Source organism: Leucopleurus acutus, assembly GCF_964270905.1.
Source record: "Leucopleurus acutus genome assembly, chromosome: X".
NCBI classification, from domain to species: domain Eukaryota; kingdom Metazoa; phylum Chordata; class Mammalia; order Artiodactyla; family Delphinidae; genus Leucopleurus; species Leucopleurus acutus.
In genome coordinates, this window is record NC_139148.1 from 32837595 (window position 1) to 32909683 (window position 72089).

General features: G+C 41.4%; 1 protein-coding gene across 1 annotated transcript; it reads left to right on the forward strand.

Moving 5' to 3' along the window:
• Nucleotides 1-3622: 3622 nt before the first annotated feature.
• Nucleotides 3623-52627, forward strand: XK (X-linked Kx blood group antigen, Kell and VPS13A binding protein; the record flags this gene model as incomplete). Its single annotated transcript, XM_082864762.1, has 3 exons — nucleotides 3623-3867; nucleotides 10865-11127; nucleotides 51801-52627. 3 exons carry the CDS (start codon nucleotides 3623-3625, stop codon nucleotides 52625-52627), a joined length of 1335 nt encoding a protein of 444 aa, XP_082720888.1.
• Nucleotides 52628-72089: the final 19462 nt, after the last annotated feature.

Sequence of the window (72089 nt, forward strand, 5' to 3'; positions counted from 1 at the left end):
ATATTAGAGATGTCTTCTGAAGACTCTAGTAGCAGTAGAATCCCTTCGCTCTTGAAAACGCAAATTATACCATGAGTTTCATATAGGCTTTCCAGAAGTAGGAGTGGAACATTCTAAGTGCAAAAGTTTGGCTTTAGAATCTGTCTGATTAGGAGGGGCAGCCCATTCCCTAGAAAGGTAACAGCCTTCCCAACTTTGAACGTCTCGGGGAGCTCTACTTGGAAAAGAAGTCTGAATTTTAATCTCATGGATTTAATGGCGCTAAATTAACACAAATTTTTAAAATGGATTTTGTAGAATCCAACTATTAGGGGAAATCATTTAGCTAAGCCATATACTGGGGAATAGCCAAACACCACGTGCTAGTTTTGGAATGTGCATTTCCCAAGTGAATAGAATTTACTTCACCAAAAAGATTTTTTTGCATAATTCACAATACTTACAGAAATATGATTGTATCACTGGAGAAAAAAAAAAGCTCACCTCTCTAATGATACATTTCACATTCACTAGCAAACTAGTGTAATTCCTTAATTATTTGGGGGGGATGCAAAAAAATAATCTGTCCATAGAATATAACTGCTTATTCCTAACTGTATTTAGAAATGAATATATACTATTATTTAAAGTACTATTGAATTTTGAAGAACTGCTCAATAAATTCGTATTATTAATAAAATTGTACTCTTTACATTTGCCTCAGCACAAATGCAGTTAAAAACATAAATTTATTTTAAAATACACCAAATAATACAGATTAGTTATCATGACTTTAAAATTCTAATTTCCAATAGCATTAAATCCCACACCAGTTATGTGTTGTATATAACTAAAATGTTGAAAGTCTTGCACACAAAATGAGAGGCTTCTTCAAAAATGCCTTTTTTGCCAAAAACAGGTTCTACGACCTATCGCTAATTATTATATTTCTTTAGGGGTACTTTGAAGCGCTTTCAAAGACGTATCTGTAGCAGTTAGATCTAAATTTAGAGCAGAACATTCTGTCAGATACTTTGCCATATCACAAAATGTTGTAGTACTGTATTTTATAATAACACCAAATTCTCAAGTATTCTGATATATTACATATTATTATACCAAAAAACCACTTTCTAGCTGTCTGTTATTGTGTATATAATATTTTAAGAAAATAATGGGTATTTCAGTCCAAGCAAGAAAGTATAATGCAATACGTGACATTCAGTTGATCTTTAGTCAAAATCCATTTAGGTATTTGACAGGGAAACTAGCAATCCTAAGCTTGAATGTATACATTATTCTCAAGAACAAAATGGCAAACGATAATACATAAAGACATAGTCACTGGGGCAAGTTAGCTGGTGTGCAGATTGAAAAGGATCAACTTGCCAATGCTCGTCAGAGTTTTTGTTATTGATTGTTCCTGGAAGGGGAAGTGCTACAGTCAGTTGATGTTGCCTCCCCTTAGGTAGGGGACTTGCTCACAGTGCATGGTATAGTGAAATCTCTTTGGAAGCAGGGTTGAGTCAGAAGCTTAGAGATGCACCTCACTGTCTTTAAAACTGCTGTTACAATGTTCTGAACACTGTGATCTTTCCAAATGTGTTTTCTATATTTGTTTTGTACTGTAGAAAATAATACGCCAGAAACTGGACTCTGTAGTGTTTCAAGCAACGTTATTTATTGGCTTATTGCCCCCCACATATTTATGTAGTTTACTTAATAATATAAAACCTGTGATAATCCTTTGCCTTAAAAATAAAATCTAATGCTAAATATTGAGTGTGTTCTAATAATTTTAAGCTACAAATTAATTTTTCCTTTAACACTTAAGACAGTGTCAAATAAAATATTACACGAATACTCTGTGGAGTGTCGCTGCCTATTCTGTTCTTGTGACAGTGTGTGTATCTTGATCCAGGACATGATGACCTGCTGGGTTCTATAAATAGATATTAGTAATCCTTTTAGAGAATGGGCCTGGCACTTAGCTGTGAGCTAAATACCTCCCCTTAACTCTTATAAATAGATTTTCCCATGCCACAGAAGAATGAAGAAAAACAGCCCTTCATGTGCTCTCTCTCTGCAATTTTTGTCTTGATTCCTACTGAACCTTCACATTTTATTTGTGTTGCCATCATATTCCTAAATAGAAAAATGCCAGAGATGCCTGAAGATGGATGAAATCACCTAATTTCAGCCGGGAAAGGTATCTTGCAATTATTCAAGTCTAGTTTCTTATGGAACAGTTAGAACCCGAGTTGTAGAGAGGTTTAGTGACTGCTCAAGCTCTGAGCGACAACGGTGGGCTGACCCCATCCTGATGTCCAGAAGATTGTCACAGTTCCAAAAAGTGAAAAGGAACTGTGTTAGTCTTGGGGCTCGCACACAGCAGCAAGTAGAGGGAGATATGGCATGGGCTAGAAAACCGTTTCCTTATTAGGTCCTGGTCTTCGCCTGGCTGATTTAATCAGTTACAGGGGAATATATATATATATATTTTAACTTATTTATTTATTTTTATTTTTGGCTGTGTTGGGTCTTCGTTTCTGTGCGAGGGCTTTCTCTAGTTGCGGCGAGCGGGGGCCACTCTTCATCGCGGTGCGCGGGCCGCTCTCTATCGCGGCCTCTCGTTGCAGAGCACAGGCTCCAGACGCGCAGGCTCAGTAGTTGTGGCTCACGGGCTTAGTTGCTCTGCAGCATGTGGGATCTTCCCAGACCAGGGCTCGAACCCGTGTCTCCTGCATTGGCAGGCAGATTCTCAACCACTGCGCCACCAGGGAAGCCCACAGAGGAATATATATATATATATATATATATATATATATATATATTTTTTTTTTTTTTTTTTTTTTTTTTGCGGTATGTGGGCCTCTCACTGCTGTGGCCTCTCCCGTTGCGGAGCACAGGCTCCGGACGCGCAGGCTCAGCGGCCATGGCCCACGGCACTCTCAAACACTGCGCCACCAGGGAAGCCCCGAGGAATATATTTTGAAGGCAGTTTTTCTGGGAAAGAGAGCGTTGGCAATGCTTCAGACTTGGCCCAGTGAAAAGGTACATCCTGGGTGCTTGTACTTTGAAAAGCATCTGTGTGGTCTGCTTATTTTTAAGTGACCGGAAACGCTGGTTCTTTGAGGAATTAGGCGTTATTTAGGTCCAGAAAATAGAGACTGGGCTGGAAAGGCATCCTGACCCCGATTCCGGGCCCCATGGGCTGCGGGTTTTCGAAGGGATGTGACGGTTTCCCACGCGAGCGCCGACCAAAGGGCTCTAGGACCCAGCGGCTGCGCGCGGGGCCGGCGGGACCCGCCGCCTCCTGTGGGGCTCGGCGCGGGCTATAGCTGGGCGCAGGTTCGCGGCCTGCCTACGGTTCGTCACCGCAGAGACGCGGCAGGCACTGAGGCGCGCGGGCGGCGCACAGTGCGCGTGGGCGTGTCCCGACCCGGCCGCGCGCCCCGCCCCAGCCCCGCGGGTTTGCTTGACCCCAGGCCCAGCTCCAGGGCCCGGGTCTCGCGCCCTTGGCGGGCAACGCGTAGCGCGGGAGCAGTTGGGGCCGGGCATGCCGGGAGCCCCCGGGACAGCCGCCGCCGCCACCGCTACCGCCACCGCGTCTGTCGCCGGTGCGCGCCGCTGACGCGCGGAGATGAAATTCCCGGGCTCGGTGCTGGCGTCCGTGTTCCTGTTCGTGGCCGAGACGACGGCGGCGCTGTACCTGAGCAGCACCTACCGCTCGGGCGGGGACGGCATGTGGCAGGCGCTGACGCTGCTCTTCTCACTGCTGCCCTGCGCCCTTGTGCAGCTCACGCTCCTCTTCGTGCACCGCGACTTCAGCCGTGACCGGCCGCTCGTGCTGCTGCTGCACCTGCTACAGCTCGGGCCACTCTTCAGGTGCGTGCGGGACCCCCGGCGGCGGGGTCGGGCCTCCCGGGGGAGGGGACAGGTGGCCGGCGTCGCGGACCGGGCCCACGCCGGCCCCTTGGCTCCTGAGCTCCACCGTTGCTGTCACAGGAATGCGACAGGAACCTGGGAGAGTGGGAATCGAGCCGGGGCGTACCGCCTTCCTGTTAGGGGCGAGCGTAGGAAATTGCTGATAGTCACCTGAATTTGACGAACAGAAAGGTCAGTTTTATACACTTCGACCTCATAAAAGACATGCTTTCCCTGAGATCAGGTGAGATCTGGCAGGATGAGTTTGTGTCATGACGGGCCCTTAGGAAGTGGGTTCTAAATGGCCGTTAGAGTAGAAGTGTATACAGCTGATTGAATTTAAATTGATCAAACACGTGGAGTGTGCCAGGCACTGTTCTGCACTTTTTACAAATATTAACTTACGTAATTCTCATACATGACATACATGACTCTAGAAATCCACGCATCTTTCTTTTCTCTCGGATGTGTAACACACGGCGTTGTAGAAATGTCTTCGGGGCCCTGCCTAACTTCTAAACGCAGTCAGTGAAGTTGGAACACAAGTGTCATGAAGACCCCAACACTTGCTGGGCGTTGAGAAAAACTGTTAGTGACATTTCTGGAAATTAAACTGTATTAACACAAAGCAAGTAGAAAAAGAAATCCCTGGTAATGAAGTAGAGTTTGGCTTATCTAAGGACCATGAAGAGAGTTTTAAATGTGTTGTTTTGATATCTTTCATCTCTGTAGGAAAAGCAAAACAAAGGGTTTCTATCTGGATTAGAAACAAATTTATAATACTGAACTTTAGATGTAGATGGTAGAAGAATTGGAAGAGGTGGAAAGGCCAGAGACGCAAGAGTAGTAATTTCTGGATGATGGAGTTATGGGTGATTTTCATTTTCTCCTGAAAAATATAGAAAAGTTCATCATTTACTCTTTTATTATACTTTTCTACATGTTTCAGTTTTTACAGAAAAAATATTTTAACTTTATTAAAGAAAGAAAGTTTGGTGCTTTGGAGAGATAACTTCTCAACTATAAATAAAGTTTCAACACCATAAAGAGACCTATTTCCAGAAAATTCTGAACGGGTCAATGTCTTTTTGGGGGAAAAGCAAAATAAAACATAAAAAACAAAGGAATAAACAACCCGCTTCCGTTAACAAGGGCGCTTTCATTCTAATGCAGCTGATTTCTTTCAAGAAGATATTGGACCCACGCTGAGATACGCAAACTGTGGTTCCAAGCCTCTTAGCTTTCAGATGAAAAGAAAAGCAACTTGATGTTGTGTATTAGTGTGACTTAATATCTTATTGCAAGTTCTTCCTGCTGACTGTTTGCTTCTATTCTAACTCTAAGACATCAGCTTCACATAAAGATCAAAATTATTTCCCCCAAACAAAGGAGAGTCTCTCTTCCCTTCTTATCGATTGAACTTAGTAATATTTTAAAACTGTTTTGGGATAATTTAGCTCTGTTTAATTTGGGGTGGGTACTAACTAACCAAACTCATGTTCTTTTTAGGTGAGATGATGTTTTTGAGTTCACTCAGTTCAGCTGCATTACATTACACTGTAATAATTATGGGCTAAAGACCGCAAACTAGGCCCCGCTCCTTCTTTAGGGAGGCATTGGGAGAGCACCATATTTCATTTATATTAGTCTTATATTTAAAACTGTAGTTGCAATTTGAAGGGTTGTTTCCTCATTAAGCCTAGGTTGGAACAATAGAAACATTGAATAATGTCTTGAATTTATTTTTTTCTATTTTAAGGACAATCTTACTGTGAATGATAATAGATATTCTGGAAAACCAGAGTGGGGAAAAGCACCTCTTAACAACAGCAAAATTTGTTTATCATTCTTTTACAGTTATGTTAACTTTTTAAATTAACTGGGAGAAGGAGTAAATATAAATGAGTTACAGGTTCTAGGAATTTTCCCCCATTCTTCTTCACTGGTATAATGAGGAAAAATGGTACATAAAAATCTGGCTTTATAAAGTAAAAGCTAAGAAGTTCTAGTAATTTTTTTATTCAAGTATAGTTGATATACAATATTATATAAGTTACAGGTGGACAATATATAGTGATTCACAATTTTAAAGATTATACTCCAATTATAGTTATTATAAAATATAGGCTATATTGCCCATGTTGTACAATATATCCTTATAGCTTATTTTATACCTAATAGTTTGTACCCCTTAATCTCCTACCCCTATATTGGCCCTCCCCCGTCCCTCTCCCCACTGGCAACCACTAGTTTGTTCTCTATATCTGTGAGTCTAGTATTTTTTATAGAACATTGCAAGATGATTCACCATTGTACTTCTCTCTTTAGTAAACTTTCAAAAGACTTTAAAATAATAATGGCCTAAAGTTATTTGAAGAGTTTTCTTGTTGCTTGCAAAGTGCTTTTACATACAGTATTTAATTCCATCCACTGTAAAACCTTGTGAGCTAACTGTCATTATCTTTTTTTTACAGTTGAGAATTGAGGCTCAGTGAGATTATGCGAGTGGCTTTTCTTTCTTTTTAACCAGTTTGGTTCTTGTGTAGCTTCTCAGAGCATGTGTCATAGGAAGATAACGTGGCGTATAGGAAATCATAATCAGTATTTCTTTTGAAAACGTGTTTTTATTAACTACCTTAGAGGGTCTCTGGTACCACAGATTATTTGTGCTGACACCAACATGCATGGTTTCAGCTAAGGAATAAACTCTTTCCACTATGGCGCTTGAAAATGGGATAAAGTGGAAAAAAAAATAGATCAACCTGCTGATTACCTACATTAGGAATCAGCAAACTATGCCCCACAGGTGAAATCCCCCTATGGCCTGTTTTTGTAAATAAAGTTTTATTGGCACACAGCCATGCTCATTCATTTCTGTGTAGTCTGTGGCTGCCTTTGCACTACAGTGGCAGAGTTGAGTAGTTGTAATAGAGACCAGGGCCTGCAAAGCCTAAAATATTTACTCTTTGTAAATACAGAAAATGTTTGCCAAACCTTGGTCTACACAATACTGAAAAACTACCTTGAATGATTTTGATGAAAATACTTAATTTATGGCTACATTTAGACAACTTCTCAAGTAAAACAAAACAAAACAAAACTCGTTTGGAGTAATTGTATGAGTCTTGCAGAATTCCAAGAAGAATAGTAGAGTGTGTTTCTTATCAGCTTTCTTAACCAGTAGTGGCAAATAGCAGAAGTCTTAGGGCCTTTCACAAGTTTATTAAACACCTACTACATGTGAAACTCTCTGCTAAGATTTTTATTAGTTGGGAAGAACAGTGGATTGCAAGGGGGTACGCCTGGGTTTCAGGGCCACCTCTGTGATTAGCTCCTTCTGGGACCTTCTTTCATTTCCATTGGTAGACTGCAAATGCTTTCCATTAAACACAGCCCCTCCTCAGCATCCAGAGAATTGCTTTTTCCTCTGAACCTTCATTTTATTCATTCAGCTCTTAACATGTGCTGGTGTTTCACTTGTTTGTTTGTTTTAGTCTTTAAAAATTCTGAGCTTGGGCTTCCCTGGTGGTGCAGTGGTTGAGAGTACGCCTACCAATGCAGGGGACACGGGTTCGTGCCCCGGTCCGGGAAGATCCCACATGCCGCGGAGCGGCTGGGCCCGTGAGCCATGGCTGCTGAGCCTGCGCATCCGGAGCCTGTTGCTCCGCAACGGGAGAGGCCACAACAGTGAGAGGCCCGCGTACCGCAAAAAAAAAAAAAAAAAATTCTGAGCTTGATTTTATTATTCAAGTAAAATATATTTGTTGTTGAAACAACAGAAGGGCAGAAAACAGATAAGCACAACTAAAAAAATTTTAAAGTTCTAATCCAGCTAACTAAAGAAAACAATTCTTAATGTTTTGTTGTGTATCCTTACTAATATTTTTACAGTGGTAAGCTGGTAAACCGTAAACTGTCTGGGGGTGGCAGGGCGGGGGTGGAAGCCCTGATTTGTAGTATTTGCTGATTTCTGTGATTTAAGTATTTCCATTATGGCCTATTTCAAGTTATGAAGTTGTTTAAGAACTGGCTCACAAAATTCCTAACTATTGGGCTTCCCTGGTGGGATAGTGGTTAAGAATCTGCCTGCCAGTGCAGGGGACGTGGGTTCAATCCCTGGTCTGGGAAGATCCCACATGCTGCAGAGCAAGTAAGCCCATGTGCCACAACTACTGAGCCTGTGCTCTAGAGCCTGCGAGCCACAACTACTGAGCTTGTGTGCTCTAGGGCCTGCGTACCACAACTACTGAGCCCACATGCTGCAACTACTAAAGCCCATGTGCCTAGAGCCCATGCTCTGCAACAAGAGAAGCCACCACAATGATAAGCCCGTGCACTGCAACGAAGAGTAGCCCCTGCTCGCTGCAACTAGAGAAAGCCCGTGTGCAGCAACACAGACCCAATGCAGCCAAAAAAAAAAAAAAAAATTCTGAACTACTTGTCTCATGAGTCAGTATGAGCCAGCTCAGGCACTTTACTATTTATGTGTATAGGTGTGTATGTGTGTGTGATTTGTGTGTATGTATATATATGTAATTTTCTTTTTATTAAAAATGGAATTTTCTATATATATTCCATTATAATTTACTCCTTTTGCTTACCAAATATAGGAAACATTTTTATATATCAGTATATGTATGTGTATACTATCAATTTTAAGGACTGGATAATATTTCATTGAATACGTATATTAGGATTTATTTAATCATTGTTTTATTTGAGGACCTTTAGAGTATTTCCAGAATTTTGCTATTACAAATAATGGTATGATTCAAATTTTTGCAGTAGGCTTTCTTTCTAAGTGAGGAAATATATGAGAAATATTTTATAAACTGAAAGTGCTATATAAATATTAGTTGTATTAATTATTTACTATCCTTATTATGTATAGGTCCCATATTCTTGCTTAGATTGTGAGCACCTCTGAATGAGGCGGGGTATCCAGCTATCTTTGCATTCCCCACAGCACTTAGCAGAGTGCATCTGCATTCATCACATATTTGAGAATAAAGAAGATGGTCAGTTTATTCTGTCTTCTAGTCCTTGTTGTGGTCAGTGGTCCAACAGTGTAAAGTTGCTAGGCCTCAAGCAGTCCTCAGTAATAGATTTGAGTTTTTCCTCAGAACAAATTCAGTTGGATAAGCTGGACTTGAACTCAAAACCTTGAACTTCATTGTTTTCAGCTGAACAAGCTGGTCCACACTGTTTTACATGTTTTCATGTAATAAAGTGTCCATGACCCCAGTGGACAAAATGTAGCAGACAATTGCCTGTCGCTCTCCCTCCCCTTCCCCCCATACTACTACGTACCTTTTTTTCTCTCAGGAACAAACGAACAAGGATAGTAATCACAAAATATATCCAGTTTGTATTCACTAAAGAAGTTCCTGCATTTCGTTTCTTACATCAGGTTTTATTCTTTCGAATTATGCATGTATTCTTGTTGCCCTGGTTGCCTCGAGGTGAGAGAACAAAGTTAACAATACTCAATAAAATAAACGAAGCCATAAAATCTTCTGACAGCATTATAAGGTTGTTATAAAAATGCATGTTTGGGGAAAAAAATGTCCTTTAACAATTTTTAAACCTAAGGCCATGAACGTTTTTCTTATTCCTAGGAAAAAAATACTTTTCCCCAACATTTTGTTATGAAAATTTACAAACATACAGAAGACAACTTGAAAGAATTGTATGGTGAACACCCAAGTACTTGTCACCTAGATTCTACAGTTAATGTTTTATTTCACACATCTGTCCATTCCTATTATCAATCCCTCAATCCATTTGTGAGTGTGTGTGTATAAATCGTATACGCAGTACTCTTCCTCTCTTTGATACCCATATCATTACCTAAAGAGGGAAATCCAATTTTAAAAGCCAGGTACTCTATCAGTCTAGAACGGTGACTGCTTAAGGCTCCATCCCTAGGGCAGGCTTGAAACTCCATAGATAAGACAGAGCTGGCAGGCTTCCAGGCATGGTTGACTTTAGTCATGTCCCGTAAAAGCTTAAGAGAGCAGAGATGGTAATGTGGTCTTCCAGGGGAATTCTAGATGGGAAACTACTGGGGGCTCTTCCAACCATAGCTGCTGGGTTTTTTTAATATATATAAATTTATTTATTTTTGGCCGCGTTGGGTCTTCGTTGCTGCCCGCGGGCTTTTCTCCAGTTGCAGCGAGCGGTGGCATCTCTTGTTGTGGAGCACGGGCTCTAGGTGCGCGGGCTCAGCAGTTGTGGCTCAAGGGCTCTAGAGCGCAGGCTCAGGAGTTGTGGCGCACAGGTTTAGTTGCTCCGTGGCATGTGGGATCTTCCCGGACCAGGGCTTGAACCCGTGTCCCCTGCATTGGCAGGCGGATTCTTAAGCACTGCGCCACCAGGGAAGTCCCGTAGCTGCTATTTTAACTGAGGTGATTTGGGACATCTGTTGGATGTGAAAAATATATATGTGCATATATATATATCTATATATATACACACAAATATATGTGTGTGTGTATATACATGCATACACACATACCCATATACTGTATTATCTCCATAACAGTGCAGCAAAGTAGGTTTTATCTCTGCTTTGTAATTGAGGGAAAGGGCTTGGGTTAAATGACCTGTCCAGGGCTGCAGAGCTAATATGTGTCAGGAAGGGAAATGGAATGTTTTTCTGTGGCTCTGGAGCCTGAACCACTTCCTATTCCATTCTCTACTTGGTTTCCTTGCCTCAGTGGCCTTCGGTATCACCTCTGAATTTGGTTCACACTCAGGCCAGTTGGCCTGGTGGAGGGCCTCAAGAGGACTGCATGCTCAGAACTGGTCCTTAGAGAGGATGATTTTAGAGGAGAGGCTACGGTTCAGAGTAACCAAGTCAAGGCTTTGAGAATCAGGCTAAGTGAAAGCAGGGTAACTGAGAAAAGACAGAATCCTGTCTGCCTCTGATTATCATGACTTGCTGGTTTGTTTCCAGGTGTTTTGAAGTCTTCTGCATCTATTGTCAGTCAAACCACATTGAAGAGCCTTATGTCAGCATCACCAAGAAGCGACAGATGCCAAAAAATGGCCTCTCAGAGGAAATTGAGAAGGAAGTGGGCCAGGCAGAGGGCAAGCTATTCACCCACCGATCTGCATTCAGCCGGGCATCAGTGATCCAGGCTTTCCTGGGCTCAGCCCCTCAACTGACCCTGCAGCTGTATATAACCGCCCTGCAGCAGGATGTCACTATCGGAAGATGTATGTATATTTTTTAATTTCTATTTGCATTTGGGAATCAAAGTGGAGAGCAAAACATAAGGTTTATCTTGTTTTTGGCGAAGTTCGTTTATATGTTCATCCAATCCTAAGTCTGTGTTCCAGTTACTAAGCTCAAAACATAGTGAATTAAAATAATAGCGACGTTTATTTTGCTTATGAATCTGCCCTTTAGGCAGGGCTCACCTATGCTCCACTGTGTATTAGCCGGGGTAGATCAAAGATGTAGAGTTAGAATCCATTGAGGACTCATTCACTCGCATTTCTTATGGTCGATCCTGGCTGTTGCTCGGGGCTTCAGATCTTCCCCACTTCATTTCTCCATGTAGGTTAGTTTGGGCTTCCTCACAGCATGGTGGCTGCTTTCAAGGGCAAGTATCCAAAGAGTGAGAGAGGGCCAGGTGGTAGAGTATCCCTTTTGTGATCCAGCATTGGAAGTCATGAAGCATCCCTTCTGTATTTTCTTTGTTGAAGCAGTCAGGAATCCTGTAGAGGTTCAAGGGAAAGGGAGGAAAGGAATCTCTGACTTTTGCTGGGGAATGGCAGAGTTCTAGAAGTTCACTGCTGTGACCATTTTGGAAAATACAACTTGCCGTAGGCTGAAAATACAGCCGCCAGAGGCTGGGCCTCTTTGGTTTTTGCCTCTGTCATTCAGTGATAGTTGTAAACCAGCTGATACACAGTTGGTTGTAACAGCTTTTTTGTGGTGAATGAGGGAATCAAGAGCACTGTCCTGTTTTCTTGAAGTTCTAATAGGTATCTCAGCTTTAAAATGAACACAGTTCTCTAACCTTTGGGCTATTCTCGCATCATCAAATTGAGGGCAGGTTTTGATTAAGCCAAATTTTAAAGAAAAAACCTGTACATGCATTGGACACAAGTGAAAAACCTTCATATGAAAAGAGGAAAGAATCCTTCACAAATATTAATATTATTAGTAAATGAAAACCAGATATTCTGGTAAGTTTTGCTATATAGATAAACAAAAGTGAGTTAAAAGCCCTAGGCTGAAAAAATACATATTTAAGACAGCACTGAAACTGGAATCTTTTAAAATAAATCACTCATTAATCTCACTTCCCTCAGTATTATCCTCTTTCTGCCTATAATCTAGGCTGGATGGTAAAATGACTTTAATTTATGGCTGGGTCACAGGATATTTGCATGTTACAACTGTATCCCTTATCCAGGTTACCTCAGAGTGACTGTAATTCTTAAGATACATCAGGACTTTAGGTTGAGATCTTGGACCTTGGTGGATTAACATTTATGTGAAAATGCCTCCCACAGCCCCAGGTAGACAGTAGGTGCTCAATAAATGTAGCAGCATCCTTGTTCTCTAAGGACTTATAACTAGAATGGGCATTGACCAAGGTGAGTCCTCTGCATGCCACTATACCCTTTTCCCAGTTCATTATTTTTCTATGTGGCAGGAACACAGCAAGAGACTAGATGTGGTGATAACCTATTTGATTTTTACAAGTAGATTCAATTTTTTTCTCAAGTTATTGAAAATGAAGATTGCCTTTTAGTTCAGAAGTTGGCAAACAGCAACCCATGGGTGTAATCAGGCACTGCTTGTTTTTGTAAATAAAATTTTATTGGAATGCAGTCACACCCTTTCATTTACCTGTTCTCTATGTCTGCTTTGTTTGTTTGTTTGTTTTTTTAGCAGAGTTGAGTCGTTGAATAGTTGCAACACAGAAAGCATGGTCCACAAAGCATAAAGTATTTACTGTCTGGCTCTCTACAGAAAGTTTGCCAACCCTAGTTACAGTTTTTCAGACAGAATTCTATTCAGGAAAATGAAATGTCTATCTCATAAAATATGAGATATCTCATAAAATGTCAGTGTCACAAAGAATATCTGTGACATGCCCCCCAAGAACTTGGAATAAGTCCTCTGAGAATTAAATGATCAATCGAATATATAGAGAGAAAGGAAGTGGGCATGGTCCTCTTAAAAATATAGATGACTGCCAGTTGTATAGGTTTTGACTAACCCTAATCACTGCCTTAACATATCTGAGGAAGGGATCCCTCACCCGGAAGGGGAAAGGCAGTTGTAATTGGAGGACAGGCTGGGGTGTGTCACAGAGGCAAACATTGGCGATATCTGTCATATGATTAGGAATGCATTTGGTGCAAGGAATAAACACTTGACTACAAGGTTAAACAGCCCATTATTTTGCTTATCTAAGATGAAGTTGGAGTTCGGCCATTGCTGGCATTATATCAGCTGCTCACAATGGTAGAGTTGATGTTCCTGAAGTTCCACTGGTCTTTCTTTTGGGTTGCTACTGCATAGAATCCATCATAGCTGCATTCACGGTAGAAAGAGGGGATGAAGGCAGAAGGGCGAGTGTCCTTCTTCCTTTATTAGTAAGTAAAAGCTTTCCTAGAAACCTCCCTAATAGACTTTATTTAGGTCTCATTGACCAGGACTGGTCACATGGTCACCTCGGTGCAAGAAATGCTAGGAAGCTGGGCATAGAAATGATTGCCACCAGTGGCTTACAGCAGCATTCCTTCAACTTTGCTGACGTTGATTAGAGTCACAGGAGGTGGGGGGGGCTGTTAAAAATCTACAGATAACCTGGAAATTGTGATTTGCTGGGTATGGAATGGGAGCCTACGATATGTCTCTTGATTTTTTCTCTTTTGTTTTTTAAATAAATGCTCCAGGTAATTTTTATCTTCAGCAAAGTTTGGGAACACTGGACTAGACTAGTCATAACCTGCCCAGGGTTGGGCCCCTTGCCACCCACAAGGAAATTATGTTTTCTTAAACTATAAGAGGAGGAATGGATATTGAGTGGGCAGCTAACAGTATCTGCCACACCTTGTGTCCAGACCGATAGAAATGTCCATTCTTGACAGGAGAGGGACATGAAGTCCATCAGAACCTGACCCCATTCAACTTTCAAAGTCTATATAACCCCTTCTCTCTGATTCTATGCTCACTGAGCAAACATTGATGAATTTGGCCTTGGCAGAGCTTAAAGGGGAGGTGGAGCTGGCCACGTGGTCCACTGGAGAGGTTTTTGTTAATTGCAGTATAATGCATATAACATAAAATTCACCATTTTAAGAGTACAATTCAGTAGATTTTAGGATATTCACAGTGTTGTGTAACCATCACCACTATCTAATTTTAGAATATTTTCCTTACGTAGAAAAGAAATCCCATACTCGTTAGCAGTCACTCCTCATTTCCCCTCCCCAGACCCTGGCTATCACTAACCTACTTTCTGTCTCTATGGATTTTCCTATTGTACATATTTCATATAAATGAAATCATACATTATTGGAGAGTTTTTTTCCCATAGTCAGTGAATAATGGACACTGTCTATGAGCCTCAGTCTTTGCGTGAGACTAGTCAGCTCTCAGGGGCTTGATCAAGTCTCTGGACCTTGGTAGATAGGTTGGTCTGAGGCCCAGGTGAGTGCACCAAGGTTACTGTGCTCTGTGAAGGCCCCCGCGTCCTGCCATTTGGCCTGCCTGGATCTCAAAGTGCCCTTGTCTCTTCCAGTCAAGGTGGTCCTGTTGGTAGTAATGATGACTGTTTCTCAGATCCTTGCCTTGTGCTAGGCACTGTGATTGGCATGATTGTGTTTCATGTTCACAGCATCCCTGTGAGATAGATCTGATTACCTCCATCTTATTAAAGTTGGAAATTGTACTCATTGTCTACCAGAGGAGGCAGGATTTGGGGTTAGATTTATGTGAATTCATTCATGAAGTCAATGAATATGTATTGAAAACGTCCTGTGTTCCTGACCTTGTGCTGGGCTATGAGGGTAAAGTGGTGAATAAGGTGGACCGGCACATATCCTTTTGGAACATGATAGAGAAACATGAAACAGATAGTCATATACTTATTTCAGGTAAATCCTGCAAAGTGAAAGTCCTGTGTAAGGGTCTATTGGGGGAATCTAACCAAGTCTGGGAGATGAGGGAACATTTTCCAGAGGAACTGAAGTTGAAACCAAAATCTGGTAGATGAGGAGAAGTCAAATGAAGGAAAAGCAAGAAAGGGCATCCCAGCATTTCACACTTTATCCCAGAGGCAAGAGGAAGCCATTGATGATTTTTAAACAACACAGTATCGTGATCAGATTTAGTTTTAGAAGCTGATTACTCTGGAAAATGGATTGGAAGGGGTGAGGGGAGAAACAAGGAGGCCAGGAAGTGGGCTGCTACAGTGGTCAAGTTGAGAATGATAATGGCTTGGGCTGGAACAGGAGAAATGGGTTATTGGAGCCATATTAATGATGTAGAAGTGGAACAAGGTGATGATTGATTGAATGGGAAGGTGAGGCAGAGAGAGATGTCAAAAATGGTTCCCAGGTTCCTGACATATATTATTTCGTTATATCCTGCCTCATTACAAAACAAGGACTTGAGACAGGGCTTTTTAGCTAGTGCTGTGATACTCTCTGTGGAAGATACCCTTCTGTCCTCTCTTGTGGACACTGGTAAATTAAATAGTAATATTATATAAACCTACCATCTGCAATTCAAGCAGTTCTTGTGATTACTAAATATTACTGGACTTATTTTTGAATGTATCCCATTGTAAACACAATTATAAATCTCATTCTCAGATGAAACACCTAACCTATGATCATTTATTTGAGAGAGGAACAGAGTTAGCAGTGGCTGAATACATGTTTTAAGATGTATAAGTATATAAATTCTGTCCCAAGTGATAGACTCAAAAGTACACACAATTCTTATAAACACTCTACGTGCTGTGTTAGGTTAAAAAAGTTGTCACATCAAGTGAAGAATAAATCTAGTTGCTCTCCTAGCAATGTCAACATCTGGCATTTTCTCCTGTTCATCATATGCTGAAGGGCCACCCTCTGCTGCCTCTTGGCCTGTCATAAAGGACTGATCAGAGGCTGCGCAGCCGGCTTGAACAGTGGCATCAGTGGACCTGGGTTCACCATCCCAGTTCCCCACTTTCTGGCTACATGATCTTGGACATTCATCTATTTCCTGTAGGCAGCAGCTTCCTCACCTGTAAAACGGGGATAATCAGCATTCCTCCATCTTGGGATTTTCCCAAAGACGAAGTCACCATGTGCCTGTAAACCGCGACTTAACACAGAGCCTGGCACAGGACACGCCCTTAACAGATGGCTGCCTGTGTCTCCCTCCCCGTGTACCAGATGCTCAGACAGGTTTCCCCAAGGTGCCGCCAGGCCTGGTTCTCCCGTGACTGCTGGATGCTTGGGCCTCTGGCTGTGAAAACCCCGGCCTGCCAAAGCTCGAAGCTCGTGGGGGGACGAGAGTGAGAGTGCCTCCCGTGCAGGGGGGAAGCCAGGGCTGCATCCGGGAACCAGACAGCCCTCGCCCTGTCTGCTCCCCTCTGCCTGGTGACTCACCATCTCTGCTTCCTTGTACCATCTAATAAAGCTTGGAGCTGACTGAGCCTTTGCCAACTTCACAGCATTATCTAGAGTAACAATGTCGGGTGTGCTTAGAGCTCAGTGGAGTAGGTGCTTGTTTAATCCAAGAAACTTTTCTTGACACCTGGTGCTCATTCAGCCAAATATTTACAGAAGCCTCATTGCCAAGATGTCCACTGCACAAATTTGTGATTCGTTAGAAGAGCCGTGAAGGCCTCCTGGCCTCCGCCAAGCCCCCCTCTTGCTCTTCTGCTCACGTGAGTGGCCAGCAGGCCTCTCCCCAGCGACTGCAGGTGGAGAGTCACCTTCAGCTGGTCACATCATGGCACCAACAGTGCCACCCCGTCCCTGAAGTGGAGCCTCTTGGTGTCCAGGGCATGGTTCCTCATCTTCCAGTGACCTTCAGCCAACAGGGAGATGCCTCTAGGGTGGGTGGTGCCAGGGAATCAATCATGATACTCAAATCCTGCCATGTTGGTTAAATAGCGTCTGATTAGGAAAAGCTGTTTACTTTGGCTTCTGGCCGTGGCTTGTTTTAGCACAAAGCATAGTCTCCTGGATGCCTGACCAGAAGTCACAGAACTAGAAAAAAAATTTCACAATTTGTATGGAAACACGAAAGACCCCGAATAGCCAAAGCAATCTTGAGAACGAAAAACGGAGCTGGAGGAATCAGGCTCCGTGACTTCAGACTATACTACAAAGCTACAGTAATCAAGACAGTATGGTACTGGCACAAAAACAGAAAGATAGCTCAATGGAACAGGATAGAAAGCCCAGAGATAAACCCACGCACATATGGTCACCTTATCTTTGATAAAGGAGGCAGGAATGTACAGTGGAGGAAGGACAGCCTCTTCAATAAGTGGTGCTGGGAAAACTGGACAGGTACATGTAAAAGTATGAGATTAGATCACTCCCTAACACCATACACAAAAATAAGCTCAAAATGGATTAAAGACCTAAATGTAAGGCCAGAAACTATCAAACTCTTAGAGGAAAACATAGGCACAACACTCTATGACATAAATCACAGCAAGATCCTTTTTGACCCACCTCCTAGAGAAATGGAAATAAAAACAAAAATAAACAAATGGGACCTAATGAAACTTCAAAGCTTTTGCACAGCAAAGGAAACCATAAACGAGAGCAAAAGACAACCCTCAGAATGGGAGAAAATATTTGCAAATGAAGCAACTCACAAAGGATTAATCTCCAAAATTTATAAGCAGCTCATGCAGCTCAATAACAAAAAACAAACAACCCAATCCAAAAATGGGCAGAAGACCTAAATAGACATTTCTCCAAAGAAGATATCCAGATTGCCAACAAACACATGAAAGAATACTCAACATCATTAATCATTAGAGAAATGCAAATCAAAACTACAATGAGATATCATCTCATACCAGTCAGAATGGCCATCATCAAAAAATCTATAAACAGTAAATGCTGGAGAGGGTGTGGAGAAAAGGGAACCCTCTTGCACTGCTGGTGGGAATGTGAATTGGTACAGCCACTATGGAGAACAGTATGGAGGTTCCTTAAAAAAACTACAAATAGAACTACCATATGACCCAGCAATCCCACTACTGGACATATACCCTGAGAAAACCATAATTCAAAAAGAGTCATGTACCAAAATGTTCATTGCAGCTCTATTTACAATCGCCCAGAGATGGAAATAACCTAAGTGTCCATCATCGGATGAATGGATAAAGAAGATGTGGCACATATATACAATGGAATATTACTCAGCCATAAAAAGAAATGAAATTGAGCTATTTGTAATGAGGTGGATAGACCTAGAGTCTGTCATACAGAGTGAAGTCAGAAAGAGAAAGACAAATACCATATGTTAACACATATATATGGAATTTAAGGAAAAAAAATGTCATGAGGAACCTAGGGGTAAGACAGGAATAAAGACACAGACCTACTAGAGAATGGACTTGAGGATATGGGGAGAGGGAAGGGTAAGCTGTGACAAAGCGAGAGAGAGGCATGGACATATATACACTACCAAACGTAAGGCAGACAGCTAGCGGGAAGCAGCCACATAGCACAGGGAGATCAGCTCGGTGCTTTGTGACCGCCTGGAGGGGTGGAATAGGGAGGGTGGGAGGGAGGGAGATGCAAGAGGGAAGAGATATGGGAACATATGTATATGTATAACTGATTCACTTTGCTATAAAGCAGAAACTAACACACCATTGCAAAGCAATTATACTCCAATAAAGATGTAAAAAAAAAAAAAAAGTCACACCAGAGGAATTCATTAAGGGCTAGAGAAGTCATAGTAGGTGGGTAAGCCACATCAGATTAGCAGGTTTGTGTGCTCGGGGGTCCCCTTACAGTCCATGCCGTAGTCAGCAGTAGTGGTCCCCGGGACACCTGCAGGGAGCCAGGCTTCCTGAGCTCTTTTACACTCTCTGTTTGATGTCCGAGTTTGGAGGTTGAGCTTTACTGACCTCGTGTTGGCAAACCTTCTGCAGAGTCACCTGGACATGGGAGAATCAGGCAGAGTTATACCACCATCCCTTTAAGAATCGTGCTTCAGCTGTGCCTGTGGCTGTAACAGGAGACATGGGGCCCTCCGGCCAGCACAACAGTCTAACTGCGCCCCCTGCCAAATCCCCTCCTACACGGGACCGGGAATCATCCACGCAGGGGAGGAAGGCAGGCAGAGGGTGAGAACCACTGCCCCGGGAAAGCATGAGGCACCCAAGTTTAGGCTTTTTGTACATTTTGAAGAGGTGGGAAGGGGGATGGTGAAGAAAGATTTATTCTAACGTGAGCCCTACAGAGAGAACACCAGTGACGACCAGTGCCCTGTTGGGAGTGGGAAAACTAAAACCGGCGTGAGTAGGGACAGATGCTGGGGAGGGTGTGGCTGCCGAACGAGGTCTGTGATCAAAAGCAGTGTCAGGGTCGGCCAGGGTCAGACACCAGACACAGGTCAACACACGGGAAAACATCACGTGTGGGACGACATGAGCCCCCGAGTCGAGCCTGGAAAGATCTTGGAGAGTAACGTCGGTTTGCTGTTGGCATGAACACGAGGCCTGGGACCTAGGCTGGCCTCCCACTGAAGACAGCCTCTGAGAAGAGAGGTGTTTTGAAGGCCCAGGCTCCCCTGGTCCCCGAGTCTGACAGGTCCTGCAGTCATGTGGCTCTGACTCTTTAGAACAGGACTTTGGGGCCCCAAATTAGAATTTTAAAATGAGGGACCTTCTAGTAACCTCTAATACATCCTTTCCTAAAGCATAAACTGCACAGGGGCAGCTTACAGACCTAATCTGGATGGCGTTTGTTAGTCCTACACAGACGTCTTGAAAGAAAATTCATAAGCTGCTGACATTTAAAATCACAGACTTTTTCCCTGAATATCTGGATTTCTGGCTTCTCTCGTGAAATCAAAATGTCTGGTGTCCCTGTGGTTGCAGTGAACTGGAGATACGAGATGCTCTCCCATTAAGGTCAGGCCTCTGGTCTGCCACTTGTCTCTTTTGGGTTTCATGTCTCACCCACTTCACTCACTTCTAGTAACTGTCTGGCCACTACAGAGACTTGAACTTGTTACTCACACCACAGATTAATTCTCAGTTCACAGTTTTCAGAAGGATCAATTTTCTCATTTGATGATGTGTTATAGTACAGGGCTTCTCAAACTGCCTTTAGTGTAGGGCCAGTATTATCTGTTCTTCTTGTTCTAATTCCTTATGAACTGATAGGAGGTCCTATTATGCATGACTGATATACAGCTCACATTTGACTCATCACTGGAGTACCACATCTCCAGGACTGGTGTAGACCCTATTCACTGGATGAGCCCACTCCCTTAAATATTGGGGTGAAGCCAGATTGCTGTGTTCCTAAATGCTGACTCTCAATTTCCATTTTTGGAGCTGGCCAGTAACAAACAGTTCCTTGACCAGTACCAGTCCGCAATCCACAGTTCACACAGATTGAGATAATGAATTTATTTTATTTTATTCTTTTAGGGGTATGGTTTTAAATCTAAGGAACTTCATTTTGTATCGTTTAGTATTTCTCTACAGTTCTTCGTGAACACGGAAGATTGGTTTCTCTGATATTTAGGGTTGTAGAATCGCGGTGGGGAAAATCTGTCTAAACTTCTGTTAAAGCAAAATCTACTAAAGGAAACCAATTTGCAGCAGGGAGACAGGTTAGATAATGCGGCTGTGAGATACTTGGGTTCTGAGATGTAGGATGAGAAGAATTCACCAACTGGACTGTGGAAGAGAGTCTTCATGGCACAAAAGTGCAAAATAGTGAAAGAAGATGGGGGGAAACTGTGTTCTGGTCTCCCGTAAGTGTAGTTTACTTGGGGCACGTCAGCTTCCATGGCTATAAGATGAGGAGGTTGGACTGAATTATCTCAAAGATCTGCTCGAGGTGTACAGTTACCAGTCTGTGATCTTTTCCTAAGGAAAGTTCTCTACTGAAAGTGGGGCACTGAGGACAGGGATTGGTTTTAGGGTCTCCATTTTACAGCTGAGGCCACTTTGGCCCAGAGATGCTGATCAGCTCTCCCAAGGTCACGTGGCAAGTGGGTCCGCAGTAGGGACGAGAGCCCAGCCCTGCTGCCTGTTGTTGAGCCTCCTCTGCTGTATCCTGAGAAATGGGTGGTCTTGACATAGAAAGGGTTTAATGGTCTCCCCTGGGGAAAAGAAGCCAAACTCTTCAGTGTAGAGGTGTCAAGGTGTCCTGGGTTTCTAGGAAAACATTCTCAACAATTCACTCTCAAGAACTTCCACTTGTGTTTTATTTGGAGGCCAGACAGATTAGGATCAAAGGGCTGATTTTATAGTACAGGTCTTCAGACTTTGTATACCTAGGCCTTGTTCCATTGGACAGTGTGAGAGCCATGTGATGAGTCCATTTCCTTCTCAATTAAGGTGTTCTTGAAATTCTGACTCTGTCCACTGACGTGGTCTCAAAGGGGATTATGTGATGACGTCAGAAGCCTGTGCTCAACAGCCTTTTCTTGAAGTACCAGAGTTACTGTCGTTTTCCACAGAGTTCTGAGACCATCCTGCTTTGTTGAAGACAAGATTTCTGTCCTGTAGCTGATTGTAGGGCCTTCAGGGTAGCCTCAGAGTTAGTAAAAATGTATCTGGAGATAGCAGAGACTTTAAATGTCTGGGGGTCACTTATGACTTGTGATAATTTTCACAGGTGAAAAGTCTGGTACGAATGCATAATGAAAATGGTACAGTTGAAGAGGAAAAATTTTGTAACATGCAAAATAGGATAATAAAGCCAATCCAAAAAAAAAGAGGTATGGGGAAAATATCTATAAATGTAATGATTAAGCCTGTCTCCAATGAAGTCTAGAGTAGATTTTAAACATCTTTATGTTAATAAAACTCCATAGAAGGGTTTGATGTGCCTCCTCATTTTAAAAGCACTGGTCTGGGGCTTCCCTGGTGGCACAGTGGTTGAGAGTCCATCTGCGAATGCAGGGGACACGGGTTCGTGCCCCGGTCCGGGAAGATCCCACATGCCGCGGAGCGGCTGGGCCCGTGAGCCATGGCCACTGAGCCTGCGCGTCCGGAGCCTGTGCTCCACAACGGGAGAAGCCGCAACAGTGAGAGGCCCGTGTACCGAAAAAAAAAATATATATATATATATGTGTATATATATATATATATATATATATATATATATATATAAAAGCACTGGTCTAGAAATTGTTAGTAAAATTTAAGAAGAAAGGTGCGCCCGACTATTTTTTTAATTTACTTAAATATGACCAAAAACACTATAATTTTGTTACCTAACACCGTCAGGGAAGTCACCAGCAGGGCTCTGATAATTAGAAACATATAATGGACAGTAAGGGTGCTGACAAATATCCAAGAACTTCACTTACAACATAAAACTTCTGAAATATTGATATTAATAATATTTCCCTATTCACATTTAATCTAGGGAAGGCTAATACCTCTTTTGATTTGACTTTTTTTCATGCAACTAATCAATACTAACATAGGAAATGAAGCCAATTATTTCTAACACCTCTCTTTTTATAAGGTGAAGGAACAAATCTTTTTTACTTTCTGGGGGCCTCTGGGAAATCTCAGACAGTTTTAAATCCAAAAGATGTTGTGAAGTTTCATTTCACTTTTCATTTTGGATTCAGTGTTGGAAGGCAAAATTGAAAAATTTCCAGGAGGTTTGAGAATTAAGATAAGATCGTGGGTATCTGAGTACATGAATGATTATAGCTTGGTTATTTATTAAATAAAGTGACAATATAGCATTTAATTAAATACAAAAAAATCATTAGCACAATGGTAAATGCAGAACTTCTATTGTTTCTTTTACTTTAAAGAGAATAATCAAGGGCATGATAAAGTCATAGCAAAGCGTTATTGTGGTGAGATATCGAATCTCTGCTATTTGGACAGATTACGTAGAAGGTGAGGTCGACGGCTGGTTAATGACCCCAAAGATATTTAGTTTCTAACCCCCAGAACCTGTGAACTTTATATGGCCAAAAGGACTATCCAGGTAAAGAGATTGACGTGAAGAGTATTGTAAATTAGCCAGGTGGGCCCTTAATGTAATGACAAGTGTCCTTAGAGAGGCAGGAGGTGATTTGATTACAGAATGAGATGATAATGTGAGGACTGGAGCGAGTTGCTACACTGCTGGCTTTGAAGATGAAGGAAGGAGCCACTAGCCAAGGAATGCAAGGTATACAGCTCTAGAAGCTGGAAAGTCAAGGAAATGGATTCTTCTCTAGGGCCTCTGGAGGGAGCATGGCCTTATTGACACCTTGATTTTAACCCAGAGAAACTGAGTTGAGACTTCTGGCCTCCAGAACTGTAAAAGAATAGATGTGTGTTGTTTTAAGCCATCAAGTTTGTGGTAATTTGTTACAGCAGCCACAGGAAACTAATACAGGTGCAGAGTAACCTCTTATTAGGAGCAGACCAATACTCCAAAAAACTTTCTCATTTTCACAGAGAGCAAATAAATTCTAGGTTTGCTTCAATGTAATATTTCATTTTAAAGGACCCACAATCTCTTTTTGACAATCTTACAAGTAAACCCATCAAAACTGAGGCAGATTTGGCAAACTTTTAACACAGATAGGTGTTACTTTTCAGATTCTCTTTCCACAGACTTACAGCTTTCTGTATTCATTCAGGTTTTTTTCTTCACCATTCTTCCTCTTTTCCATTCTGGAACAAGTCATTTTACTTCAGGACAGAAACATTCCCTTTTTTGCCCCTAATTTTAAAAGTGTCTCATTATCTTCAGACTCCTAGTAGAGACTCATTCTTGTAGAGTCTCATTTACATAAATTAAGTATAACTTTTAAGCACTCACTTGTATTTCATGGAGCAAACTAGGGGGTTGATCGCTGTAAATTTCTGTCATTTTAGTAGAACTCATGAATACATTCAACCCAGCTTTATTCAGCCACGCAATTCCTTTTTATAGTTTCACATCATGGCAGAAATGAACATATTCATTTACAAACCCAAACATATAGCCTCTTTGTAGAATATATAAATAAGAAGCAAAAGTATATAAACTCAAATTATACTTAGTAATCAGTGTTTTAGTATCCTTTCTTAGACATTTTCTAGGCATCCATTGAATTTCTATAAATTATCTCATAATATCAGTCCAGAGACTTCAGCTATCTAAAGATTTTGGAAATGCTCTTCAAGGGGACGTACTACAAAATCTCATTACTGTGGAAAATACTGGTTTGTCAGAACAATGACTCGATTTGCTTAAACATAAATTGACTTTTTTTCATAATCTTAGACCTTCAGTAGGAGTAATTCTAGCTCATTTGATCATAAACCTATACAAATTTAAGAAAAATGTACCCAAGAGGCTTAAAAATGTATGCTTGTATTATACTTAACACTGATGAATCAGAGAGGACCTAGTTGTCATTAAACCCAAAATATTATACTAGTCGTCATTGTCAAAGATTTACATAAATTATGTAAATTTGAACTATTAAAGTATTCTAAAATCTAGCACATTTAAAATACTAGTAGTTCAATTTTTTTAAAATTTATTTTCTTATTAGTCATCCATTTTATACACATCAGTGTATACATGTCAATCCCAATCTCCCAATGCATCCCACCACCACCCCACTGCCACTTTCCACCCTTGGTGTCCATACGTTTGTTCTCTGTATCTGTGTCTATTTCTGCCCTGCAAACCGGTTCATCTGTACCATTTTTCTAGGTTCCACATATGAGTTAATATACGATACTTGTTTTTCTCTTTCTGACTTACTTCACTCTATATGACAGTCTCTAGATGCATCCACGTTCAGTGTTTGTATTTTAGGAAATTTTAGTTATATTCAATTTATATAAGCAATTGTTTATTTAGATATGCCAATCAGAACAAAGGTCCTTTAAATTAAGAGACTTTATAATCTAATGTATTAATACTATCCAAAGGTAGGAAAATGTTACATACTCCCACAAAGATGAAGAAATTTCTGAATTACAGACACATAGACATACAGCCACAGAGAAATAGCTTCAGTTCTACAATTTCAGTCACAGATCAAGAGTAAACACAAACAGAAAATCTCCCCAGTCCAGATTTCAAAGAGCTGTTTTCTTCCCAAAGGGCATGAAATTTTAAATTGATATGAACTAACAAATGGACTGAGAAATAAATCTGACAAACCAGATTCTCTGTTGCCTCACACCTAGCAGGGACCTGAATCGTATGGACCTGAATCTCTCTAAACCATGAACCCATTTAGAGAGGGCTCCAGATGGTCAGACCCTCAAACCAAATCCCCATCCATTTCTGCCAACGATGTGGAATAACTTAATGGCCATAAATGAAAGAAAACAAAACCGAAACACGACATTAGTAGAGAGGCAATTTAAAGTTAGAGGAACACAGAGTCAACACAGTTCTGTCGGTGCTCTCGCTTCACCCAGGAGAGCCAAGAAAAGACACGACTGGGCTTTAACTGCATACAAGGCACACTTCTCCGTGAACAGTGTTTACCTGGCTCTGACAGGTGAATCTATTGGGTATCTCATTGTGAGCTCCAGAGCGGTTAAAAGATATTTTTCAAAAAGGATGAAATCTTGTCGCTCATATAGATATGGACACATTAAAGATTTTATTACTCATGAGGGAATGGACAGATGCTAAAACCAGTTCAAAAGGGAACAAAGGAATGTTGAGTAGGAATATTGAAAAAAGTGTGTAATTGGAAATAAGACTGGTTTTATTACATTGTGAGAGGGAAGACAATTGAACCTCTACTGGATAATGCATTTTGCATGTGTATCTGTGACCTGACAGCCTGGATCTTGGAGCTGGCAAGCAACAAGGCCCATGACCACCACAGGAGGTGGTCTCCCTCCTGTGGTGGTCCAGTATATATGGTATATATGGTCCTTTGTGGATCCCCAGTGGGAATGAGGCCCATTTGCCACAGTGGTAACCAGCTTTAATAGTGTATGTAGTATTTATGAGCCTGGCTTCCTTCCCTCCTTCACTCTGTTTCCTAGGCTCCCCTCCCAGATGAACTGCCTGCATCCAAATGTTTGTCTCAGGCTCTGCCATTAGTGTAGTCATCTGAGTGGAGGTGGTCATTTGAGTCACAGCAGGCCCAGCACGTGCAGCTGTGGAAAAGGCAGCTAAGTCCCTCCAGGGTACATGTTGTGATGGAGGCTGCAAAAGAATAGAGGAGCAAGAATAGAGAGGTTTGCGTAACAGATTGAATGAAGTTGGGCACCAAGGATTCTTAGCTGGATGAGGGAAAATAGAGGGTTCCTTTGATTTGAGGGCTTGATAAGGATATTAAAAAGTTATGGTGGTTCTTAGACAAGTGAGTTGAATGTGTAGAAGTTGGTAGTTGGCATAGGGTGTTTCAATTAGTGCTTTCAGACGTGCTTCTTGCATCTTGGATTTCTAGGAAAGCACTCTTAAAAACTCATCCCTACTATTTCATTCCTCCTGTATTTGAGGGAAGGCTGAATAGGCTAGGAGTCAGAAGTCTAAATTTATAATACAGTTCTTTTAACTTTGGTAACATGACACAATTGCCTTCTTTTACTCAGTTTACTGCCCCGAGATATACCTTGGCCAGACACATTGTTTAGCTTCAGAAAAAAACATTTAATGTGTTGCCTGTTTCCAGAACCAATTGCAGTTTATGAACTAATCTAAAGATAATAGCTTTAGGGCTTCCCTGGTGGCACAGTGGTTAAGAATCTGCCTGCCAATTCAGGGGACACGGGTTCTAGCCCTGGTCTGGGAAGATCCCACATGCCGCAGAGTAGTTAAGCCCGTGCACCACAACTACTAAGCCTGTGCTCTAGAGCCCACGAGCCACACTGCTGAGCCCTCAAGCCACAACTACTGAGCCCACAAGCCACAACTACTGAAGTCCACACGCCTAGAGCCCGTGCTCTGCAACAAGAGAAGCCACCACAATGAGAAGCCCGTGCACCGCAACGAAGACTAGCCCCCGCTCGCTGCAACTAGAGAAAGCCCACGTGCAGCAATGAAGACCCAATGCAGCCAAAAATAAATAAATTTTTTTAATTAAAAAATAATAGCTTTAATTCATACATTCTCAGAGGCCCATTGAGAGAGAAGTTGAAGGATAGCTGTGTGTGTGTGTGTGTGTGTGTGTGTGTGTGTGTGTACACGTGCACAGGCATGTGTGTTGCTCTACATGTTATAAGCTTATAAACTTCTGCCACAACATCTTCTCAGTTTTTTGCATGTGTGTACACATATGCAGAAACATACACAAAATATAAAACTTCAAAAATAGTCGGAAACGAAATGTCAATTAGTTGTTGTCTTAAGATACAGAGGTTATGGGTTATTTTTTTCTGCTTTCCATTTATCTGTGTTTTTCATGTTTCCACAATGAATGTTTGTTAGTTTTTGTTGGGGGCAGGGAGGATGGTCAGGCATGAGCTACTGGGGCTAGCCGAGGGTCTCTGTCTTACTGATTTCTGCATGCTTAGTTTGACACATACAGGTTCTCAATGTATGGTCAGTGAATGGTGAAAAATAACAAGCAGGGCACTTATATTAATCTCATTTTTATAGATGAAAAAACAGGGTATCATTTAAGATATCACAGATGCAAGTGATAGAAGACCCAACTAAAAGGGACTTAAAAAAATGATTGCCTTGTATAATAAATTCAGAGGCAGAGTGAACCCATGATTGGCTCATTTATCAGCACAGCAGTATCATCAAGGACCTAGGCATTTTCTATCTTTGTGTCTTTCTCCCCTCATGATTGCAAGAAGACTGTGTATCTTTTATATATTGCTGCGTAACAAACCACCAGAAACCTTGGTGCCTTAAATTAAAAATAGTCATTTCTTTTGCCCACAGATTTGTAATTTGGACAAGTCTTGTCAGGGTCAGCTTACCTCTGCTCCATGTGGCATCAGCTGGAGCATCCTGACTGGGGGCTGGAGAATCTATTGATACTTCCAAGATGGCTTACTCACATGGCTGACAGTTTGGTGCTGTGTTTCCTCCTGGTTGCTTACCTAGTTCTTTTCTATGTGGGCCTCTCCTTAGTTTCCTCATAGCATGGCAGCTAGGTCTTAAGAGTAAGTGTCCCAAGAGAGATGAAGTGGAAGTTTTGTTTCTTAATAACGTTGGCCCAGAAACTGGCAGTCGTTTTTGCCATATTCTATTATTCAAGCAGTCAAAAGAGCTCAGATTCAAGAAGAGGAGACATAACTCTACTTCTTGATGGGAGGAATAGTAAAGAATTTGGGAGCCATGTTTTAAAATACCTACAGGTCTTTATAGGCCTAGACATCATATGCAGGTATGACCAAGTCAGGAAGAAGAGGGAGGTTTCTTCCTGTATACTTCTTCTTAGTGGGGATGAATACCTTTTCCTTCAGCATAATTCTACTCAGGTTCCATTGGCCAGACATGGGTCACATGTGCATGCTAAACTGATCCCCAGACACAGGGATAGAAAGTAGAATGCAGAGGCCTCTAAGGTATAGATAGGGCCCAGAATGGATAGATCGACTTCATCCAGTTAACCCAGTGAATACACCATGCAAATATCATTTTTTCTATTTGTGACACACAAAAAAATAGGAGACTGGTCTTACACAAATCTTGATTTACTCCAGGGGCTGAACCTTGTATCATCTTTTTTTTGAACACATGGGAGGGTTAGCATGTAATCACAATTAGAGTTCTGCCTTCAAGGAAGAGTGGAAAAAGGATACCAATTAAGTGGAAGGCCCATAGTATCTGTAATACCAAGGTTCAAGAAGTTTAAGGGCCCAACTTAAAGCTGAGACCCAAACCCAGGTTTTTGGATGCTTGACCCACAGCTAGTTCTTTTAGCCAACACTGCTTTGCACAGGGTTGTAGAATGTTAAGAGGTAGAAGGGATCTAAGAGGTCATCATGTCTGACTTTGCACTCTCTGTAGAAATCCCTTCCTTAGTGTCCCTCAAAGTTGGTCCACCAGCCTCTCTCTTCTTGATTATGTTCAATAGTAGAGCTCTCAGTACTCAAAATGCACTGTTCCATTGACAAAACACTCTTGTTAGAATGTTCTTCCTTGTATAGTAAGTTAAATGAGACTTTTCCACCAAAAAATGATATCAGTCCTAGGTGCTGGATACACCACATTCAGAAAAAAATGCCACTAAGAATTGGCCAGATTCCTTTTTTCAGGATTTTCCAAGAGTGACAAACCAGCCCTACCAGGGTCAACCCCCTGCATCCCCACTCTCAGATTCTATAAGGAAATACCTGGGGGAAGGGGTGAGAGAATAGGGGTTTCTGTAATATGCTATTTATGGTAGAGGCCACTCCCTGCCCTCCTAGAAGCCACCTAAAGTGAGATTCCAAGATGGAGGATGCTCACCACATGGGTAGCCAAGCACTTGACTCCCCGCCTTCTAAGCTGGGAGCCCTCAGGTCCAGCCCACTGCTGGTTCCCTCAGAAATAGCTTGTTGTGGGTACCCTGGAGTTTAGGAGCATTCATGATCATAGAGATTGAGGCCTGCTTCTCATTTGTAGGTTTCTGAAGGAGGGAGACTTGAGTGACTAGCCTGGGTGAGGAGAGACTATGGTGCCATGTGCCTGGAAAGGGGACGAGAAGTCTCCACTGTATCAGCTAGCTATTGTGAGTAACAAACTACCCAAGACTTAGTGGTTTAAACAATAAGCATTTATTGTTGCTCAATAGTCTACAGGTCAACTGGGCAGTTCTGGTCTGGGTCCGGCTAGGCTGATCTTGACTGAGCTTACCTATGAGTTCACACTCAGCCTGTGGGTCAGTTGGGAATAACTGGTCTAGGATGGCTGCACTTGGAATGGCTCTCTTCCAAGTGATTACTTCCTGTGCAGGCTGGCCTGGTGGTGGCAGGGCTCTGAGAGAGTCAAAGCGTGCAATGCAAAGCCTCTTGTGGTCTAGGCTCAGAACTGGGACACTGTCACTTCTTCCACATTCTATTTCCACAAAGCACAGTTGAGAGGAGATTGGGGGAGAAAATTAAATCCCTTTCGTGATAGTACCCCACCAAGGTGACACTACTAAGTAGAGCATTTTCACTTATATTATGTGGAAATTAGCCTCCTTTAGTCTTCAGCCTGTTGGTTAGACCTGATTTTTCCCTGCTAAAGCACCACTAACACAACTACTTCCCCTTACCACATGGCAGATCTCCAAATATGCACATATTCACAACTGTCCTGTCTTCTTTTTCTTTTCCGATCTCCAGACCCTCCAGTCATTTCTCTAATGGCATGCTTGGTAGCCACCAAGGTCGCTGTACTTGAGATACAATCTGACTTGTCACTTTTTTCTTAACACGTGGCATTCATAATTGCATGTGACATTGCAGACTTATTTTGATGAGCTTATAGCAGTGGGACTATGTTTTATTTTATTTTATTTTTGCTTTAATCTGAACTCTGTGATTTTATTTATGTGCCCAAATGTAGCTTTTGGAAGAACTGAATCACACAGTTGGTTTATATTGATCGATGGTCCTATAAATTCTCCCAGTTCTTTTTTCATACTGAGAGCAGCTAAATCAAGATTTACCCATCCTGTACCTGCTCAGTATAGTTTTACGTATATAAAGGTAGGGCTTGATATTTTTTCTTGTTATATTTCCTTTTCTTGGATTCAAGCCCAGGATATCAGCCTGTTCAGATAATTTTGAATCATGATTCTCTTGTCTTCCTAGTTTTATGCCAACTATAAGTTTATGTCTTCATGCAGTAGTTAACAAGAAAGTGAGACTAGGACAGCCCCAAAACCACAGCCCTGCGGACGCCTTGACAATTGCCCTTTAGCCTGAAAGGACGTAGTGAAGCGTATGAGAGCAGATTGCACATCCAGTTGCAAATCCGTCTCCACTGCACTCATATTAGCGTATGCATTTTCTCTGACTCATTCACAAGGACATCATGAGAGGGCTTTTTTTGGTTTATTGGGCTTTTTCTGGAGGCCTTGCTGAAAACCACACACGATATCTATAATATCTCCTCAGTTATTAACTGCAGATGTTTTCTTTGTACATTAATGAAATGTTAAGGCATGTAGACAGGAATAAAGAATAATATAACAAACACCCATATACCTACTTGCTTGCTTTATCGAATATTCACATGACATGTTTGCTTCAGAATTATCCTTTTTTTTCTTTAAGAAACAAAACATTACTAGTACAGCTGGGCCAACCCGTGACCCTTCCTTGTCATGATTTCAGAGTTTATCATTCTCATGCATGATTTATGACTTAACTACATATGCACTGTCTCTATGAGTAATATGTATTGGTTTCGTAGGTCTTAAACTTGCTCATACTGCAGCTATCATTATGTAATTTGCATTTTTTGCTCAACATAATATTTTAAGAACTATACATGCTGATGAATGTAGTCCTAGTTCATTCTTTTTGTGGCTAAGTATTCTATTGCAGGCAACAATTTTCTAAACGGGATTGATAAAAAACATTTTCGATTTTGCAGGCCGTCTATGGTCTGTGTCACAGTCTTCTTTGTTTTTGTTTTTACAACCCTTTAACAATGTGTAAAACACTGTTAGCTCTTGGGCTGTACAAAAATAGGACTTAGTTTGCCAACCCCTGTTCTACCATCTGACTCTAACACTATTTCTCCATCCTCCTTTTGATTTATATGGCTTTTTATGTCTCAGGTTCTCCTTTTATAAAGCAGAATGATTGTCTTGCCTGCCTCCTCAGGAGGGTAGGAAGATAAGGCAGATGATGGATATGAAAGTGCTTTGAAATGTTTTTTTTTTAAAGGCTGTTTTATTCCTTCCCTCTCTTCTCACTTCCCTTTTCTTTCTTTTTCCTTCCTCCTCCTTCCTTTTTGCTGGCCTATGTAGGCTCTCAATTGAATTTCCATGAAGAAATATGGGAGCTCATTGAGAAATCTAGGTGGCAGAGACACATGGGAAGACACTATCAGGCAATGGAGGATTGGGGAGGCCTGAGCCCAAAGTGTATAATGTTACGTTCTTGCTGGCAGTTTCTCTGCAGCTCTGGGGCATCCGTGGCTGGGAAATTCAGGACGCACTCTCATTCTAGGCAGCCTATTAGTGGAACACAGCTGTTACTTTGTTTAAATGTGCTGGACTAAGGTCTGGGCAGATGGCCTGTTCTGCCACCGAATAGCAGTGTGACCAGTCTCACCTCACAGACCTTTTGCCTCTTCATCTATCACAACTGCATCTGTCAACACGGGTTTCACAGGATTGTTGTGAAAATTAAACATGATGAGCTAAAAATGTTGGTATGTGGTGCAGACCCTTGGTGAAATGCTCATTAGAGGTTAATTTACTATATTACTTATGGAGGTTAATTACTATAATTTATTGTTTACTTACAGAGGGTCCCCTTTGAGGGTCCCTGCACTAGACAGCAAGTCCACAAGGAGTATGTGCCTACTGTTCTCTTTTTTTGTATAGCACTGGTAACTTCAATGGATTTTAATGAAACTTGTAACCTTACAAAAGGTGAGTAAGGTGAGCTTGGATCAGGTGTTTCAGCACCTTCTCTGGTCTTGATGCAAAGCAGTGATGAATTAATTTTTCTTTGTAGGAAAGTTTTGCTAATAATTTAATTTCTTTAATGGCTAGACGGCTGTTCAGATTTTTAACCTCATCTTGTGTCACTTTTGGTAAGTTTTATTTTTCTACCAATTTCTCCATTTCACCTAAGTTACTGAATTTATTGGCAACGGTTGTTTAGTAATATTCCCTTATATAATTTAATGTCTAGGACTGTAATGCTATTCCCTCATTTGTGGAATTCATAATTCATTTTGTGTCTTTTGTTTCTTGATTAGTCCATCTAGGAGTTTATCAATTTTGTTGATCTTTTCAAAGAATCAACCTTCGTATGTCTACTTTTAAAACTATCCCAAAATGGGAACTTTAATTTGAGAAAAATATGCATAAATAATAGCATCCCTCATACAATACTACAAACACCTTTTTTTAATGCCCTAAACACATGGTTAATAGTACCTAGCCTGGTGTCAGGCACGTGGACATACTAAAGGCTTTTTTAAAAAGTTGAACTGAATTCACATTTTCATTTCTCAGATGTGACGTACTCGATCCTTCCACATCCTCTGCAGTTAAAGATCGCCTTACCCTTAGGTTGGCTAAGGGCTGCAGATTTGCCCATGGACAAGGGGAACACATGGAAAGGGTCAGACTGGCTCTCACAGCTATATTATGATATGGGTAGTAGTCATTGGTGTTGCTGGCCTTTCATTATTAAGGCTGATTCTGCAGTTTTTTCGCATTTAAGAGCCTGAGAAAGAAGATTTAGATAGCCAACCTTTACATTTCCAGAGATAAGTAGTTTTTAATGCTTGCTTCAGGTCGGAAGCTATTTCTGGTATTTCTAATTGTGCCTCAAGAGACCAAAAAGTAATTTGGGCTCAGTGGATAGAATGAAATTGAATTTTCTCTAGGGAAGATAATGTTAAACATAAATTGAAAGCATCTTATAACAAGGTTATTACAACGGTATATGTTCACTATGTTGAGGAAAAAGTAAGACAATAAAGTGCATGACTTTAGACCTTCTGAGAATTGGCTACTTAAGGACATGCAGTTGTTATCATTTGCTTCTGTAAACATTTTCTGAGTTGTTCTTTTGTATGTGGACCAGGATCCAAATGACAAGGTTAATTAAAGGAAGTGTGTGTGTGTGTGTGTGTGTGTGTGTGTGTGTGTAAAGTGATGAATACCTAGAAAGAATCTAGAAAACTTGCTTATTAATCTTTGATTTCAAAGTTTTCTTATTCATTTTTAAGACTTTTAGAAGTACATTTGAATTATTTTAGTGAATGCTTAGTAAAGGATGATAATACATTGAGCAGAGAGTTGGTTATCCAATTTCTTCTCTTTCAAAGTAAGTGACTGGCAGAACAAATGTGTCAAATGTGCCATGAAACTCAGTTAAACAATCCAAAGGGAATGGAGATTTCTGGGCATTTGATTTTCTGGTAAACATAGGCCATCCAGAAGTATATTTTGCTTGTGTGTTTTTCAGCCTTATATTTGTTATCTGTATACCTTTCTTTGGAGAAGAGCCCATAAATATTAGAAACATTCTTCAATGATTGAGGTGCACCATTTGGAACATGTTTGTAGCATATAGTTTGGTAAATGAGGAAGCTATGTAACACTGGCTTGAATACAATGTTTTTTAAAATTTAATAATAACTCCTTGTTATCAATTAACTTATTCAACAATATCTATTGAAGACCCACTGTGTGCCAGGCACTGTACTTGGTACCAGGCATCAGTGAATAAAACAAAATTTCTGTTTGTATTGAGCTTGTATTCTGTTAGGGATGTGAATATTTCTCTTTTACCTAAAAGTAGAGCATTGGTTAACTGGAAATTTGGTTAAATATGGGTAAATTGAAGTTTGTGGTTATTTTAAATTTTAGTTTCTAGATGTGGCACATATATACAATGGAATATTACTCAGCCATAAAAAGAAACGAAATTGAGTTATTTGTAGTGAGGTGGATGGACCTAGAGTCTGTCATACAGAGTGAAGTAAGTCAGAAAGAGAAAAACAAATACCCTATGGTAACACATATATATGGAATCTAAGAGAAAATAAAAAAGGTCATGAAGAACCTAGGGGCAAGATGGGAATAAAGACACAGACCTAGGAGAGAATGGACTTGAGGATATGGGGAAGGGGAAGGGGAAGCTGTGACAAAGTGAGAGAGTGGCATGGACATATATACACTACCAAACGTAAGGTAGATAGCTAGTGGGAAGCAGCCGCATAGCACAGGGAGATCAGCTCGGTTCTTTGTGACCACCTAGAGGGTTGGGATAGGGAGGGTGGGAGGGAGGGAGACGCAAGAGGGTAGAGATATGGGAACATATGTATATGTAGAGCTGATTCATTTTGTTATAACACACCATTGTAAAGCAATTATACTCCAGTAAAGATGTTTAAAAAAAGAAATAAATAAAATAAATTTCAGTTTCTAAAAATTTTACTTGCATGTGTCCAAAATCATCAAACTGTACACATTAAATATGTACAGTTATTTGTATGTAAATTATAGCTCAATAAAGCAGTAAAATAATTTACTGTAGTTTCTTTTCTTCTTACCCTAAGGTTGATTTAGGTGTATTGTGTTGACTGCTCCAGTATGAAAGTTTCTCAGACTTCTACTCCTTGTTAGATGTCTGTGATTTGGATCCCACACTGCTCTCATCTACCTATACCCAGATGAATTTATTTGACTCTTACAAATCCAAGAAAGATGTGATATATATATACACACACACATATATATATAGTTGAATATTAACTGTTTATTTAATTTTTTCTATACCAAAGAGCATTTTCAGCTATACTCAGTATAGTATACATAACTGCTATAGCAGTCTAAACAATGGTCTATATGATTATGTAATGGTGGATGTCAGTGTGTAAGACAGTATGAAGCGTGCAAGACTTGTGGGTGAGTTCATATCCATGGCTCCGAAACTGAACTCACCCCCAAATGCACTGGGGAAAAATGCTTCTGTATACCACCAACACTTTTCATTCAGGCTTGGCTTTTGCCTGATTATAGGCTCCGATTTTCTTTTCTGGAATCTGTGGCCACAAGCCAGTGGAAGTTACTTAATGCTATTCAGTGGGGAGACACACACTCCTCCCCACCCTGCATGTAAGTGCATTGTCACGGCTGTGCTTGGGTTCACTGGAGCCTAGCAGTGCTGCTTATGTAGCTTCTCACGTTTACTTCTAGAGCGCATGTTTGAAGAATCTAGCATAGGACCTTTTGATTCCTCACTCATGTCTGTAAAGTAAGTAGGTCCTGGTGGTGCAGCTTAGAATCGGGCGTGTTGAACAGGTACAGTCATACACAGGAGAACTGAGGTCTTCTTTGCAAGTTCCAAGCCATTTATTTATCCATTTTTTAAATTATTTATTTCCTACATTTTTTAAAGTTTTCAGGTTGCTTATAGCTATGAACGCATATAAAACAAGACTATTAAATAAGAACAGAATAAAGCATTTGAAAAGAGGGAAGGGAAGATAGATTTGGGGAAAAAATTATACTAGAAAAGATTAGTGGAGGTAAGGATGTGTGTGCAAATGTTTGTGAGTGTCTATGGTTCAAGTGTTGGCGAAGGCAGAAAATACAAGAGATTATTTCAGTTGTGGAGGCTCAAGTGGCTGTGCCTGATTATCTACGAAGTTCACTGTACATGAGTGACTGTGTTTTGAGAAGGTTTGCTCTGCCTTGCCAGAGGTAAGAATCTGCAGCAGAATGCAGAACTGTTGCCTTGGGGTTCTGAGTGGTCCTGCTAACTATTTTGCTGTTAGAAAACCTGATAGAGGGTCCCGCACATGGGTCAGGTACTAACTTCCTTTGTTTGGCTATGGAGGACAAGGGTGTTCCTTTCCCTAGCTCAACTCACTGATGCCTCTTCTCTCTGCCTGAGGCAGGATGATAAGAACATTGGGAGGGCAGATAGGGGAGCCTGCCCCTCTTCTTTCTGATCATCAGTTGTGCCTTGGGAGGTGATTCCCAGAAACCAGCTTAATGCAGTGAGGCTTACCAACTCCTAGGTACCTAGACAGCATGATTTCAAGAAGTTTTTATATATAGACTACTCATATAATAGAAAATAGATACGAAATTTGGGCTCAGGTGGAGTAAAGAAGAATTGGGCAACTCCCCAAAATACTCTAGGCAGGGGGTAGGGGGAGATTCTCCAGACTCCTTGAGGCCCTGGACAGTTTCAAGGGTAGCAGACTCCTGCTCCTTGCCTCCCATTGATAAAAGAGGTAAAAAGTAGAGCTAAGACCCCTGCTAGGGGACAGGAATAAAGACACAGACGTAGAGAATGGACTTGAGGACACGGGGAGGGGGAAGGGTAAGCTGGGACGAAGTGAGAGAGTGGCATGGACCTATATCTACTACCAGACGTAAAACAGATAGCTAGTGGGAAGTAGCTGCATAGCACAGGGAGATCAGCTCGGTGCTTTGTGACCACCTAGAGGGATGGGATAGGGAGGGTGGGAGGGAGACGCAAGAGGGAGGAGATATGGGGATATATGTATATGTATAGCTGATTCACTTTGTTATAAAGCAGAAACTAACACAGCACTGTAAAGCAATTATACTCCAATAAAGATGTTTAAAAAAAGACCACTGCTAGGGAAATAGGCCTCATTATATTTAATATTTATTTAGCCAGAATTGCCTATTGGTTAAGACCAAGACTCTAGAGCAAGACTGCTTAGGTATGAATTCCAACTCTGCTAGCTGAGTGATGTCTGGGAAATTATTTAGCATCTTTGTGTTTCTATTTTCTCATCTGCATAATGAGGATAATAACAGTATCTACTTTATAGAATTGTTAGGATTAAGTGATTAGTACCTGTAACGTGCTTACAATAGTCCCTGGCATGAGAAGACTACAGTAATTTTTTTGAGCGTAAGAGAGATGAGCCAGAAGAGATTTTATCACCCAGTTTCCTTAGGTAAATTGAAATGTGTCTGGGAGAAAAATAGCAAAAATCGTTCGGGCCCTTTAGGGATTGTAAACAGTAATAATCACATCACATGTACTGTGATTGACATGCCATAATAATTTGTTCTGACAATTCTGAATACTAAACAGGATATAACTATGTATTGAAAGGAAAGTCCTCAATTTCTGACTAAACATCTGGTAAACTGGCACATGTTCAAGAGGCATTTTGGTAACAGTAAGGTCTTAGTTGCTAGAAGTTTAAGATGTGTTTTACAGTATTAGGATGTCATCCTGGTTACATCTGTAGAACCAGTTTTGCTATAGTGATTCAAGTAGGTGTTTATAGTATGTTTTGTTTTCTCCATGGCATTTTGCCAGGGTAGGCAAGGAAACTATTCCTGAAATAACTTCATTACAATAATGAAAGTGTAGTCTTTTGCCTTTAAAAAAATCAATTTAATACAAATTTATTGAGTTGCCTAGTAAGTATAGTAGTAATGCACCTATATGTTTTTAGAATTTTTTTTTAATTATTTATTTTTGGCTGTGTTGGGTCTTCGTTGCTGTGCATGGGCTTTCTGTAGTTGTGGTGAGCGGGGGCTACCCTTCGTTGCAGTGCACGGGCTTCTCACTGTGGTGGCTTCTCTTGTTGCAGAGCACGGGCTGTAGGCGCACAGGCTCAGTAGTTGTGGCTCGCAGGCTCTAGAGTGCAGGATCAGTAGTTGTGGCGCATGGGCTTAGTTGCTCCGTGGCATGGGGGATCTCCCCGGACCAGGGCTCGAACCCGTGCCCCTGCATTGGCAGGCGGATTCCCTGGCAGTCCAGTGGTTAAGACTCTGTGCTTCCACTGCAGGGGGTGCGAGTTCAATCCCCAGTTGGGGAACTAAGATCCCACATGCCATGTGGCACAGCCAAAAAAAAAAAAAAAAAGTCTACAAGCAGTAAATGCTGGAGAGGGTGTGGAGAAAAGGGAACCCTCCTACACTGTTGGTGGGAACGTAAATTGGTGCAGCCACTATGGAGAACAGTATGGAGGTTCCTTACAAAACTGAAAATAGAGCTGCCATATGATCCAGCGATCCCAATCCTGGGCATACATCCAGAGAAAACTATAATTTGAAAAGATACATGCACCCCAAGTGTTCATCGCATCACTGTTTACAGTAGCCAAGACATGGAAACAACCTAAATCTCCGTCGACAGATGAATGGATAAAAGAACACGTGGTACATGTATACAATGGAATATTAGCCATAAAAAGAATGAAATAATACCATTTGCAGCAACATGGTTGGACCTAGAGATCATCATACTAAGTGAAGGAAGCCAGACAGAGGAAGACAAATACCATATGATATCACTTATACGTGGAATCTTTAAAAATTATACAGATGAGCTTATTTACAAAACAGAAACAGACTCACAGACTTAGAAAATAAATATATGGTTACCAAAGGGGAAAGGTGGGGGGAGGGATAAATTAGGAAGTTGGGGTTAACATATACACGCTACTATGTATAAGATAGATAATCAACAAGCACCTACTGTGTAGCACAGGGAATTCTACTCAGTACTCTGTAATAACCTACATGGCAAAAGAATGTGAAAAAGAATAGATGTATGTACATGTATAACTGATTCACTTTGCTGTACACCTGAAACTAACTCAACATTGCAAATCAACTATTCTCCAATCAAAATTAAATTTAAAAAAGAAAGCTGACTTCTAACATCACAGATTAATTTTTCCTGGTTTTTAAAAAGTTGATATAAATGGAATCAGAGGTCTAGCTTCTTTCATTGAACATTATAGTTGTGAGAGTTATCCATGTTGTGACTTGTAGCAGAACTTTGTTCTTTAGCATTGCTGTGTAATGTAATATTCCATTGTATGAATATACCACAATGAATTGACACATTCTTCTCTTGATTAATATTTAGGTTTTTTCCAGATTGGGATTAAAAATAATGCTGCTGAAAATATCCTCGTACGTGCCTTTTAGTATACGTATATATATACAGTTCTGTTACACCTATACTCGGGTAGAATTGCTGGTCACAGGAAATGCCTATGTTTAGCTTTAGTAGAAACTGCAAAAGTCATTATACCACTTTACACTCCCACAAGCAGTGTATAAGAGTTCCAGTTGCCCCACATCCTTGCCAACACTTGCTGTTACTTTCAGTATTACAGTGGGTGTGTGTAGTAGTGTCTCATTTTAGTTTGAATTTGCATTTCCTGATGGCTAATGAGCTTGACTTCCTTTTCGTGTTTTTAGTGACCATTTTGGGGTGTGTGTGTGTGTGTGTGTGTGTGTGTGTGTGTGTGTGTGTGTGTGTGTGTCAAGTGACCATGCAAGTCTTTTGGCTGATTATAAAAATTGAGTTGTATTTATCCTTTTGGTCCCTGTTCAGACCTTCCTGTATCTCCATGCTTCAATGTGGGAGCATTTTCATTGGGTCTGAAATGCTACCTTTAGTATTTTCTTTAGAGTAGATCTACTAGTGAAAAATACCCTCATTTTTGTTTTGTCATAAAATGTCTTTCTTTTACCTTCATCTTTGTGTTTGGAGGACTAGGTTAGTGGTTACTTTCCTCCCACTTTGAGGTTACCATCCCTTTGTCTTCTGGCTTCCATTATTTCTGTTGAGATACCAGCTGTTCTTGTTATTGTTGCTCCTTTGAAATTCATCTGATTTTTGGTTGTTCGTTTGTATCTAACTGCTTTTTAAGGTTTTCACTTTGACTTTGATGTTCAGCAGTTTTAACATGCTTAGTTGCGGTTTTCTTCGTATTTATCCTACTTGGGCTTTAGTTTGATATTTTAGCAGTTTGGGAAAATTCTTAGACTTTATCACTTTAAGTATTGGTTCCAACCCATTCTTTTTCTTCTCTTCTCTCTCTCTCTCTCCAACATTTTCACTTTGCCGTAAGTCTCTCATGCTTTTTTGTTTCTCCATTTTCTTCTGACTTGCCTTCTGCTTAGTACTAATAATCTTTATAGCAATTTCTATTCTATTAAACCCGTCTATTGATTTCTTAATGGCCCTTATTGTATTTTTCAGTTCTGGAATTTTCATTTGAGTTTTTAGAATAGTTTCCAGTCTCTGATAAATTCTCTATCTTGTCATAATTTCTTAAACATATTAATTATGAATATTTTTAACATCTTTATTGGAGTATAATTGCTTTACAATGGTGTGTTAGTTTCTGCTTTATAACAAAGTGAATCAGCTATACATACACACACATCCCTATATCTCCTCCCTCTTGTGTCTCCCTCCCTCCCACCCTCCCTATCCCACCCCTCTAGGTGGTCACGAAGCACCGAGCTGATCTCCCTGTGCTATGTGGCTGCTTCCCACTAGCTATCTATTTTACGTTTGGTAGTGTATATATGTCCATGCCTCTCTCTCACTTCGTCCCAGCTTACCCTTCCCCCTCCCTGTGTCCCCAAGTCCATTCTCTACATCTGCATCTTTATTCCTGCCCTGCCACTAGGTTCATCAGTACCGTTTTTTTAGATTCCATATATATGCTTTAGCATATGGTATTTGTTTTTCTCTTTCTGACTTACTTCACTCTGTACAACGGACTCTAGGTCCATCCACCTCACTGCAAATAACTCAGTTTCGTTTCTCTTTATGGCTGAGTAATATTCCAGTGGATATATGTGCCACATCTTCTTTATCCATTCATCTGTCGATGGACACTAAGGTTGTTTCCATGTCCTGGCTATTGTAAATAGAGCTGCAGTGGACATTATGGTACATGACTCTTTTTGAATTATGGTTTCCTCAGGGTAATTATGAATATTTTTAAGTCCATGTGAGATAATTACAATATCTCTATTTCCTATGGGTATATTTTAATTCTTGGATTTAGATTATTTTTTTGTTTTTGGCTTGCCATGTTATTTTTAATTAAATGTCAGATGCTTGTATTAAAAAAAAAAGAGGGCTTCCCTGGTGGTGCAGTGGTTGAGGGTCCGCCTGCCCATGCAGGGGACACAGGTTCATGCCCCGGTCCAGGAAGATCTCACATGCCATGGAGCGGCTGGGCCCGTGAGCCATGGCCGCTGAGCCTGCACGTCCTGAGCCTGTGCTCCACAACAGGAGAGGCCACAACAGTGAGAGGCCCGCGTACAGCAAAAAAAAAAAAAAAAGAGATACTTTGAGTCTCTGGATGAGTTCTCTTTCTCCAGGAAGATTTTACTTTTGTTTATGGCAGGTAATTGGGTTAGATATAGATTGAATTGATCCAGTCATAACTTGAGTTGGTTGAAATGTGTACTTCAGCCTTTATGAGGGATTATCTATTTCTGGTCACCCTTACTCCCAGTGTCTAGTCTTCGGGGTTCCCACCAGAAAGCTTTGGCTGTCTCCAGGACCATTATAGGGCCACAATATCAATATTTGCTCCCACACCCACCAGATTTGAGAGACTGCTGAAAGCTGTGTTCATGTTCCATAATACTGTACCCAGTATCATATGGGCATATGTCTCAAGGGGAAGAGCAGCTTCAGAATTTTCTCTTAGGACTTTTCTTCTCTTTAAGATCTTGGCCCGAAAGTACTGACTGCTTTCTTTGGTAGATCTCTGATGCCTTTAAACAGGTGTTTGTCCAGTTGCTCTTGGCAGAAATATTGAACCAAAACAAACTAATCTGCCATTGTCAGCATGGAAATCCTCTTTTTTGCTTTTTAATGCCTTCTAAGGGAAGTTAAAAAGCACGAGAAATCAGAATTGTACTCTCTTTTTCATTTTAAATGCTCATTGACACCTGAGGGTGAAGCTAATATATTGTCCTTAAATAAGTCTATGCAAATCTGGCCTTTGAATTCTGGTAGAGTTTTTGGGATACATATGAGAAAGTGTGAAATCTATTATGAGTTTGTTCTATAGTTAAGAACCAAAGCAACTAAGGAAGATGTACAAATGGCCAATAAGCACATGAAAAGATGCTCTACATCATTAGTCATCATGAAAACGCAAATCAAAATCACAAAGGTGTACCACTTCACACCCACTGGGATGACTAGAATCAAAAAGTTATAATAAAAATTGAACTTAATGATAATAACAAACATTGGTGAGCGTGTGGAGAAATTGGAACTTCCATACACTGCTGGTGGGAATGTAAAATGGTGCAATCACTTTGGAATACAGTCTGGCAGTTCCTCAAATAATTAAACACAAAGTTACCATATGACCCAGCAACTCTACTCCTATAGACCCAAGAGAAATAAAAATACATTCATAGGAACTTCCCTGGTGGTGCAGTGGTTAAGAATCCACCTGCCAATGCAGGAGACACGGGTTTGAGCCCTGGTCTGGGAAGATCCCACATGCTGCAGAGCAACTAAGCCCATGTGCCACAGCTACTGAACCTGCACTGTACAGCCCGTGAGCCACAACTACTGAAGCTCACGTGCCTAGAGCCCGTGCTCCGCAACAAGAGAAGCCACTCCAATGAGAAGCCCACGCACCACAACCAAGAGTAGCCCCTGCTCGCCACAGCTAGAGAAAGCCCATGTGCAGCAACGAAGACCCAATGCAGCCAAATTAAAAAAAAAAAAAAATCACACACAAATGTTTGTAGAAGCACTATTCACAATAGCCAGAAGGTGGAAACAACCCAAATTTTCATCAGCTGATGAATGGATAAGCAAAATGTAGTATATCCATACAGTGGAATATTATTTGACCGTGAAATGAAATGAAGGACTGATGCATGCTACAAGATAGATGAGTGTTGAAAATGTTATGCTAAGTGAAAGAAACCAGTCACAAAAGACCACACATTATATGGTTTTATTCATACAGAAGTCCAGGATAGGGAAATCTATAGAGACAGAAAGTAGCTAGTGGTTGCTTAGGACTGGGTGGGGGAGGAGGGTAGAGGAATGAGAGCTAAAGTGTACAGCGTTTCTTTTTGAAGTGATGAAAACGTACTAAGTGTGACTCTGGTGATGAAACGTACTAAAAGTAGATACACATATCTGCGAATCTGCTTTTAGAGAAACATTGAAAATATTTTCTCCTATTCTGAGGTTTGTCTTTTCATCTTGTTTATGGTTTCCTTTGTTGTGCAAAAGCTTTTAAGTTTCATTAGGTCCCATTTGTTTATTTTTGTTTTTATTTCCATTTCTCTAGGAGGTGGGTCAAAAAGGATCTTGCTGTGATTTATGTCATAGAGTGTTCTGACTAGGTTTTCCTCTAAGAGTTTTATAGTATCTGGCCTTACATTTAGGTCTTTAATCCATTTTAAGTTTATTTTTGTGTGTGGTGTTAAGGAGTGATCTAATTTCATACTTTTACATGTAGCTGTCCAGTTTTCCCAGCACCACTTATTGAAGAGACTGTCTTTTCTCCATTGTATTTTCTTGCCTCCTTAGGGAACTCTACTCACTGCTCTATGGTGACCTAAACGGGAAGGAAATCCAAAAAGAGGGGATATATGTATATGTATAGCTGATTCACTTTGCTGTACTGCAGAAACTAACACAACATTGTAAAGCAACTACACTCCAACTAAAAAAGAAAGAGTTTAGAGACAAACAGTTCTCAATTTGAATCCAAGCATGACCACTTACTAGCTGTATGACATTGGGAAAGCTATTTAACCTCATCTTTCTCATCTGGAAAATGGGTATAAACTAGAACCAACTGATAAGGATTAAATGTGATCATACATGTAAAGTGCGTGGTGTTGGGGACATCATAATTGTTCAGTAATAACTGTGATAATAAAATTATTGTTAACAAAAAAGAAACATTGAATTGTACACTTTAAATTGTGAATTGTATGGTATGCGAATTATGTCTCAATAAAGCTGTTACAATAAAGGACCAAAGCAATATTTATGATAGCAGCTGGGGAGAGAAGGTGACAGATGTGGATACAAGCTCATGGTGTTGACGATCTCTCTCATTTTCACTCTCTTCATTAACAGTTTGCTGACGCAGACGTACAGAATGGACTTGAGGACATGGGGAGGGGGAAGGGTAAGCTGGGACGAAGTGAGAGAGTGGCATGGACATATATACACTACCAAGTGTAAAATAGATAGCTAGTGGGAAGCAGCCGCATAGCACAGGGAGATCAGCTCGGTGCTTTGTGACCACCTAGAGGGGTGGGATAGGGAGGGTGGGAAGAAGACGCAAGAGGGAGGGGATATGGGGATATATGTATACGTATAGCTGATTCACTTTGTTATAAAGCAGAAATTAACACACCACTGTAAAGCAATTATACTCCAATAAAGATGTTAAAAAAAAAAAGTTTGCTGACCAGTTGTCAGGGCCTGAGGTGGAATTAAAGCAGAACCCTGGGTCCTGTAATACATGGTCAAAGGTAACTCAAGTAAGAGTAAGTCATGGAATCCAGCAAGAGCAGTGATCTGGATAACTGACCAGGAAGATAACACTGCTGAGATAATCCAGACTTGTCTTAATCCTGGCTGGGCCCGACATCCTGAAGCAGGACTTACCTTCCTTAGTTATTCCTGTGGTCAGAAAGTACTGCACTGTTCCTAAATCTCCCTGCTTTGCAAGCCTCTCATATACCTAGAAGAGGTTTTTTTTAGAGTGTAAACTTAAATCTCAAAGACCTTTTCTAATTTGGATCCTATTTCTCTGGAAGTGCTGGAAACACGTGCAGATGCATTTGCATAGGAAGCCCATGACCCCAGAAGTCACCATCTGGGAAGGGGCTTTGAGAGTTCTCATGGCTCACTTCAGTCGTGTCTGTGAGAGATTTGGAGCTTCAATTACTCATTCAGTGGTAAAAAAAAAAAAGGGCAGGTCACAGATTGTACAATTTTTAATTCATTTATTCAACAGACATATCAGTTACCAACTTTGTGCCAGTCACTGTGCTAGGTGCTGTAATAAAAATCTGTATGAAACAGTAGCTACCTCTAGGAGATTGCACTAAACCAAAGGTACCAAGTGAGGAAAGAGACGTATGCATTAAGTGACTGTGAGTTCCCAATAGAGTGGCAGTTAACTGAGCTTAGAAGAGTCTTGGAAGCATTTAGCACAACTGAATAAATAGAGTTGAGTAAAGGCCGAGAAAAGGCATCATTGAGGAGGTAACACTTTAACTGAACCTTGAAGAACAAGTAGGGTTTATCCAGGCAGACGAAGAGGAGAGGAAGGCTGGTGGCAGAGAAACAAATGAGTTAGGACCCTGTGGTAAGAGCCATTATGAGAGTTAACAAGGGACACAGCCAGAAAGGGAGGAAGAAATGAACTTAGAGCAGTACTTCTCAGACTTTAATGGTCATACATTAAAGCCTGAGAAAAACGGAAAATCGTGTTAAAATAGAGATTCTGACTCAGAATCTCAGGGTCTAAGCTAGAGCACTTCATTGACCCCCAGTCAATGTCAGTGCTTCTGATCCATGAGCCACACTGAGTAACAAGAGCTTAGAGATCTCTTTGAGTGGGATGGGAGAGGAAAGTGAAAAGTCCTAGTTAACATGTAAATTTCTGGATAGAATGATCTGGAGTGACGGTGTTGTGAGCTGCTACAGGGAATGTAAGAGGAGATTTTCAAGGAAATATAAGTTTTGTGTTTTGTTTTGTTTTGTTTTGAGGCACCTATAAAGATATCTCGGAAGAGAAATCTGGTAGGAAGGAGAAAAATAAAACCATGGTTCCTGAGGAGAAGAGAAAGATGTGCCTATGAATGAAATTGAGAAGGGACTGCAAGAAAAGTGAGAGGATGATTAGGAGAAAATGATATGATCACTTCCACAGAAGAAGTTTCAAGAAAGTGGGAATGAACAATGTCAAATGTTGCAGAGAGATGAGGAAGGAGCAAGACTAGAATCCAGACTGCAAGGAGTTGAGGATTGGAAAACGAGTGTTTTGATTAGTGGTAAGAGGGTTGAGGAAAGTGTGAAAGAGAGTGTGGCAGTAGACAGAAAGGAGTGTAGGGTAAAGGGAAGGGTCCTCCCTCACCCTTTTTTTTTTCCTTCCTCTTTCCTTTCTCCTTCCCCCTTCCCTCCCTCCCTCCCTCTCTGCCCTCCCTCCTTCCTTCCTTCCCTCCCTCCTTTCTTCCTTTTAGCATTATTATATCAATAGAAATTTTCCTACATACAAAAAATGGAGAGGCTATTATAATGAATGCTAGGATAAGCCACAGAGAAAGTGCTTGCCTTGTCCTACAAATAGAATTCCCCTCCGAAGAGGAATCCTGAGGAATAAAATGTTCTCCACCACTTAACACAAAGATTAAGGTCTTGATGTCAAGTCAGGAAATTAGCAAGTTCATTCCTAATAGCAATTAATTTCTCTGTGAAATAGGAAGAGTTCCTTTGGAAGGAGTTCGTTTGGCTGGAATTGCATGGGAAGAAACTTTGTAAGTGTGGCAGGGGTTTGGAATATTGCCAAAGCCTTCCTTTCAGCTTTACCCAAAGTGATGTCTTACCTTCTAATAAAAGATAAAAACAGCAAAATGCCCTCCGACCTCGCCCCTCCACTCCACACACTCACATAGGAAATGAGAATATGAAAAGTAGCAGGATACAAAATTAATGCACAGAAATCTCTTGGGTTCCTATACACTAATGATGAAAAATCTGAAAGGGAAATTAAGGAAACACTCGCGTTTACCATTGCAACAAAAAGAAAAATATACCTAGAAATAGGGCTTCCCTGGTGGCGCAGTGGTTGAGAGTCCTCCTGCCGATGCAGGGGACACGGGTTCGTGCCCTGGTCCAGGAAGATCCCACATACCGTGGAGCGGCTGGGCCCGTGAGCCATGGCCGCTGAGCCTGCGCGTCTGGAGCCTGTGCTCCACAACGGGAGAGGCCCGCGTACTGCAAAAAAAAAAAAAAAAAAAAAACACCTAAGAATAAACCTACCTAGGGAGATAGAGACCTGCATGCAGAAAACTATAAGACACTGATGAAAGAAATTAAAGATGATACAAACAGATGGAGAGATATACCATGTTCTTGGACTGAAAGAATCAACATTGTGAAAATGACTGTACTACCCAAAGCAATCTACAGGTTCAGTGCAATCCCTATCAAACTACCAATGGTATTTTTCACAGAACTAGGACAAAAAATTTCACAATTTGTATGGAAACACAAAAGACCCCGAATAGCCAAAGCAATCTTGAGAAAGAAAAACGGAGCTGGAGGAATCAGGCTCTCTGACTTCAGACTGTTTTACAAAGCTATAGTAATCAAGACAGTATGGTACTGGCACAAAAACAGAAATATAGATCAATGAAACAGGATAGAAAGCCCAGAGATAAACCCACACACATATGGTCAACTTATCTTTGATAAAGGAGGCAAGAATACACAATGGAGGAAAAACAGCCTCTTCAATAAGTGGTGCTGGGAAAACTGGACAGCTACATGTAAAAGAATGAAATTAGAACACTTCCAAACACCATACACAAAAATAAACTCAAAATGGATTAAAGACCTAAATGTAAGGCCAGACACTATAAAACTTGTAGAGGAAAACCTAGTCAGAACACTCTATGACATAAATCACAGCAAGATCCTTTTTGACCCACCTCCTAGAAAAATGGAATAAAAACAAAAATAAATGGGACCTAATGAAACTTCAAAGCTTTTGCACAGCAAAGGAAACCATAAACAAGATGAAAAGACAACCCTCAGAATGGGAGAAAATATTTGCAAACGAAGCAACTGACAGAGGATTAATCTCCAAAATATACAAGCAGCTCATGCAGCTCAATGTCAAAAAAACAAACAGCCCAATCCAAAAATGGGCAGAAGACCTAAATAGACATTTGTCCAAAGAAGATATACAGACTGCCAACAAACACATGAAAGGATGCTCAACATCTCTAATCATTAGAGAAATGCAAATCAAAACTACAATGAGATATCACCTCACACCAGTCAGAATGGCCATCATCAAAAAAATCTACAAACAATAAATGCTGGAGAGGGTGTGGAGAAAAGGGAACCCTCTTGCACTGTTGGTAGGAATGTAAATTGATACAGCCACTATGGAGAACAGTATGGAGGTCCCTTAAAAAACTAAATATAGAACTACCATATGACCCAGCAATCCCACTCCTGGGCATATACCCTGAGAAAACCATAATTCAAAAAGAGTCATGTACCACAATGTTCATTGCAGCACTATTTACAATTGCCAGGACATGGAAGCAACCTGAAGTCCAGTGACAGATGAATGGATAAAGATGTGGCACATATATACAATGGAATATTACTCAGCCATAAAAAGAAACAAAATTGACTTATTTGTAGTGAGTTGGATGGAACTAGAGTCTGTCATACAGAGTGATGTAAGTCAAAAAGAGAAAAGCTAATACTGTATGCTAACACATATATATGGAATCTAAAAAAAAAAATGGTTCTGATGAATCTAGGGACAGGACAGGAATAAAGACACAGACATAGAGAATGGACTTGAGGACATGGGGAGGGGGAAGGGTAAGCTGGGACGAAGTGAGAGAGTGGCATGGACATATATACACTACCAAATGTAAAATAGATAGCTAGTGGGAAGCAGCCGCATAGCACAGGGAGATCAGTTCTGTGCTTTGTGACCACCTAGAGGGGTGGGACAGGGAGGGTGGGAGGGAGACGCAAGAGAGAGGAGATATGGGGATGTGTGTATATGTATAGTTGTTTCACTTTGTTATAAAGCAGAAAGTAACACACCATTGTAAAGCAATTATACCCCAATAAAGATGTTTAGAAAAAAAGATTATTGGGGGCTGTTAGACTTCTATGACATGCCACGTAAAAGGTCAGGACCACCAACGGATCCCCTGTTGTGTTGACTGTGGGAAGAGAAGGTTGGGAAATGATGTCAGGAACTTTTCTCCATTTAAGTCTGAATAAGTAGATATTTGCATAAATATCATCCTAGCCATTCATTATATAACAGCTTAACTCTAGAGGTAGAAATATACATTCCAAGCATTTTGTTCAAGTTTCTTGTCTCCCAAGTATCTCTCTCTTCCTGGCCCCTTTCTAGGGGAGCAGGGAGCACCCAGCATTGGTAATAATAATTGAAGTTAGTGATTTCACAGTCATTTCTTTGCATTCTCAGAAGGCCTTAGCAGTTAATTCCTACTAAGCAGCAATTGGGTAATAATTGGCTAACTCTCTTGACAAGAGAAAAAATGTAATCTGGAAATAATTGACCTAACGAGAAAAATGGATTGATGGTTAAAAAATTGTTTGGGTCATTGCATTGTTAAAAGTAATAAGTAACTTGGAGATGAAGTACCGTAAATTTAACAGTGTAAATACTGCATGTGTATGAATACATAATTTATATGGTAATTTACGCTTAGCTCATATTCTACATTTGAAGTTATTTTTCTTGTAGTAGGAAAAACAGAAGGACTAAAAGAAAAGGATCCAATACTAGATTCTTAAGGTCTGTAGAAATGTGTAATACATATAAAAGTATATCACCTGGGATAAACCGTAATGGAAAAGAATATAAAAAAGAATGTATATGTATAACTGAGTCACTTTGCTGTACAGCAGAAATTAACAGAACATTGTAAATCAACTGTATTTCAATAAAAACAGTGTATCAGCTATGTGTACTGCTTTATAATGCTCCATTGAACTAGCCTCTCAGAAAAAATAACTCAGTCCAATTACTTCCCAGGCTACTCCTGTGATAGTATTTCTGTCTTTTAAATTTGATTAGTACATGGCAGTCTTTCCAGAGAATATCGTTGATTTAAATCAGTGCCAAAAGGCTATGAGAGGAGTTGATGCTTTGAGTAAAACTGAGCTTCTCCCAGGCAACTAACTACCCAAGCTTCCGAGTTTTTATGCCCATCAAATGTAGATGTCTTCCATTGATTCAGAACTTAAATAAGAAAATGAACCCTTTATTCCCATGCATTTTAAATTATAAGTAAAAACAATTTTGTTATATGTACGTTGGAGGTAGGCATGGAAGGTATTATCTCAATTTTATGGGCAAGAAAACAGAACCCAGCCAGACCCTCGGTTCCTCCCTGCTCCAATATTTGGAGGTCGTGGCAGCCTGCAGTAAGTGATTGTATTTCAGATTTGACCACACAGTCTGTGCTCATGGGTTGGCAGTACATTTTTTAGATAATAGAACTCACAGCCAGCAGTGTCATGCTCTGAAACATAGTACCATGCTCCATTCAGATGAGCCACATCTTGTCCCCTAACACTGCTGCTCGGTATAAACCGGGTAAACCCATTAGCCATCAGTCATTTTAAGAAGTAAACAGCTAGAGTTGAGACCTCTTGAAACATTAAGGCCTTTTAGACCAAGACAGATTGACTCAGTAACAGTGAGGTTCTCATTTCTTCAGCACTATATGGAATTTAAGAATATAACTGAAGAGCAAAGAAAAGTGAGCAATCTATAGTCAGTATATAAATTTAAAAGGTCCTGCAGATAGAGAGGAACTCATGAACAATTTATTATTGAGTGCTTTCTGTTTCAGTTTCTACACTGGTATATGTTGAGGGTATCAAGAAGAAATATCAGACATGGTCACTTGTGACTCCTCAGGAGCTTGTAAGCTGATTGAGGAAACAAAACGCACCGTGTAAAGGACTCCACATATTCAGACAGAGCAGATGGGGTCTGAAAGGTGTTTTAGTTTCAGTTGACCCTGAAGCAGACCCTGAGACAAGCACTTGAGTGCATGTCTGTCTGGAGGAAGGTATAAGAAGCGTGGGAGAAGGGAAGTGAGACAGGGAAGGCGGCCAATAAAGGTGACAACGTTACTAGACAGCGGTCACCGTGGGTGACTAGAAAGTAATCTTATGAGCAAACACCGGTAAACAGTATAGAACACACACCTCCGAGTTATTCTACCCAAACGGTAGGGGAACTGGGCTCGTTATATTCCGGCTCTTCTCAGGGCTAGGATTGGGGTGTTGAAGGGCTCTCCCAGGGGTATTAATTCCTGGGCACTTCAGCCCGCCCAGCACCTGGGCACAGCAGGCTTCTGCAGCCCTGGGAAAAGCCCTCAGGTGCAGTGAGCAGACGCTGATAGCTGGAAGCCAGCCCGTGCACATGAAACAGGGGTCCAAGGAATATGGGTAGAGGACTGCCAGCGGCCACCACAGTAGGATTCTTGGTGTAGGTGAGACTTGAGAGCGCTCTTTCTCTTCTCTCCTCAGGTCTCTTCATGGTCCTCTCCCTATTGTCCATCGTGTATGGAGCCTTGCGCTGTAACATCCTCGCCATCAAGATCAAATACGATGAATATGATGTCAAAGTGAAGCCCCTGGCCTATGTCTGTATCTTCCTCTGGAGGAGCTTTGAGATTGCCACTCGAGTCATTGTCCTGGTCCTCTTTACCTCTGTCCTGAAGACCTGGGTGGTGATAGACATACTCCTCAACTTCCTCAGCTTCCTCTTCTACCCCTGGATCCTCTTCTGGTGCAGTGGCTCCCCCTTCCCTGAGAACATCGAGAAGGCCCTCAGTCGGGTGGGCACCACCATCGTGCTGTGCTTCCTCACCTTACTCTACGCCGGGATCAACATGTTCTGCTGGTCAGCGGTACAGCTGAAAATCAACAACCCCGACCTCATCAGCAAGTCCCAGAACTGGTACCAGCTGCTGGTGTACTACATGTTGAGATTCATCGAGAACGCCTTCCTCCTCCTCATGTGGTATCTTTACAAGACTGACATCTACATGTATGTGTGCGCACCCCTGCTGATCCTGCAGTTGCTCATTGGGTACTGCACGGCCATTCTATTCATGATCGTGTTCTATCAATTCTTCCACCCTTGCAAAAAGCTCTTTTCCTCTAGTGTTTCTGAAAGCTTTCAGGAGTGGCTAAAGTGTGCTTGCTGTGACTGCAGGCGGCGGAAATCCTCTGAGTCTGCAGAAAAGACGGATCTAAGGTCATCCGCAGACAGAGAGGAAACCCCTTCTAGCAGTAAAATAAGTTCTATGCCCAGCCAGATCTTGAATGCCGATGAGCTCTTTTCTGCTTAATGGGACCTGAGTCTCTCGAGGCACAGATGTATTGTTTGCTGGGTTGATCCCTGTTCTTCATACAAGTGATGGGCCCTGCACAGTTAACAAAGCAGGAAGTTATCTCTCAACTCCTTGAGTCTCTCCCCTTCGGAGAGCTCTCGGGTGGGCATGTGGGAACCATGGAGAGGAGCCAGGGAAACCCCTGAGCGTTGCAGGGGCAGCCTAAGGCACCACCATTCACAGTTGACCATGTTCTCCCAGACGTTACTGGCCTTTCCATTGACAAAGTACCCATGATATCTGAGTTGGGCTGGTTAGATCCATCAGGTAGAATGAGGGCAGGGGCTTACTTGTTTTCTAGTTTTCTGGACTGCTGGTCTAGGTAGCCTAATGTTTTATTATCCCTGAACGTAGTTTTCACCCAAGAGTTATCTGATGACCACAGATGGTTACTGGGGTTTTGCCATCAGCCACAACAGTCCTGTCAGAGTTTTCAGAGAGGGCTGTTCAAGTTTGGTTTTTGAATAGACAGATGTTCCATTCTCATCTCATTAGGGCTCTTTGTACACAACCAACTGTAGCAGCCTTGGAGACTTTATTCTCAAGGATCCATGGATTCAAAATTGAATTCTAAATTTGGTTATAGAAGCCCTAGAATTTTAGAAAAGTTGTGTTCCTTCAATATGTTGAAGAAATTCTGGATCAAGAGGGTTGTTAAAATATCAAAGTGATTGTAGGCTTTTATAAGCAGAGTTCTTACCTTCTTGTGGTGGTTTAAGATGAATCTGCTAGAAGGTAGGCTTAACCTCATCAAGGTTCAGTCCTGTCTTACAGTTCTGGGAAATTTCTAGTAGAATTTGCTAGGATTTGCCTTCTTAGGAAAGAAGAAAATAAAACCCATAGTCTTTACTCCACCTCTTCCTTGCCTGTCAGGAAAGTTTTAGACAAGAGTTACCTTGGTTAACCTAAGTTCTTCTAGAAAACACAGAAATTTCTCACCTAGCATATGTATATAGGCCATTTTAATTTTCATTATTTGAAGGAAAAGGGTTCCCCACCTTCAGTTAGATGTTGACTTCAGAAACTTTTAAATTTTGCAAACAGCTAACATGACCAGAAGATTTTTATCTTTAACTGAATGCATTTTGATTTGGTATGATTATGAGTTAATTTGAATAAGAACTTCAATTTTATCCTCCTACACTCTCCTATCTTCAGTATAATTTCTCCTTTGATCTGGAACCATATTTCTTTCATAGAAGGATTTGTAGAATATCCTCAGTTGTCTTGGAAAAATGCCTAGATCTAGTACCATTATTTCTACCATAAAAACCTTGATAATGAAACACCTGGGAGCAGGTGACGTCACTGACGAGGCTGGACATTGCAGGTCGATCAGGGTTGACAGTCTTAGGACTCATAATGGCTGAACGTTCTGACCCATCGAGTTTCTAACAGCTAGTTTGTCAGGGGACAGGTTAAAATGGTGAGTTTGAGTAGGAGTTGTGGCCAGAATTAGCCAGGGATGGAGAGACTGGTACTTCCCCAGCCTTGGTTTGGAAGCCTGTCTCAAGAACCACTACAAAATCTGGGCCTTCAAATACATTTAAAATCATTTTAAGGTAGAATGTAGGTAAGCATATTGAGTGACTCCAAACCAAACTGACAGTGATGGTCTGTCACACTCCTAAAGCCCAATTATAAGCCACATTTAAAAGGATAAAGAGGTTTAGTAACTAAATTGGACATTTTGTCATCTTTAACTCTTGATATGCAGATACCCCTGCTTTGGGGCCATATACGTCTAGTCACTTTGGGGAAGAGAAGCCACTGCTTTTTTTCTTCATGGCCACAATTTAAGTCATAGTGAACTGAGAAATCTTGTTTTTAAATTATTTGTATTATACCTCTGAAGTGGCAAAATTATAGCTCAGACTGCACAACTGGGTTGCCCTAAAGACAAACAAACCAGCAAATTTCCTCCTATCTTGAGAGTTAAAATGTCTTTTTCAGTAATAATTCCAATTTTTAAAACTCTCTGTGCTTTGTCTAATTAATTACATACCATAACTTGTCGCAACAGATACTCCAACTGATTCATTATCATTTGGCTGGATGGAGGTGAAGTATTTCCTCGAAATATATTGAAATAAGATCATCAAATATGTTTAGACTTTCTTCATTACTGGAGACAGTGCAGTGTAGAGGTTGGCATCTCCCTGTCCAACCCTGCAAGTTAGTTAATTGTTCTATGCCTCAGTTTCCTCACCCACAAAATTTGCATGATATACTTGCCCGGACTACCTCACAAGGTTGTCAGAAGAACAAATTAAATAATAGGTGTGAAAATGCTTTGAAAATATTTTTGAAGTGCCATGCATGTTTAAAGGAGTTGTTTTTATAGTTATTCAAATCCATAACAGGTTATTGTTATTATTTTTTTTTTTTACCGTTAGAGAAGAAACAAGTAGCATCATTCACATGAGTGTCTTAAGTGAATATATCGGCCTTTGGCCTTACGGAAGGGCAAGTGTAAATGGCCTTTACTTTTGGAGAGAACTCAACAGTTGCCCTTTCTCTTACCATCAGTTGCTTATAAAAATTAGCACCCAGGGCTTCCCTGGTGGCACAGTGGTTGAGAGTCCGCCTGCCGATGCAGGGGACACGGGTTCGTGCGCCGGTCCGGGAAGATCCCACATGCTGCGGAGCGGCTGGGCCCGTGAGCCATGGCCGCTGGGCCTGCGCGTCCGGAGCCTGTGCTCCACAACGGGAGAGGCCACAACAGTGAGAGGCCCACGTATCACAAAAAAAAAAAAAAAAAAAATTAGCACCCAAACATATGGTACTTGGAGGAAAAAGACCCACTGAAATCTGAGAAATTGCTTTTGATAACAAATGAGCTTATCATTTTTGTATGTCATCTTTCATAAAGGATATAGCAGCCTCTTTTGTTAATTTTTCTTTACAGTTTGAATGCCTGATCCCGCTAGACTTTAATTGAATGTGGGTATAATTTTTTCTGCCTTGTAAATGGGAAAAATAAACTTTAAAATTTATTGTCAAATACAGCATTTTCCTGGAAACCTCCTTAGAACATTAGTGCTATGGGTTATGACTGTATGTGTCAGTACTCCTCAGCCAGTACATTGCGGATGTGAGTTTTGCAGGCTGCTTCTCTGCAGCCATTCACTCTAATAAATATTGTTTATGTTTCTTCATATAATAAATTAATTTTTCAATTTCTCCTTGCTTTTCATTCCTTATACAGTCCTTTCATGGCTTTTTGACTTCAGGGACTATTTTAGAAACAAATTTGAAAATGGTTTTGTTGTGATTAATTATGATTTTGTAACCTCACCTGAAAATTTTGTTTTATAAGCATTTACTCCATTTGTTAAAGCGGCACCGCTCAATACTAAAATTCTGCTCCAACATAAGTGGTATACTGATCCAGAAACATAAAATATCAAATGAGCGACTTGATATTAACATAAATGAATAGTCAAATTGTAAATGGCGATCTGTGGTTGGAAAAAATATCAGGTTTTTTCTGCATGTCCAAAGGCCTTATTTTTTCTATTGAGGTATAATTGACATATAACATTATATTAGTTTCAGATGTACAACATAATGATTCAATATTTGTATATACTGCAAAATGATAACTGCAATAATTCTATTTACCATTCCATCACCATGCTGTTTATTACATCCTATGACTTATTTATTTTATAACTGGAAGTTTGTGCCTCTTGATCCCCTCCACCAGTTTCGCCCACCCCCCTAACTCCCCTCCCCTCTGGCAATCGCCAGTCTGTTCTCTGTATCTATGAGGGGTTTTTTTTGTTTAAGAAAGACAAATACCATATTATTTCACTTACATGTGGAATCTAAAAAACAATCAGTTATTTAAGGGGTTATTTCGGAGCATGAGATAGACAACGATTGTTGCAATAATTTCCTTTCCTCTGAAGGTGACCTTGCAATTTGGAAAGACTTGGCTATAGGAGAAATGTTTTGAAAGAGATCTCTTGGTATTAAATCAACCCCTTGAGAAAACTGAAGGTCAACAAGTGTAGTGTTTAAGTAGGTCAGTGTAAAATTACTTCATTTGGTGTTTGTAAATGTTTTATTTTGAAATAATTTCAAGCTAATAGAAGAGCCTTAGGAATAGTGCGAAGAATTCATTTATCCTTCAGTCAGTTTCACCTATTAATATTTTGTCATGTTTGCTTTATAATTCTTACTTTCCTTCTTTTGACCCTTTATTCCTAAATACTTCAGTGTGTATTCTCTTATGCTCTGAACAAAGGCATTCTCTTACACAGCCACAAAATGATGATCTAATTCTGGAAATTCAACATGGATACAATACTAGTATCTAATCTAGAGTTCATATTCCATTTAACAATTGTACCAATTAGTTCATTTGTTTTCACAAAGCTTCCCTAACAATGTGAATCTACTCAGCCCTCTTTTATGGGTTCTCTTTATTTAAAGGTATGAGTAAATTTTAACTTCCCTATGAATGCTCTGAAAACTATAGCAGACTTTGAAAATCTATTTGAAGAAAACATGCATGTTATCAGTACTAATAGCTTAAAAGCATAAATTTGGGATGTTTACTGGCAAACTGTGGGTAATTCTTTTTCATGAATCTCCATTTTAACCACCAAGTGTTGACTGCTTAATATATGGACCTGTAGCTCACACCCTGCCCCTGCCCCACTGTGATAGTTCATTTTACAGTGTTCAGGCCCAAGTTTGTAAAGATTTGGAAGGGGATGAGGGAAGTACAGTATATACTATTCCTCCATGACCATATTTCTCCGGGTGCCCCCTTCCAGGAGACTGTATTCTCTATGAACATCTTTGCAGCTGGGAAAGGGCTCAGAAATACCAACTCTACACTATATGAGTGATGTTTTGAGCCTCTTCTCTTTTTCAAAAAAGGCACTTCATATCAGAAGAGATTTCTACAGAGCTGAGAATTCAGAAACATCCCGGATCCCTTCTTTCCCAGCGCACAAGATACCCTATCAGACTAGGTCCCTAACCTGCTAAGAAGGTGTGTCCGCTGCACAAGCCTGCCTGAGGGGATGCCTCACGCCTCCCTGTCACCCTCTCTGTGTGGTTGTTTCTCTGGAAATTATCAGGCCAAGGACGTATAACACAGTGCAGGTTTAAGCAGGGTTTGGTACCCAGAGCATCTTTGAGGAGTATACAGCAGGATGCAGCAGCAGCATCTCTTGGCAGCAGGTTATCAGAAAACTTCTCACCCAGACTCCCCTGTGTGAGGTTTCAGCACTTGCCTCCTGCCAAGGAGAGATTCATCCAGAGAGATTTTGAGATTCTGCCTGTGCTTTTGCTCCCTCCCTGCCTCCCATCCTGAATTAATTCTCTCTCTCCGAATGATGAGTTCCTGATCGAAGCCTGATTAGCCCGTTTCCTAGAGCCCTGGGAATATCATCCTCCGTAGATACCTGCATTATGCATACTGGTTTAATTTCTTATCAGTCGGCTTCCTATTTTAATTACCTAAATTCGACAGTTAATGAGTCAGGTTCTCAGGAGCGATAGCACTCAAGAAACAAAACAGGATTTAGAAATTCTCTTTTGGAGTGGTGCTTCAGGATCGTCCCCACCACCACCCCAGTGCAGAGGAGACTGCTTCCCTGGTGTCGCCGCCTCCTGACAAGGTGACCTTCTTGAGTGGAGTGGCAGAATTTTTTAGAACAACGATGCCCAGCTGTAGAGCTGCAGACCTCCAAGAACTGCAGAGGCACTGTGTTCCTCTCCACTAACTAGGGATGTTTGACACTATCCAGAGATGTCTGGCACACATTTGTACAATTGTCTTTCACACCCATGGGTATGCTGTTGTGAGTGATAGAACAGGACTGATTAAAAGTGTCACTGTATTTAAAGTAACTTCGTCATCACCCCTCCAGTCCCTACCATGAACAGGTGTTAAAAATTCAACCACCATCATGTGGGAAGTCACCTTAAAAGACGTCCTTTGTAATTGAAAATGTTGGGAATTATTTTCTTTTAATTTTTATTGGCGTATAGTTGATTTATACTGCTGTGTTAGTTTCAGGTGTACAGCAAAGTGAATCTCTTATACATATGCATATATCCACTCTTTTTGAGATTCCTTTCCCATATAGGCCATTACACAGTATTCAGTAGAGTTCCCTGTGCTATACAGTAGGTCCTTATTAGTTATCTATTTTATATATACTAGTATGTATGTGTCAATCTCAATCTCCAAATTTATCCCTTCCTGTGCGGGATTATTACCCTAGAAAGTTTTTTCACTGACAGAATATTTTCTCAAGTGTACTTACAGTCTACTCTTTTCCTTTTATTTTTAAATGTATTTTTAAAATTTTATTTTATTTTTATACAGCAGATTTTTTTAACATCTTTATTGGAGTATAATTGCTTTACAATGGCGTGTTAGTTTCTGCTTTATAACAAAGTGAATCAGTTATACATATACATATGTTCCCATATCTCTTCCCTCTTGTGTCCCCCTCCCTCCCACCCTCCCTATCCCACCCGTCCAGGTGGTCACAAAGCACCGAGCTGATCTCCCTGTGCTATGCGGCTGCTTCCCACTAGCTAGCTATTTTACGTTTGGTAGTGTATATATGTCCATGCCACTCTCTCACTTCGTCCCAGCTTACCCTTCCCCCTCCCGTGTCCTCAAGTCCATTCTCTAGTAGGTCTGTGTCTTTATTCCCGTCTTGTCTCTAGGTTCTCCATGACTTTTTTTTTCTTAGATTCCATATATAAGTGTTAGCATACGGTATTTGTTTTTCTCTTTCTGATTTACTTCACTCTGTATGACAGACTCTAGGTCCATCCACCTCACTACAAATAACTCCATTTCGTTCCTTTTTATGGCTGAGTAATATTCCATTGTATATATGTGCCACATCTTCTTTATCCATTCATCTGTTGATGGACACTTAGGTTGCTTCCATGTCCTGGCTATTGTAAATAGAGCTGCAGTGGACATTGTGGTACATGACTCTTTTTGAATTATGGTTTTCTCAGGGTATATGCCCAGGAGTGGGATTGCTGGGTCATATGGTAGTTCTATTTGTAGTTTTTTAAGGAATGTCCATACTGTTCTCCATAGTGGCTGTACCAATTTACATTCCCACCAACAGTGCAAGAGTGTTCCCTTTCCTCCACACCCTCTCCAGCATTTATTGTTTGTAGACTTTTTGATGATGGCCATTCTGACTGGTGTGGGATGATGTCTCATTGTAGTTTTGATTTGCATTTCTCTAATGATTAATGATGTTGAGGATTCTTTCATGCGTTTGTTGGCAATCTGCATATCTTCTTTGGAGAAATGTCTATTTAGGTCTTCTGCCCATTTGGGGATTGGGTTGTTTGTTCTTTTGATACTGAGCTGCATAAGCTGCTTGTAAATTTTGGAGATTAATCCTTTGTCAGTTTCTTCATTTGCAATTTTTTTCTCCCATTCTGAGGGTTGTCTTTTGGTCTTGTTTATGGTTTCCTTTGCTGTGCAAAAGCTTTGAAGTTTCATTAGGTCCCATTTGTTTATTTTTGGTTTTCTTTCCATTTCTCTAGGAGGTGGGTCAAAAAGGATCTTGCTGTGATTTATGTCATAGAGTGTTCTGCCTATGTTTTCCTCTAAGAGTTTGATAGTTTCTGGCCTTACATTTAGGTCTTTAATCCATTTTGAGTTTATTTTTGTGTATGGTGTTAGGGAGTGTTCTAATTTCATTCTTTTACATGTAGCTGTCCAGTTTTCCCAGCACCACTTATTGAAGAGGCTGTCTTTTCTCCACTGTATATTCTTGCCTCCTTTATCAAAGATAAGGTGACCATAAGTGCGTGGGTATATTTCTGGGCTTTCAATCCTGTTCCATTGATCTATGTTTCTGTTTTTGTGCTAAATATATTTTTATTTTTTTAATTTTAAAATTTTATTTATTTTTGGCTTCTGCATTGTGCTGTGGAGACTTCTCACTGTGGTGGCTTCTCTTGTTGTGGAGCATGGGCTCTAGGCATGTGGGCTTCAGTAGTTGTGGCTCGTGGGCTCAGTAGTTGTGGCTCATGGGCCCTAGAGCACAGGCTCAGTAGTTGTGGCACACGGGCTTAGTTGCTCCACAGCATGTGAGATCTTCCCGGACCAGGGTTGGAACCTGTGTCCCCTGCATTGGCAGGCGGATTCTTAACCACTGCGCCACCAGGGAAGCCGTATTCTTTTCCTTTTGAAATGAGGTTTGTTCACACACAAATCGTTTGGCACCTCTCATTTCCAGCTTGAGTCAAGAGATGAGAAAATCTTTTTACTTTAAAAATGTAATGTGAATTGGTGAGTATTCTACCTTCAGAAAGTCAATTATGTCATTAAGGTGAAATGCTTTACAATTTCCAAGCACTAAAAAATGTATATTAATATCATGATAGGGCTTCCCTAGTGGCACAGTGGTTGAGAGTCCACCTGCCGATGCAGGGGACACAGGTTCGTGCCCCGGTCCGGGAAGATCCCACATGCTGCAGAGCGGCTGGGCCCGTGAGCCATGGCCGCTGAGCCTGCGCGTCCAGAGCCTGTGCTCTGCAACGGGAGAGGCCACAACATGAGAGGCCGGCGTACCACAAAAAACAAAACAAAACAAAAAAATCATGATAACTGTCAAAATAATGAAATGATTTCTAGACATTCTTCAGTTCACCTCCCGATTCACCTCTTTGGCCTTATCAGAAATTCTATCAAGGTGCTTTCAGCTACAATTTGTAGAACACCTGCTTAGAAGTGGCTTAAACAATAGGATTTTGTTAGCTGACCTAGCAAGTTTTGTTGCTTCATCTTCACATTTGTCTCTTTATGATTGCAAGATGACAGTCCGGGCTCCAGGCGTCACATTTATACAACTGAATCCAAAATAAGAAAAAAGGATTTCCCTTTGGGTATCTCTGTACTTTCAGGAGGAAAATCTCTTCCTAGAAGCCACCAGCCCCCTCCAGCAGAATTCCCCAAATTTCTTATTGGCTGGAGTTGTCACATCCTTACCTCTAAAACTGTCTCTGGCAAGGAGAATGACATTGTCATGGTTTCCTTTGACTACACAGCATTCACCCCTTGGGGCTGGCAAAGGGGCCACCATCCTTTAGCTTATGGGAGGAAGAACACCCACAAAAATAGGGTTCTGCAGACAAAAATGAGTGGGGAAACAGCCATTTGCTGGGCAACCTGACATTTCACTGTCATTTTTAAAAAATAAAGGTTCAGTTAAGATGATGATTTGGGGAAGAATATGAAAGCTCTGATTTGAAACATGAGTAGGTGTGTTTGCCTGGTGAAGGCAGTGGAAAGAATATTCCTGGTAAAGGGGACACCATGTGCAAAAGGCCAGAATTAGTAAAAAGGACGTTTATAATCAGGGAACAGCTCGTAGGTCAGTGTTGCTGGAACATGGGAGAGAGGGGAGGTTGGATCAGGGGCCACATCATGAGAGGGAGAACAAAATGATAGTGTTGACACAAGCTAGGTACTCTGCTAAGCGTCGTATCCACATGGCCAGTTTGATTCCTCTCAACGATCCTATGTGACTGTTACTGCAATGATTTCCATTTTACAGAAAAGGAAGCCGAGACTAGTGAGATAAAGGCGCTTTCCTGTGGTTGCACAGTAAGTAGTATGGTTAGGATTCAAGCTCAACAGTGTCTGGTGTCAACGTTCAAGCATTTAATCACTAGGCTCTCCTGACTCCTAAACTTTACCCAAACTGCAGTTGTGGTTACGTCTGGCAGATGCTGGAGACCGAGGGAAGAAGCAAGCCTGGTGGCATTTCCTGGGGTACCCTGGAATGAAGGGTCAGAGTACGTATAAGGCAGCCCTTACTCAGTAGGGAGGAGTTGTTTCTGCTGGGGCCTCAGCAGCGGGGCTGAGGCAGGGTGTCCCCCATAGCTCCCAGCACTGGAGCCCTGCTCCGAAGAGCGTTAACGGGGCCACTGGGCTGAAACCATGAGGGTCCCAGAGGAAAGAACTCTGGGTTGAAGTCCTGTTCTGCTACAACAACATTTCTGCTCAGGGCCACTGTCCTCTTTTCCCAGAAAACCTGATAGAACTTCTCAAGGCCAGCTAGTGAGGCACAGCACAGGTGAGCTTAAAACCTGGTTTATCAAGTCATTTTTTTGTTCTTTGGAACCAAAGAAGTTAACACTGCTTAAGTAGATAAATGAGAAAAAAATATTTTCTTCAAACTGATGTTTAGGAGGGAGACTATTAAGTGCTTACATTGTAGAGGAAGAGTTTGGTTAAGGGGTCATAGTGACATTTGATGGTGTCAGGCCAGGGCCCAAGAAAGACTTCAGTCCTGACCCAGACCATTCACCTCTTTCTTCAAAGTCCCCAAGGACAGTGTTTCCTGAGAGAAAGAAGCAAGAGCTTTTATTATCTCCCCCAAGCCTGATGTAGCTGGTCGGACACATCTAGAAGAATCCTCCTCTCCACAGCAGACTGTGAGACCTACCCCATGGATTTTGTGTTACTGCCAATACTCAACTCTTGGAACTACAGGACACATGGGAGGGAAATCACTACCTGTGCCAGAGGGTACATCTTTCACCTGTAAAGGGCTTAATTAAGTGGATGAATCCTGGCCCTGCAATCTGACCAGTCAGCTCTGGGCATCTTAAAGTAGAGAGAGGGTCCCAAGAGTTGTGAAAGGAGGCAGAGTGGTATTCTTCAGCCACCAGGGTCATAACCTCTCTCCTAGTACCGTGAGTTACAGGAAAAGAAAAAAGATCCCAGTTCCCCTGCCTGAATGTTGACCTCACTTTTTCTCGTCTTAGAACTTCTTGGACTTGCTTTACATTAACCTCCCAGACTGAATTCATTCTCTACTTTCTCTGAAGAGATGATTCTGAAGGAAAGAGATAAGTAAGGTTTCTATTAGGTCCTAAAGAACTCCTCAGGTAAGGCAGGACCCCGTAACCTGACAGGGCTACCTGGGATTACAGGAGGAAACAAATATTACATTCTCAGGGCCGTGATATCATCGAGGTATTGCCAAAGGGAAAAAAAATTTATGCTAAAATGTCATCTCCTTGGATAGCATTCTGATTCAGCATCTAATACTCGTGAATGCCACGATTTCTAAACCAGTGTGGCAGCCATTACCCACGTGTGATTTCTGAGCACTTGAAATGTTCCTAGTCTGAGTTGAAATGTGTTGTAAATGTAAAACACACGTCAGATTTCCAAGACTTAGTATCAAAAACATAGAACTTTTTTATTAATAATGTTTATGTTTGACATGTTACAATGATAATATTTTGGATATATTGGGCTAAATATGGGATTTATTAAAATTAGGTTCACCCCATCTAGTTACTTCTTTAATGTGGCTATTAGGAAATTTAAAATGTCAAATGCGGTTGGCATTTGTGGTTTGTGTCCTGTTGGACGGTGCTGCTCTAGACGTTTGGAAAGCTGGATGCCTTGAAGACTTGCTTTTCTGTGAAGAATGCTAAGTGCATCACAAAAATGTCAGGTCAGCCAGGTCTCATTCTTGGATATCATTTTCGTCCCCTCATGCCAGGAAAATTGTATTTGCAGTAAGAACAGGTAGTCCTCACTCTATTATTTCTGTGTTCAAACAGAGCGTCCTGAACAATGGGGCCCATGTTTTCCTGTATAGTGGCTCTCGGCCTAGGCTGCCCATTAGAATCACCTGGGGGCTTTAGAAAATTCTGAAGCCAGGCTACACCCCAGACTACTTAAGAGGTAAAGTGTGGGAGTGTGACCTGGGCATCAGGGTTTTTCTAAAGTTCCGCCAGATGATTACACTGCAGCTGGGCTCTCTAGCATTCCAGAAATCTTGCTGTATAAGAAAGGCAGGTGTCTGGGGCTTAACAGCAGATGAATATTTTATCAGATATATGTGTCGAAAGGTAACAGAATCACTGATTTCCTCACACTTAGCCAAGTAAAATGGAGCTTCTTTATATTCTAGAATGGACTACCCATCCCCATTTGGTGCACACACACCGAAAAACCCCAAACAAAACAAAACTTTGCTAAGCCGGTTGTCTCCATCTGGGCTAAATTGAATAGTCTCTTTGGAATAACTGGACATCTTAGACTTAAAATGCTCTGTCTTTCATTTTTTTAAATTTTTTAAACTTTATTTTATTGAAGTATAGTTGTTTTACAATGTTGTGTTCATTTCTGATGTAGGGCAAAGTGATTCAGTTATACATATACATATATACTCTTTTTCATATTCTTCTCCATTATGGTTGCTTACAGGATATTGAACACAGTTCCCTGTGCTATACGGTGGGACCTTGTTGTTTATTTTATATATAGTGGTTTGTATCTGCTAATCCCAAACTCCTAATTTATCCCTCCTCCACCCCCCTTCCACCTTGGGAACCACAAGTCTGTTCTCTATGTCTGTGAGTCTGTTTCTGTTTCGTAGATAAGTTCATTTGTGTCACATTTTAGATTCCACATATAAGTGATATCATGTGATATTTGTCTTTCTCTGTCTGACTTAACTTCACCTAGTATGATAATGTCTAGGTCCATCCATGTTGCTGCAAATGGCATTATTTCCTTCTTCTTCATGGCTGAGTAGTATTCCATTGTATATATGTACCACATCTTTTTTTTTATTTTAATTTTATTTTTTTAATACAGCAGGTTCTATTAGATTAGTTATCTATTTTATTAGTTATTAGATTAGTTTTTATTAGTTATTAGATTAGTTATCTATTTTATACAATTAGTGTATATATGTCAATCCCAATCTCCCAATTCATCCCACCACCACCACTCCCCCCCCCACTTTCCCCCCTTGGTGTCCGTACATTTGCTCTCTACATCTGTGTCTCTATTTCTGCCTTGCAAACCAGTTAATCTGTACCATTTTTCTAGATTCCACATATATTAGTTAACATATGATATTTGTTTTTCTCTTTCTGACTTATGACAGTCTCTAGGTCCATCCGTGTCTCTACAAATGACCCAATTTTGTTCCTTTTTATGGCTGAGTAATTGTCCATTGTATATATGTACCACATCTTCTTTATCCATTCCTCTGTCGATGGACATTTAGGATGCTTCCATGTCTTGACTATTGTAAACAGTGCTGGTATGAACATTGGAGTGCGTGTATCTTTTCAAATTAGAGTTTTCTCCAGATGTATGCCCAGGAGTGGGATTGCAGGATCATATATGGTGGTTCTATTTTTAGGTTTTAAAGGAACCTCCATACTGTTCTCCATAGTGGCTGTATCAATTTACATTCCCACCAACGGTGTAGAAGGGTTCCTTTTCTCCACACCCTCTCCAGCCTTTATTGTTTGTAGATTTTTTAATCATGGCTGTTCTGACTGGTGTGAGGTGATACCTCATCGTGGTTTTGATTTGCATTTCTCTAATAATTAGCGATGTTGAGCATCTTTTCTTGTGCCTATTGGCCGTCTGTATGTCTTCTTTGGAGAAATGTCTATTTAGGTCTTCTGCCCATACATAAAACGCTCTGTCTTTCAGGATGCCTTCCCTGCCCTCCTCCTTTACTAAGATGGTGGTACTCCTGTGTGTGGGAGAGACACTGTGTGCAACCGACCTCATGGCAGAGGGGCACCTGAACCTTCTGGCCTGAGGCTGGTCCTGGGGCCAGGTCAGGCCAGTGTTAGCTCACACCCGGGCCCTACACTTTCTGCTGGGCTCTGCTGCCCACGTGTGAAGCTGGTGAGACCCATCCTCTGCTGCCTTCCTTGGCCTTCCTCTGCTCACCGTGAGCTACAGAGCCCAGAGCCAGCACCATTCCCTCCTCCAGGGCCTGCGACCTGGCTGCTCCACAGAGGGTACGTTGAAGGCTTTCGGCCTCAGCCTCACATCCCACCTCCCCGGCAAGGCAGGGCTTCTGGATCCCTAAGGCCACACCAGAGGGCAAGTCCCTGCCCTCTGTCTGACCTCGCCTCCTCCTTGGTGACTCGTGATTAGGTTGGGCCTTGGACAAGTATCCCTCAGAGAGTCACCGATGCGGAGAAGCACAAGCAAGCCCCTAATCTCTCAACTGATTGCATATGTCCCTTCGCAGGCTGAGGATGAGGGGTACGCCCTCTTCCCACAGCTCCCCCTGCGGGCCCGCCACCCACTTCCTCTCCCTCACGGCCCACTTTTCTCTGGAACAGCAAGTCTGTTCTAGGTGACCCAGGCTGAAATAGTGTCCTTTCTGCTCTGCCAGAGGCCTCAGCCCTCCAGGATTTGCCTTTGGTGTGCTCAGTGAGAACCAAAGAACTTGGAGAATGGTTCTCGCAATGAAGCCTGGCTTTCAACATCATGGCTACAACTCAAAAGACTCTTCTTTTTGCCAACCTCCAATGGCAACACTACCTTCCTCTCTTAGGTGCTAGCCTCAATCACACCCCTCCATTCCTCCGTCGCAGGTCAACACTGCCTCAGCGTGACTAGGGACAGGGTCAGCCACATGGAAGTGCAAAAAAAGCCCACTAATGTGCATTTTAAGGTATGGTTATTACTCTCACTATAATTATATAGGAGCAGTTTATTGAGGACCAGGTCCTGTTCTGTGTGCTTTACATGAATTAAGTCATCTTAATCCTGATCACCACCTGATAAGCAAACAGGCACAGAGAGGTTAAGTAACTTGCCCAAAGTCACACAGCTGTCAAGATCAACTAGGGATTTGAATGTAGACCGGCTCCAGAGTCTATGTCCTTAACTTCTCTCCCTTCATGAGGCCCCTTACCCTCTGCACGCTCCCCACTTCTCTTCTTGAGAGACACAGAGATGAAGAGCTCCCAGAAAACATGCTTTGGACATGAGAGGCCCAGGATATCTCATTACCAAAATGCTTTTTGGAAGGAGCTGGAATACAATATTTAAAAAGTAAATATATGTACAGGAAGACGATTCAGTTGGGTTTATTATCCATCATTAAAACTCTTCCTCCCAACAGTATATAATCTGTCTCTGCGGAGTCCAAGTCCTTGCTTCAGGTGCTGTTGAATTCCAGACACCTCCATTAACCTAGTTTGGCTTATTATAAAATGTTTCCACCCTCACTCCTTAGCCTCGCTCATGACTGCCTCCTAATTCCTTCTGTTCATCAACTATACTAGGCCCTGCACAATTGACAACATGTTCTGATGAGATTATATATTGTTTCCTGATTGTGTCCTACATGTGTATTTTATTTCCCCAACTTGGGGGCACAGTAGGGAGCACAGAGAAGGGGCTCAGTACATATTTGTATATTGATTCACTTAGGAAAAAATAAATTATCTCTACTTGCTTACCCTTCAAATCTTTGGAACTTAAATTCAATCTCTGGCTTCCTTTGTATTTCAAATATATGCACTGTGCTCTGTGCTAAACTGCCTGGGTCGAGATTTTAGTACTGCCAGTTCCTTGCTGAGTGGCTTTGGGCTAGATGCATTCACCCTCCATGCCTCATTTTCCACAAATGGAAAATGGGGATATAACTGCACTATCTCATAAGGTTGGCATGAGGAGTAAATGAGATAATACGCATTGAACAATTAGACTAGCTCCTGGCACGTCGTAAACGTTCAATAAATGTCAGCTATAAAAAAAATGGGTGCATGTTCCTCATTTACCTTACAGTCTCACTTATGCTGCCCTCTAGTTGTAGCACACATTTACATGCAAGTGACAAAACACAATATTTTAAAGAATTTAAATTTCCTATCCATTCACCCATTTCCTCACACTTTTTTTTTTTTTTTTTTTTTTTTTTTAGCAGTGTGTGGGTCTCGCACTGTTGTGATCTCTTCCGTTGCGGAGCACAGGCTCAGCGGCCATGGCTCACAGGCTCAGCCGCTCCGCAATATGTGGGATGTTTGCGGACCGGGGAATGAACCCGTGTCCGTTGCATCAGCAGGTAGACTCTCAACCACTGCGCCACCAGGGAAGCCCGGGGAACCTTTCTCACTTTTTTCCAATACTGTGTGTGATTTTCAAAGGAACCCCTCGACGGTCACATTGTCCTGGCCACCAGGTGGCAGTGTTGTTCAGTCAGGTACAGATTATTGGCAGTTGCCTTACGCTGGGACCTGGCGTGAGTTTAGGACACTGTTTCAGAAGTTACACATGTTCTAATTTTCTCCCTCCTGTTTACTTTCCTTGTCCTGTGGCTGGCTGTTTCTTTCCTCCTTCTTCTTTTCCTCTCTACTGTTTGACCCACCTCCATTATACATTTGACGGCCTCCTCAAATATGCACCTTGCAGACTGTGGCCTGGCAGAAATATGGTTGAGGCTTCCATACCACCCAGCAAGGTTTTGACCAGAAATAATGTTTTTTTAAAGAGCCACCTTGAACATCCTGGAAGATTAAAGGTTTTATCACTAAATAGTAAATCACTAAAGGGGCAAGAAAGGCAAGTGCCCCCCTGGTCTCCCCACTCCAGTCTCTCCCCTCCTCTGCACTCCAAGCCCACGTCCGGGCCACGGTGACCAATCCTGACGTTCGGTGGCCACCCTGACACTCTCCATGGCTTCAGAGTCCTTCCCAGCACCGTTCTCCTTGAAGAGCAAGCCAAACCCATGTTTGCCGTCTCAGGTAGAGCAAGCTTCTGGGTTCAAGTGTAGTGTGTGTGCAGTTCCCAGGCCCTACACCTGCGTTTAGCTGCTTCCCAGAGCCACTGCCTAGGCCTCTGCACCATTTCCCCCACCCCATATGACGACAACAGCAAGGTGTTAATAACATGGGCCTCCCATGTTCAAAGCATGTTTTCTGGGAGCTCTTCATCTTTGTGTCTCTCAAGAAGAGAAGTGGGGAGCATGCAGAGGGTAAGGGCCTCATGAAGGGAGGGAAGAGGTTAAGGACATAGACTCTGGAGCCGGTCTACATTCAAATCCCTAGTTGATCTTGACAGCTGTGTGACTTTGGGCAAGTTACTTAACCTCTCTGTGCCTGTTTGCTTATCAGGTGGTGATCAGGATTAAGATGACTTAATTCATGTAAAGCACACAGAACAGGACCTGGTCCTCAATAAACTGCTCCTATATAATTATAGTGAGAGTAATAACCATACCTTAAAATGCACATTAGTGGGCTTTTTTTTCCATGTGGCTGACCCTGTCCCTAGTCACTCTGAGGCAGCATTGGCCTGCGACGGGGGAATGGAGGGGTGTGTTAATAACAGCAGCCACCTCCAGTGAGCCCGTTCCGTGTGCTCAGTGGTTCACAGGCATCATCGCATTTCATCTTCAGAACAGGGCTGAGCTGTAGCGGTTACACTGGTGGATGCCATGGCTGAGGTTAAACAATTGGTCAAAGTCACGCAGCCCCGAAGTGGAAGAGCTGGGGTTGAGTCCAGGCCACTGACTTGAAAACCCTCGCTCTTACCCACCCCCCCACTCGCTGGAGGTCCCCCAGGACATCACATGTTCTTGCTTCAGCAGCTACAAGTAGAACAAGGCCACCACCCTCACGCCTACCCCACACCCACAATTCCCAGATTGCCTTCCCCTCATCACCCACAGCTCATGACTCTAGAAAAATCAGCCCTGGCAACTTGACCTGCCCTCTGGAAAGGCTGTGGTCCTTCACTCAGGGATCCCGGCTCCAGATGTGAGGCCCAGATGGGCAGGGCAGCCCCATGGCAGTGGTAGTTGGCCACATGGTGAGGGAGCTGACTCTCACCGTCTGCAGTGCTGAAGGAGGCCCGTGAACTTGGGAAGGAGGGGGACACAAAGGGAGGCCTACGAGGAGGCCTGTCCTCTGATTCAGAGCTAAGGTTTGGCTTCTCGGGGTCACCAGGAATTCCTCCACACCCTACGGAGGGGCCAGCTCCTGAATGGAGGAATTCTCCTCCGACATAAGGGAAGGGGCCAGCGCCTCCATAGCCTGGGTGGGATGCGTTGACAAACCATTTCTGGGCCATGAGGCTTCCTACAAAGCCAGGCCGAAATTCTTTCTGAGAGCACTGGTGACAGAGTACACATTCCTGCTGCTGTAGTTGGGTGCTGCGTTCCCATCCCCGTGCTGGTGAAGAGAGGAAGGAGCAGGTTGCCGTGACAGTTTTGGTTCACTGCATGGGTGATTTTGTTGGCCTGAAAAATGGGTAGTCATGGAAACCATGGAAGGCCTGCTCTGGAAGGGCCCTACTAGCCTTGTGTTGCCGTCCATGTCTTATGTAACGCGGCTTCCAGAATTCTTCCGCCTGTAGGTATAAACCATTAATGCATCCCAAAATCAATTTTGGGTCACAACCAGATTTTTTTTTTAAAAAAGAAATAGACTAGAATTGAATACAAGGGAAAATATCAGAGTGCCTTGCATATGTCAAGTCAGTTATTCTCTGGGGGCATTTTTGTTTCAGTTCTATACGTTTATGAGTGTAGTGACTCGCCGTATAAAACAGACTCTTGTTGTAGCTGAGGTCCCAAATGCTTGTAAACTGCTGCTAACCTGAGTCTCATCTTGACAGAAGGGAAAAGCTTGCTTCTTTGTTTTCGGAGGAGAAAAACATTTCTAGTAGTCCAAAACTGGACACAACCCAAATGGTCATCAAAGGTAGAAGAGCTAAATAACGTGTGGCATAATTATGCAATGGGAATATTATGTATACGGGAAAGAAAGTGAATGAACTGTATCTATAAACAATAACATGGATGAAACATATTGACATCATGTTGAACATAAAAAGCAAGATGAGAAAGAGTACATAATTTATGATTCAGCTTACGTAAAATTTTTAAAAGGCAAAACTAAACTCTGTGGTTTACAGATACATCCATAGGTGGTAAAATTATTAAAAAGTGATCATTACATCATGTCAGGCATATGGTTACCCCAGAAGCGAAGGGACACCAGGTGGGGGAAACCAGAGGACTGACCATGTTGTTTCTTAGCCCTGCTGGTGCTTACATGGGAATGCACTTTAACATTGTTAGTTAAATTATATGTTTATGTTATATGCATTTCTAGGTATTCATCTTTCATAGTTTAAAAAAAATTGTAAAAGTACAGTGATCAAATTTTTACCTTTCAATCTATATTTTTATTAGTTGCTAGTTTTATGACTTGCCGGAAAACATCTCGTCAGTGAAACATTCACAGAAGTAATTATAAATTAAATTATGTCAGAGCCTACTAGTTCTAGACCGGCACTGGACAATAGAAATTTCAGTGATAGTGAAAGTGTTGTACATCTGTGCTGTCCAGTACGGAAGCTACTAGCCACATGTGGCGATTGAACACTTGAGATACAGCTAGTGTAGCTGAGATATTAAATTTCAAATTTTATTTAAATTTAATTATTTAAATCTAAAACGCCACATGTGGCTAGTAGCTACCATATTGGACAATACTGGTCTAGACCCACTTGCTTGGTATAATCAAATGTAATAATGCTTTGTTTTCAGATCAACCTAAATTTGAATCCTACCTCTGTTACTACCACCGTAAGAATTCAGGTGGAATA